The 72,089-nt window shown below is 36.9% G+C and overlaps 1 protein-coding gene across 2 annotated transcripts; it reads left to right on the plus strand.

Annotated features, from left to right (window-relative positions):
* Window positions 1-28,118: 28,118 nt before the first annotated feature.
* On the plus strand, window positions 28,119-59,171 carry RAP1A (RAP1A, member of RAS oncogene family). Of its 2 annotated transcripts, none has more exons than XM_044672322.1 (7): window positions 28,119-28,203; window positions 40,772-40,840; window positions 42,489-42,545; window positions 46,746-46,886; window positions 49,529-49,672; window positions 54,171-54,285; window positions 58,453-59,171. In XM_044672322.1, the coding sequence occupies exons 1-6, from the start codon at window positions 28,147-28,149 to the stop codon at window positions 54,255-54,257; spliced, it is 555 nt and encodes a 184-aa protein (XP_044528257.1). In that variant the 5' UTR covers window positions 28,119-28,146; the 3' UTR covers window positions 54,258-54,285; window positions 58,453-59,171. The 2 variants fall into 2 exon arrangements, with proteins under 2 accessions (XP_044528257.1, XP_044528258.1); XM_044672323.1 differs by having other exon boundaries at window positions 28,135-28,150.
* The last annotated feature ends 12,918 nt before the right edge of the window (window positions 59,172-72,089 follow it).

The following is a 72,089-nucleotide window of genomic DNA, read 5'->3' on the forward strand; positions in this document are numbered from 1 at the left end:
TACCAACTGCTCTCTCCTTTGTCCGCATGCCTCTCTGGGAACATTCCGACATCCAGCTGATCCACCTGTCAATCACAGTGTGAACTCCTATTTCCCAGAGATTCAATATAACATAATGTAACAGGATTGTTGTGAGGATCAAATGAGATAATATTTGTAAAGTGCTTAGTACAGTGTCTGAAAACACTTGCACCTAGTAAAGGCATGCTTCCTTTCTTTTTAATTCACCCAATGTGACAGATAATAAGTGGATCAAGGAGGAAGGATTTGAACCTAGATTCTCTTATGAGCATTTTTTTCCTTTGGGCTAATGGCATATTCTTTCCACTGGGCCATACTTTTGGCAATTTTCTCATCTCTGAGTTTAATTTGTATGTCAAGGAAGTAAAGTAATTTTTCTGTTGACCTTTAAGAAAGCAGGAACTTTAAAAAATTAAAAACTAATGTAACATTTGATTATTGCTCTCTTAAGCATAAGTGACTGATTTTTTACTGGTTAGTTTGCTTCACAATCTCTTGAAACAAATTTTGTAGCCTAGTTCAGGGCAGCTAGGTGGCACAGTGAATAGAGCACTGGACTTGGGGTCAGACCTGAGTTCAAATTTGGCCTTACATATTTATTAGCTGTGTGACCGGTAAATCACTTAACTCTGCCTCAGTTTCCTTATCTGTGAAATGAGCTGGAGAAGGAAATGGCAAACCACTTTAGTATCTTTGCTAAGAAAACCCCAAATGGGGTCATGAAGAATCGAATACAACCAAAACAGTTGAACAACAGTGTTATATGTAGTGTATACTATAAACAGCTCTGCAGTATAGTTAAAAGGTGTTCATATTTAAAACTCATTACTAAATCTCTCACATATTCTAAAAATACATTTTGAATCAAAATACACAATATTCCATCTTCTTCAGGACAATAAGTTTACCCTTTAATGGTTTTCAAAATTAAAGTCAGTGAACTGTCAGGAAATAGTAATGGTGATGCCATTGATAACTTGTTATTAATACAGAAAAATGAAGAGGCAAGCTTTAATAGCTGATGGAGATTTGAAAAAATATTAAAACTTGTTTTTTGAAAAGTATAGGAATCAAAAAGTAAGAAATTGATACTTTTATTAAAAAAGTAGATACTTACTGAAGGGAATCTATGTGATATTTGATGGCCTTTCCTTCTGTTTCTCTAGCCACCACTCCCATTTCTTTTTGTTCCTTAGCAAAGAGAACAACTTCACTTGATATAGCTTTTACTTTTTACATATTTTCAAACTATCTAATCATTGATACAGAGTTGTCATCTTTTGTCCCAGAGAATAATCATTTACAATGTAAATCTTAGCACCCAACTTAAAAAAAAAAAAACTATTGGACCAAGTTTCATGAAAAACATGGCCTTTCTTTTTCTCTGTTTCTCCAAACTCTCCTAAAACCATAGAATTTCAAATGATAGTTTCATGTTTAGTTCCATATTCAAACCAGAACTTAGGCTCCTAGGACCTTGGAGAAACCTATTATTGGAAACTGTAGGGGAGACAAACTTAATGTTCAACATGGCCTTTTTCTAGTAAAATTTTTAATGTGGCAGTACTCCAATTTTGTTATGTTTCTAACAAAAAAAAGTATAGATATATGCTGCTCATTTTTCATGATTATCATTATCTATATTTTTGTTACCTTTTGCTGTTACACATTTGTACTCTATAATACCCTTTACTTCTATTTCTTTAGTCTATATATATTCTTTTTTTCCATACCCCTTACTTTATACCTTAGAATAATACTAAGTGCAAGTTCCAAAGCAGAAGAGTGGGAAGGACTAGGTAGTGAAGATTAAATGACTTGCCTAGGATTATACATCTAGGAGGTATCCGGGAGTCCAGATTTGAACCCAGAATATCCTGTCTCCAGGACTGTCTATCTTTCCACTGAGCCACCTAGCTTCCCCCAACAGATTTTTATTTTTTAAACCTCTATCTTCTGATTTAGAGTCAACACTAAGTATCAATTCCAAGGCAGAAGAGTGGGTAAGAGCCAGGCAATTGAGTTTAAGTGACTTGGCCAGGATCACACAGGTAGGAAATGTCTGTGGTCTTCTTTGAACCCAAGACCTTCTATCTCTAGGCCTGACTCTCTCCTCTGTGCTAACTAGCCATTCCTAAGTCATATATATGTTCTTTTGAAAGCAAAATATAACACAGCATTGGTAAACTGTTCCTTTTTTATTTTTTTCTAGCAAATGGATATTAAGTATTTTATAGTGTTAATTAGCAGTTACAGTAATTTGTCTTGTTCTACATGTATGTGTCATCCAGGTTTCTGATCTTGGTTTTGAAATACTTATTACTCTATTTTTTTTTCAGTTTTTTTTTTTTAAACCCTTACCTTCCATCCTGGAGTCAATACTGTGTATTGGCTCCAAGGCAGAAGAGTGGTAAGGGTAGGCAATGGGGGTCAAGTGACTTGCCCAGGATCACACAGTTTTTTCAGTTTTTTGTTTCTTGCTAGAGACAGCTTTTCTCAGAAGTAGGAATACAGTTCTAATGTGTCAAGATTGCAAGTCTGCTCTAACAATGCAGTCAGATGTAGTATATCTTCTTGCACCCCATATTTGAGGTGAGCATTTTCACTCTCTAATTTGGAGGTGGTTTCAACTAGACTGTACATTCTTTTTAGGTATATTTCTACCTCAGTTTTTTAAAATTCTTTTTTTGAAAGTAATTAAGAATTTTAAGTAAAGTAAGTTGAATTGGAAAATGACTTATGTAGTGAAAGAATGTTGAAAATCTGCTAAAAGTTCATTTGAAGAAGGTGTGGGATTAAATTTAGGATTTTAAAACATCATATTAGAATTGGATTGAACAAATCTTGGTCTTCTGATTGCCATAGTGCCTAGCAAGTGAATTGGTCAACAAGCGTTATTAAATGATTACTATGTGCCAAGTATTGTACTAAGCCTGGATGTACCAAGAATGGCAAAAACCTGGGCCTTGCCCTTAACACATTCTAAAAGAAGAAACAACTCATAATTTCATTAGCTACTTTAATATTTTCTAAGCAGTCTTAACTGAAACTACAGAAGTATATTTTGTTGTTTTTTTTTTTTCTCCCCTCTACTTATATCCATGCCTGTTTTAAAGATGGTCCTATTTATATGGCACAACTTACAAAGCGCTTTCCTTACAATGACCCTGGGAGATAAGTAATATCCTCATTTAATTGGTGACAGAACTGAAACCCAAAGACCAGCTTATATGCCAGATAGGGGATTTCTGTCTGTTTCCTGTGGACTCAGGAAGTGAGATCTCCAGATGTGCCTAGCTCCTTCCTGAAGCCTTTCCATAGCATCTTTCTAGGTCTTTCTTGTAGACATTAATTTGGACCTTGAGCTAAAGTTGAGAACTATATAGAAACAGTAATAATAGTAATAATAGTAAGTTATTTATATAGTGCATTATAATCATCAAGTGGAAGTTAAAGGACTACTTCTAATGGACAAATCATACTTCTGGTAGTAGTTTTATTATATAATTGCTCAATTCTCTTCCTATTCTAAGATTCTTTTATTACTGTATGCTCTCTCATTTGGTAATAATAACTCACATTTATATTTGGGTTTAGAACAGAATATGTAAAACTTTTATTTTTGTTTCCTATTATAGTACCTGGCATGTAGTAGTTACTTAAATACTTGTTGCATAAAATTGAACAAACCTATTAAGTTAGGTAGTGTCCTTTAGTTTATTTTCTTTCCTTGAAAGCTGCTAACTTATCTGGCTTCTAAATTTTTAGACTTGTTCCTAGATTCTAGGTAAAGTTAATAGATTTGTCACGAATTACAGCATTACCAGATACTTTCAACTTGTTGCATTCCGAAGGATGGTTCTCAATCTTCAGAACATTACAAAGGGTTAAGTTATCTTTTTTAAAGGATGAGAATCATCTCTCATTACATGTATATTAAACAGTTTTTTGGTAATATCTGTACAGTAGTACTCTTTTTATGAGCACTAATATATTGTGCTAAACAGGGAAAAGCATTCTCTGTTCCCGCCAGAGTTCTCAGAAATTTTATAATTGTTAACCTGAACCCATGATCCAGAGAAATTTCAATGTAATCTATGTCTGCTTGGCATCCATTGTAGATAGAGAGATAAAGCATTTAATAAGTGTTTAGTATGTGCCAGAACTGTGCTTACAGGTGATTAGGACAGAGACATATGAAAGTAAGATAGCACCTGCAGTCAAGTGGCTTACATTCTATTGAGAGAAAACAAAATGAAGGGAAGTTGTAAATTCAGGGGGTGGGGGGTAGTTACTAAATGGCAGGGAGAACTGGTTCTGAGCAAGATCAGACCAAAGCTTACTTATTACAGCCCAATATCCCAGGGGGCGAGATTCTGGTAGTGAGTGGGGAGATGAGTGCAAGCAGTATGATCTAGAGATGATTGGGAAATGACTATTGTACAGACTATTCTAGAGCAAGGGGTTGTGTTTCATGACTCCTTTTGGATGGGGTCTGTTGAATCTATGTACCACTTCTCAGAATCTTGAATTTTTTAATTCATATAGTAAAATACGTAAGGTTTCAAATGAATTGAAACATAGTTTTCAGAATACTTTTTTTTTTTTTAAGTGCTTTTTTTTTTTTTTAAACCCTTGTACTTCGGTGTATTGTCTCATAGGTGGAAGATTGGTAAGGGTGGGCAATGGGGGTCAAGTGACTTGCCCAGGGTCACACAGCTGGGAAGTGGCTGAGGCCGGGTTTGAACCTAGGACCTCCTGTCTCTAGGCCTGACTCTCACTCCACTGAGCTACCCAGCTGCCCCCCTCAGAATACTTTTTAAAATTCACGTCTCCCTAAAACCTTTCATCAAGCTAGTCTGTGGACCCCAGATTAAGAACTCTTTTTTTTTTTTTAAACCCTTCCGTCTTGGAGTCAATACTATGTATTGGCTCCAAGGCAGAAGAGTATGGGTAGGCAATGGAGGTCAAGTGACTTGCCCAGGGTCACACAGCTGGGAAGTGTCTGAGGCCAGATTTGAACCTAGGACCTCTTGTTTCTAGGTCTGGCTCTCAATCCACTGAGCTACCCAGCTGCCCCTGCCAGATTAAGAACTCGATCTAGAACTAAGAGGAAACTCAGGCTCTCAGATGCTTTACAGGTGATGAAACTGAGACTTAGGATTTGAGTCTACTCCAGTTACCTGATTCCACAGCCAATGTTTTTTCATTACTCCCTCCTCAAAAAAAAAACAACAACAACAAACAACCCTAACATTTTAAAAATTTGCTTACATTAGCAAGTGCTATCTCTTAATTTTCTACCTAATATTCCTAGATGATCTTGCCATAAAATCATAAGACTACCCTTGTGGCTTATTGGTAAATCTCTCTGAAATAAATCAGTGTCACATGTGAAGTTATTTTCCTACAGTATGTTCTTATGTGGGTAGGAAAGGTCTTTTGAAATTGTTTTTATAAAAATAGAAACTGAGAAATTTTATTAAGCAAAGTACTCAGAGTAAATGGTCTTTCTATTTCAAATATTTTCCCTGCAGAATATAGTTTGTGTAGTTAATAGTACTTTTAAAAGCTCTAATTAACCTTTTTCTTCCAAGAATATTTTGTTACATTTTTTTCCTGCAAGACCATGTAAGGAGATGTTTATGGAGGGAGGCAGGAAAAATAAGGAACTGGAAACTATAGGTGTCTCATGAGAAAAGCAGCATTAAGGAAAAAGTCAACCAGCAAGTGTTTGCTCACTGTGTATCTAGACACTCAAACTCTTGTTTTTAGTATGTGTATGTACTAGTTTCATTTAGTCCTGATGAACTAGACATTTTTCTTAGAACTCTTTCCTTTGTAAACAGTGTGAAGAGAAATGCTCTCCATAGGTGATGTTATCCCAGTTCTTCATTTCATCTTTAGGTTTACTATAATCTTTCAGCTATTCACTATTTCAGCAGTTCCCAGAGGATGGGTCATGGAAGGAAAAAGAAAGGACAAAAAAAATCTTGTAATTTCTTAGTACCCTAAATAGATCATTAGTGTTGAAAATTAAAACTTTTTTAAAATCCACACCCACAAAACATTTTTGTCACTTTGTAGATTTACTCTTTTAGCTTCATTATTTCTTCCTTTGGCCTTGGATAGAAAAAAGTTTTTTAGATTTAATTTATATATACATTGATGCAGTTGATTCTCTTAGATATTTAAACTAGATGTATAGTATTTATAAAGCACATTTAAAGTATTTTTTCCTCTGAGAATAAAACTAAAGGTGAATATTCTCTGAGACATAGAAATCCAGTTGCGAGCAACTAACCTTTTTACCATTCACCAACATAAGACCAATTTGTGCTCATTCCCACCCACCATAAAAAAAAAAAAAAAGTTTGGGAAATATTTTTGCCAAGAAAATCCCAAATGGAATCACAGTCAGACGTTAACTGAAAAAATGAAAGAACAAACAGCAAATACAAAGCTAGGTGGGACAGCAAATGGGTGCTAGGCTGGGAGTTGGAAAGACCTGAATTCGAACACAACTTCAGATGTTTACTAGCTGTGTTACTAGCTTGGACAAGTCACTTAACCTCTTTTTGCCTCAGTTTCTTCTATAAAATGGGAATAACAGTAGCATCTACGTCACAGGATCAAATGAAAAAATGAAAATGTTTGTAAAAGTGCTTAGTACAGTGCCTGACAAACAGTAAACACAAAATAAATGCTGTTATTATTAGCATTATCATCACCATTCATTTATCTGCAAAACAATCAAACCTATATTTCTTTTTGATAGTATTTTAGGATTGTTTGCTCATTTTAAAAATAGTGTTGGATGTTGATCTTTTCTAGCCCTAAGGAATTACAAAACTAGGCAAAATTTTCAGGAGTGAGCTTATACCTTCTAAAGTAAATTATGTTGGGGCAGCTGGGTAGCTCAGTGGAGTGAGAGTCAGGCCTAGAGACAGGAGGTCCTAGGTTCAAACCCGGCCTCAGCCACTTCCCAGCAGTGTGACCCTGGGCAAGTCACTTGACCCCCATTGCCCACCCTTACCAATCTTCCACCTATGAGACAATACACCGAAGTACAAGGGTTTAAAAAAAAAATTAAATTAAAAATTAAAGTAAATTATGTTATATTTGACATTAATGGACTCTGATTTGATTTTTATTATTAAATTCAAAGTTATATTGTAGTATTTACATGTTTCATGGAGGTTACTTCGTCACTGTTATATTATGTACAGAAGCATCTCTTTATGTAAATCATAACAAACATTTCACTGCCTTTTGTGAATTGTTCACTTTAATAAGAACTTATTGAGCCAACAATATATTCATTCAGCAACAGCCTATTAAGTTGTGGTTATTTGCAACATCAAAAGAATTAAAGAATTGTCCCTTCCCTTATAGAACTTGTAAACACTTTGTACAAGGTGCTGTGCTAGAGAATGACATCCAAATATGAACATATGATAACTATAGATCATAATAATATATTGTCAGAGGTCACAAGTATTATGAGTGTTTTGAGTATAGAAAGATCATTTCTAGGGAGAAGTTTACTGAAAGAAGGGATATTTGAGTAGGGCCTTGAAGTATTAGTAAAATTTCAAAAGGCAAAGTTAGGGGATGGAAAGAGAAGAATTCCAGGCAGACTTCCAAGATTTGAATTAAAGTCCTTCCTCAGACACTTATGTATGTTGTGTTGGGCAAATCAGTTAATCTGTTTCCTCAGTTGTAAAATAGAAATAAAAATAGCACCTAATTGGCAGGGTGGTTATGAGGGTTCAGTGAGAAAATATATGAAAAGTACTTTGTAAAACTTTTTAAGTGCTATGTAACAGCAAAAATATTATTTATATTCTTATCACTAACAGAGAAGAAATGGTTGCTAGAGTGGGAACTTTGAGGAGAAGCACATTCCTCCTAGAGTTTTGGTTTTTTTAAGCCTTACCTTCCATCTTAGAATCAATACTTTGTATTGGTTCTAAGGCAGAAGAGCAGTATAGGCAATAGGGGTTAAGCAACTCAGGGAAACACAGCTAGGAAAGTGTCTGAGGCCGGTTTTGAACCTAGGACCCTCCTGTTTCTAGACCTGGCTCTCAATACACTGAGCTGCCACCTCCTCCTAGAGTTTGTGATAGAAAAGAGGGAATCCAGGTGTAGTCTGAAATGAACTCTAGATTTGGGGAGATTGGGTTTCAGAAGTTTCCAAGGAAAGAAAGAGAGGATTCTGAAGACTAAAATCCTATAGGAGAATTTGGCCCAGGAAGAATGAGAAACTCTGGAATAAAAATTTTGAAGAACTAAGGGATTCTGATTATGAAGAAAAATGGGAGTTTTCTGAAGAAACCGGTGTGGGTGCCCAGAGAACTCAGCAGTCAATTAGATTTCTAAAAATTGTTCTCTTTTATTTTTATATAACTTTAGATTTTAAAAAAGTATATGTATAGAAGACAGATATAAAAATAAGTAAATGAAGCTTAATACTGAAATGTAGCATATTACTGTAAATAAAATTTCTGGACTACTAATGCCCCAAAAGAACTTGTACTGGCAAGAAAAGCAAAGGTCAATAAGAAAGGTTTGGGGTTTTTTGTTTTTTTTTTTTTCAAACTACTGGGAAACAATTGACAAATGGTCAAAGGATATGAATGAGCAATTTTCAGATGAAGAAATCAAAATCATCAATAATTATATGAAAAAATATTCTAAATCACTCTTGAGTAGAGAAGTGCAAATTAAAACAACTCTGGGAGTGACCCTCACACCTGTCAGTTTAGCCAATATGGCAATAAAGGAAAGTGGTAAATGTTGGAGGGTATGTGGCAAAATTGGAATACTTAATGCATTGTTGGTGGAGTTGGGAACTGTCATTCTGGAGGGCAATATGGAACTATACTCAAAGGGCCAGAAAACTGTGATCCAGTAATCCCACTATTGGATCTGAATCCCAGAGATGATAATAAAGGCGAAAAGACCTACTAATACAAAAATATTTATATCTGCTCTTTTTGTGGTGGCAAAGAATTGGAAATTGAGGGGATATCCATCAATTAGGGACGGGCTGAGCAAATTGTGGTACATGCTGGTAATGGAATACTATTGTGATATAAGAAATGATGAAGAAGGTGATTTCAGAAAAAGCTGGAAAAGTCTATGGGAACTGATGCAGAGCAAAATAAACGGAACTGGGAGAACATTGTACACAATAACAGCAATATTGGGTGATGATTATCTGTGAAAACTTGGATACTCTCAGCAATGCAATGATCTGAAACAATTCTGAAAGACTTAATGACAGGGAATGCTATCCATCTCCTGAGAAAGAACTGATGAAGTCATCTCTTACATCAGTGTATCTCTGGCTTTATTGTAGGGTTTTGGTTATATCTAAGTGTGCTTTTTTATAATAATGAGTATGTTTTGCATGACAATAAAGAAAAAGAGGATCCAAGAAGGTTTAGGAACCCTATTTCAGCCTGATAGGCTGACAACTAATAATAGAGAGAAGGAAGAGCTGTTCAGTTCTTAATTTTAGGCAGCAGCTTAGGAAGAATGACCTTTGGATTAGAAAGGAATGAACAAAAATAGCTAATTAAGGAACTGATATCCTGTATAAATGAAGAGATGATAAGATAGCATGTAGTTCTCCAAAGTAATTTCAGATCACCTGGCCCAAAAGAACTACACCATTTTGGTATGGCAGAATTTAAACATTTGTTATTTGTAATTGTGGAAAATACAAGGTCAGATATTGCCCAGTTTTCAGAAAAAAGAACAGAATCTGCATTCTGTAAGCCAGTTAGTGAGCTTTTCTTTAACTCTAGAATGTGTTATTAAGGAGATGATTAGTGACCTGCAAGTAAAAGAAACTGGTCATAAAAAGCCAGCTAGCATGGCTTCATCATAAAAGACTATACTAGACTAACATACTTTTCTTTTAATTGATAAATTTATTAAATTGCTATATCTGGATAATGTTGTAGATAATTTTTAGCTATCTTTAGATAAGTGGTTTTTTTTTTTAACTTCTCATTCTTTTGTGCAAAAGATAGCAAAATGTGAGCTTACTAGTAGTTATACAGATTTCAAGTATTGAACTTGTTGGATTCAGTAAGGGTCAAATAGTGACTAGCCTAGTAGTTTGCAGTGGCATGTCCAGAGATCAATTACTTGAATGAAAACTATATAACCAGCTTGTCATATTTATAGATGATACAAAGGATGACTAAAACACTGTAGTACTGAATTAGGATCCAAAAGTGACTTCACAGGCTAGAATGTTGGTCCAAATCTATTAAGCTTTAATAGAGAATATGTAAATTCTTACACTTGTAAAGTCTATTTTTTAGTCCAAAGTAAAGTTGGGGGAGGCTTGATTAAATAGAAGTTTGAAAGGTTTTAAGGGACTTAAAGTTGAATTTGAGACCAAAGTGTGATATGACATTCAAAAAAGTCACTTATCTTTTCTGATCAGATGATATCTGGAATATTGTGTTAAGTTCTGGGCAGGAGAATTTAAGAAGTACATTAATAAGCTTAAGGGTATCCTATAGAGGGCAACTGAAATGTTGAAGATTTTCAAGGCCTTGCTATATGAGGATCTTTTGAAGCAGTATTTGGAGAACAGAAAACTGAGGAGGCATGATAGCTGTATCTGAAGGGCTGTCATTTGGAAAAAAGATTAGATTAGTTCTCTTTAGCTCTAGAGTTGTGTCTGTTAGAAGATAGAACAAGGAATAAATGGGTGAAGATCACAAAGAGACAAATAATAGGTTTGGTGTCAAGAAAAAAAATTCTTGACAATTAGAGTTATCTAAAAGTGGAATGGACTAATTTAAGAAGTAGTTGGTTCCCCAAACTTGGGACTATCAAACAGAGGCCAGATGACATTTCTGATTTGTAGTAGTGTGACAGTTCTTATTTGGTATCAATCATTTGAACTAAATGGTCCCTGAGGTTCCTTCCTAATCTGGAATTTTGTGATTGTTTGATTTCTCCCTACTACAGATTCTTACAGTTTAATTTAAAGCTCTGCACTGCCTTATGACACCTCTAATACTATTGTTTAGGTCTTTAACTTTTCAAATTGTCTTTGATAAAGGAATCTAGAATTATATAACTGAAACTGCTTTCTCCAAAGTTACCATTAATCTTTTAATTGCCGCATTTAGTGGCCTTTTCTTAGTTCTCATCTATCCATTGTCCCTCTGCAACCTTTGGCATTGTAAGTCACATACTTCCCCTATATACAATCTTCTTTCTAGGTTTTCCTGACATTGCTCTTTCCTCTTTTACCTCCTACCTGTGTGATTGTTCCTTCTCATTGTCTTTTATATGGTTAATCATACTCTCAACCCCTAACCCTGAATGCCCCCCCAAAACTCCGTCTTTCATTCTCTTCTCTTCCTCATTATTGTTTCACTTGGTGATCTCATCAGCTCCTGTGGTTTTAATTATTATCTCTATCCAGATGATTCCTAGATCTTTATATCCAACCTTGATTTTATTCCTGTCCTCCAGACTCCTATTACTAGCCAGATATGTGACACAGGCATCTCAAACTTAGCTTGTCCAAAACAATTTATTCTTTCCTCTAAAATCTTCCCCCTCTTAATTTCATTATTACTTTATTTTTTTACTCTTACCTTCTTTCTGTCTTAGAATTAATTCTAAGTATTAATTCGGAGGCAGAACAACAGTAAGGTCTGGGCATTTGGGGTTAAGTGAGTTTTCCAGGATTACATACCTTGGAATTATCTGAAGCCAGGTTTTAAACCAGAACTTCTCATCTCCAGGCCTCACTCTCTATCCACTGAGCCACCTAGCTCCCCCGAAGCATGTGCTTATAAAATAATATCCTAAAATTTTGTCAGAATCTCTTGAAATCATTTTCACTCTCCTTTTCTTCTCTTCTCTGGTTAGGATAGTCCTTTTCCCTGCCAAGACCAGATTTTTTTTCTATATGTGCTCTTAATCCCATTTCTTCCTATTTTCTCTAGAAGATTGCTATTTCAATCATTTCCCACTCTATTCTTAAAACCTCTCCTTATGTGCCAGTTCCTTCTTTTCTATGTCCATACTATCTCCAATATTTCTTTATTTCTTAGCCTATTTCCTAGATAAAAAGATCTACACACATTGCTTCTGTTTCCCCTCTTCTCTTTCATTCTGAAATGCTTTGAAGTCTGGCTTCTTACATCATCACTCATTTAAAACTATTTCTCCCAAACTACCAATGATGGTTTTGGGGGGGGGTCTTAAGCTCATTTAATTAATTAATTGGAGATATTTCCCCATAGTTACATGAATGATGTTCTTTCCCTCCCCTCCTCCTACCTCCCTTTCCATAGCCAATGAGCAATTCTACTGGGTTTTACATGTGTCCCAATGATGGCCATTCTGATCATCTTTTCTGCCTTCAATCTGCCTGACCTCTCTGCCACATTAACACTGACCTGCATTCTTCCTCCTCTCTGGTCCAGGTTCTCCTTCCCTTCTTAATAAACCCTTCTTCAATCATCATCCATTATGATATATCCCCAATCTCTGTGTCCTGGTTTTTTTCTTTCTGAACTCTTTCTTGGCGATGTCATCAACACCCATGAATTTAATTATCATTTCTATGTAGATGATTCACAGATTTGTATGTCCTAAAGCTAGTTTGGGGTGTCCCAATGTTAATTTCAAAACATGTCCAAAACAGAACTCAGTATCTTTCCCCTAGTCCCAACCATTTCCCAAATTTCTTTGTTTCTATAAATGATAGTGCCATTCTTCCAGCCAGCCAGGCTCACAACCTTGGCATTAGCCTTCATTCCTGGCAGAGCTGAGCATGCACCAGGTCTTGCCAGTTGTACCTCCATGTCTCTCACACAACTATCCCCCTTTTCATATCCTCATCACCTTTAGATATTTTCAGCAACCTTCTAATTGTATCTTTGCCTTAGTTCTTTCCATTCCTGCCTCTTTTACGTACAGCCTATTTTTTTTTAACAACTATGTAATCAACTCACCATGTTATTTTCAAAGCTGTCCTGCTTGTCTGTTTCATTCTTTTAGCAATATTTTTAAAACAGCACTGCTAGTCATTGATGGTTTTAGGCTGTTTGCCTAATAAGAGCTAAGGACTAGTCCTGTAATTTCATTTATATAGAGAGCTCATGGATGAGGAAACTCCCTCTATAAGTGCAGGTCTGTACCTCTTGCGCAGTTTATAATCTTAGAGAGTTTGTTTTAGAGCACTGAGGGCTTAGGTGACTTATCCAGGATCATATAGCCAATGTATATCGTGACATGACTTGAACCTATTGTGGCTGTCCCCATTTGCCTGATATGAAGTGAAATAGTATTTTAAAATGCATAAGGTTCAGATGACTAAAATCTTGGCTTTGTTGGTCTTATTCAAAGTTCTTCACATGATTGGAGTAGATAGATTTGGGGGGAGAAGCAAATTTATGTGAATCCTAGGAAATTGTATTCTAAAGTGTTAACATATCTAAATGTCCCCTGAAGTGTTAACTGTTAGCACCTAAAAGTTCTTTTTTTCACCATGCTAATAAATTTTATCTTGTTTCTTTATTTTTTTTGGTCAATTACATGTAAAAAAATTAACACTTAAAGTTCCACATTTTCTCTCTCTCCTGCTTCTCAAACCTTTTCATGAGAAGTCAAGCAATTTGATGCAAAACATATTTCCATATTAGTCATGTTAAAGAAAATAGACCCTAAAAAAACAAACAAGAAAAATAAAGGAATAAAAAAGTGTGCTTTGATCCAAATTCAGACTCCTTCAGTTCTTTCTCTGGAAATGGACAGTATTTTTCATCCATTGTATTATTAAGAATGGCTAAGTAATCTCAGTTGATCATCATACAGTATTGCCATTACTGTATACAATATTCTCCTGGTTCCATTCATTTTACTTTGTATCAGTTCATGTAAGTCTTCCTAGGTTTTTCTGAAACTATCATGTTTGCCATTTCATATAGCACAATAATATTCTGTCATAATCCTGTATCACAACTTGTTAAGCCATTCCCCATTTGATAGACATCCCCTCATTTTCCAATTCTTTGCCACCACAGAAAGAGCTGCTATAAACATTTTTGTATATATAGGCCCTTTCCCTTTTCCTTTGATCTCTTTGGAATATAGACTTAGTAGTGGTATTTCTGGATCAAAAGATATGCATAGATTTGTAGCCCTTTGGACATAGTTCAAATTGTTCTCCAAAATAGTGGATCAGTTTACAACTCTGTCACAATGTATTAGTGTCTCAATTTTTTTTTTACATTTTTTCCAACATTTGTCTTCCTTTTCTGTCATATTAGTATTCTTACAGGTGTGAAGTAGTACCTCCAGTAGTTATTTAAAATTTTACATTTCTCTAATCAGTAACGATTTAGATGGGTAGCTAGGTGGCTCAGTATATAGAGCTCTAGACCTAGATCTGGTCTCAGATACTTCCTAGCTATATGACCTTGATTAAGTCTCTTAACCCTATTTGCTAGCCCTTTGCCATTCTGTCTTAGAGTTGTTAAAAGGACAGAAAGTAAGTTGTTTTGTTGTTGTTTTTTTTTAATAGGGTCTTAGAACATTTTTTCATATGCCAACACTAGCTTTGATTTTGTCTTCTGAGAACTACTTGTTCACATTCTATGACATTTTTTTTACTGCTAGAGGTTGAGTGAGCTACCTCTGATCCTCTTTTAGTATGAAAAATTATATACATTGGAACCTTAGTTGGGTACTTGGTAAATGCTTAATAAATATTTGTTTCCTTTCTTCGTCCTAACTTTTAACTCTACCTTTGCCTTTTTTTTTTTAAGCCCTTACTTTCTGCTTTAGAATCAACGTAATGTATTATATTACATATGTAAAACAATCAGTTCTAAGGCAGAAGAGTGGTAAGGGTTAGGCAGTGGGGTTAAATGACTTGCCCAGGATCACATAGCTAAGAAGTGTCTTGAGATTAGATTTGACCCTAGCACCTCCTGTCTCTAGACCTAGCTCTCAATCCTCTGAGCTACTCAGCTTTCCCCTCTACCTTTATCTTTGAGGATAATATTATCAGAATACCTTTTAAGTGAGTCTTTTTTATATTTCAATAAATCAGTTTTCTTATCTAAGATCCATCATAGATTACCAAGTTTAAAAGTGGTGGATCAGATCCTCAGCTTATAGATGTTTGAAATTTGTACTAAAAGGCTTTAAGGATTGAGAATTTTTTCTCCCATTCCATATATTCATGTATGATTATAGTTATATACTTGTGATAAATAGTAATTATAGATGAGATAGGAAAATTCTTTTCAGCATTTTATTTCTGGAATTTATTAAAACTGAAATAAAAGTCACAGAAAGGCTTTCACTAGAATAGAAATGAAGGTTTGGCCAACAAGAAACAGATTTTTTTTTTAAACCCTAAACCCTTACCTTCCATCTTGGAGTCAATATTGTGTTTTGGCTCAAAGTTATAATTATTGGGAGTCTCTTGATATGTTTGAGATTGTAAATTGATGTACAGAGAGAAATAAGATGACCCTTCTCCCTTATAACAGTTGCCCAGGCAGGAGCCTTTAGGTCTAAGAGGTATATCCCTTCAGGACCCACCTGGGGTTAATTGATATATTGATTTGGGCTCTTTAGCTAGGATAACGCCTTGTATTCTGACTGCGATTTCTCCCTTCCCAAAACAAGCTTTGACACTGCTTTAGGAAGGTACTTTAAACTTTATATTAACAAGAAGGATAGGGGTAAAGGACTGTGGTATAGGAGACCCTACTCTACTGGTTGCTAATGAAATCTCAACTGCTGGCAGATGAAGAATCAGTGTAGCTTCCCTCTGGTTCAGCCTGGCCAGGACTAAACCAGAGTAGGTAAACTGTTGGGATATTTGACTTCTTCTTCAATAGATCTTCAGCCTTATAGTTGAGTTATTTCCACCCTTTCCACCCTCTTCTTCGTCTCCTGCCCACTTCCCGGATCCCTCCCGGGCCCTGGGAAACCTAGATATCTAGATGATGTAATTCCTAATATCTAGGGGCAGTAGACACCAAGGTGGTGGTCAGGTACAGGTTGGCATGGTATCTTAAGTACAGGAAGAGTTTGCAGAGAGAGATGTTTGCACCTCTCACTCCAAGACCAGGAGTGAGCCTCAGCACAGGTCAAAGACCCAGAACCCCTTCAGGATTCTCAACTGCCCTCCTCCTGCCTCTCGCATGACTTCCTGGGAACATTCCATCCAACTGACTTATTTGTCAATCAAAGGTGATCTTCAAGCTCCCAGAGATTCAATATAACAAAGTCTAATGGTATGGAATAACCAGGGAAGTAGACTTGAATATTAAATGTGGGTCCAGAAAGGTGTGAGGGAGACAGGAATGACAGATGGAGGGACCAAACAAGGTAGGAAGACTGGGTTTTAACTGCCAAGGAGGTGACTGTTGAAAGAAATGGCAGTTAGGCCGTAATAGTCACACTGCCCCACCTAGGCAAGGGCCAATGGAACCAGCAGGCAAAAGGCAAAAGTTATAACAATTTTTAATTAGGGAAACTATGATAAAGGATGGGAATAGGGGTTACTACACTTACAGACTAAGGGCAAACCACAGGGTCAGGGGAGGGACTTATCTATACTAAACTGAGACCTAAGCAAGACAGGGCCCAGAGAAAAGCAGGATTGAAGTGGGTATTCCTCTTAGCAGAGTCCAGACTCACTCCAGTGATGTTTCAGCTCCTCCAGGACCACCTGCTATATACTCTTCCAGGTGGATAGATTCTGGGAGCTAATCCAGCCCAAGTTGACCTGCAACTCAGGTTGGGATTAATAGTCTCTACCAAAATCTCCCACAAGTAGGTGACGGTCTTCCTTCAGGATCTCTGGTAATCTGAGGTCTCCTAGGATCAGTTGCAACTTGTCTCAACCACCATGGAGTCCCTCTCAGTCAGCAAGAGCACACTTCCTGCTTCCCCATTCCATTTTGGAATTCTCCAGCCCTTCCTGTTAAGTCTCCTAAATGATAATTTAAGTAATCTTCCTCATAACACAAGGCAGAAGAGTAGGCAATGGGGGCCAAGTGACTTGCCCAGGGCCACATAGCTGGGAAGTGTCTGAGGTAAGATTTGAACCTAGGACCTCCCATCTCTAGGCCTGGCTCTCAATCCACTGAGCTACCCAGCTGCCCCCAAGAAACAGATTTTTTAAAAAATGCTAATGTATTAGAATGAGTTTAGGATGAGTTCAAAATATTAAAAATATTTTAGGTCTAGAAGTGATCTATTTATCAGCAAGGATTTTCTATACAGTAATTCTATTTCCAATTAAACATTTGAATGTATACTTTGACAAGATAAATTTTTTAAAATCATATCTTCCCTCTTAGAAGCAGTACTAAGTGTCTGTTCCAAGGCAAAAAAGTGGTAAGGGCTAGGATATTAGAATTAAAGTGACTTGCCCAGGGCCACAAAGTAACTGAGGTCAAATTTGAACCCAAGACCTCCTGACTCCAGGCTTGGCTTTCTAGCCCATGAACCACCTAGCTGCTCTGGATAATACTTTTTTTTAAAGCCTTGTTAAAGGTACTTTTTTTTTTTCCTTCTTGGAATCAGAAGAGATGGTCACAGTATTATTCTCTGAAGATTGTGATATAATTGATATTATAGAGATTTTGTGTTTCAGATTTATGTTTCAATCCTAAGAGAAACTGAATGTGTCTTATGTCAAACCCTAATAAATTTTATATTCCTAAGGTGGGACTACTGGCCAATGAAAGAAGGCACAAAATAATACATTCTGATGCCATTTTGACAGAAATTCCTTTGGCATCACCAACATTTTTAGTGTCTAGGTAGTGTATTAAATAGTAACTTCAGGCGATGAATTCAGTTTTTGAGTAGTTTGAATGACAGTGAGGTAGGTATTAAAGTGCATTTTTTCAGCTCTAAAGTTATGAAATGTTTTTTATTATGGAAGCCTACAAGGAAAAGTATTTTTCCCCCTGTGAAATGTAATACGTACTTAACTGGGAACATTATAGAAATAGCAGCTCAAATTTGTGTTCTGAAAGAAGACTGAAATTCGGAAGCTTTATTAATTAGTGTTTAAAGGAACCTTAAGAGGTAACATAGTTTATAGGGTTTTTTTTGAAGCATCTAAGAGACATGTTTGCTTTTATTATATATAGCAAAGATAGTTTTGCCCTGTAGTGTATCCACGTTTTACAGTTTACCTTAGCTTTTAGGATCATACATTTAGACCTGGAAGGGATTATCCATACACTTCATCTTACAAATGAAAGAACCAGAGAGGTCATATGACTTTCTTAGGTTCTACAGCTGGTAAATTTCATAGTGCGGATTCAAAACCATTTTCTTTCACTCCAATTCCTGACCTCTTTCTAGACAAAGGACAAATTTAATTTTTTTCTTATCTTTATTATGTTTGGTATGGGAGGAAAATATAGTATATTGTTTTAAAAGTGAAATTGAAGAGTAGTTCTCAAATTCAGTTTTTACTTTAGTTGTATGAATATAACAGATTTTGCTGTAAGCAGGTGGCCTTAAATGAATGTGAGAATGAGAATATAAATTAATTAGGTATCTGTAGAAGAAAGAAGAGTGTCAGCATTGGACAGTAGAAGTATGGCATACACATAGTAGGTCCATAAAGTAGGGAGGACAGACACACAAAGAAAGGAATGAGAGCTGAATTTTGGGTATCATGGCCTTGCCACCTGATAGTGATCTGTTAACTAGTGATGAGAGAATACCAGCAAGATCATTTCCAGTTCTAGGAAGACCTAGTTTCAATAATGGATTTATTGGGTTATTTATGTTTAAGACCACTAGTGGTCTTAAGTAGTTCTAAATTTTAAGCTATGTCAGGATAGATATTTTTATTTATAATCAAGCCATTAATTTTTTTTAATATACATATAAACAAAAAAAACCTACTAAAAGTATAATCTCTCTTCCTAAGTAAGGGGATGGAGGAGACAGATAATTTCCTAGTAGTAGTGGTACAGTTTGTTTCTCTTTAACAAAAAAAAATTTTTTTTTATTGTTATTTTTCACATTGAATAGATGGTTATTTTAGAGAGCTAAACATGTTTTCTTGTTCTCTGATTTCTAGCGTAGATAAATGGGAATGTATGCATATACTTATATAACATTATATATAGACTTAAGAAATCTATCCTTAGCATAGTGTCTGGCACATAGTAGGTGCTTAATAAATTCTTTAATTCTTTAGCTCCTAGACACAGTGATTCCCAAAGTGGGTGCCACCACCCCCTGGTGGGTGCTGCAGCGATCTAGGGAGGCGGTGATGGCCACAGGTGCATTTATCTTTCCTATTAATTGCTATTAAAATTTAAAAAAATTAATTTCCAGGTTAAGTAATATTTTTTTCTGGAAAGGGGCTGGTAGGCCAAAAATGTTTGGGAACCACTGTCCTAGAGCCTTCTCCCCTCATAGATCCTTCCATCTGCTCTGAATATTTACTTCTATCTCTACCTGTTAACATGTTGTCTACCTCATTAGAATTTGAGCTCTCTAGGCCTAGAGATGGGAGATCCTAAGTTTAAATTTGGCCTCGGACACATCTAGTTATGTGACTCTAGACAAGTCATTTAACCCCCATTGCCTAGTTGTTATTGCTCTTCTACCTTAGAACCAATATTGGTTCTAAGACAGAAGGTAAGGGTTTAAAAAAAAAAAGAATGTGATCACCATGAGAGCAGGGACTCTTTCTGCCTTTCTTTGTATCTCTAGTGCTTAGCTCAATGCCTGGCACATAGGAACCCCTTAATAATTATTTATTAACTACTTAATCATTTAAATATGACCCAAATAACTCCTCAGTATTCATTTCTAAGAATTGGTTCCAAAAATTCTTTCTTTTGGAAACTACAATTTTACTGTTGTCAAGAGGATGCAGTTTAGTTTGTCATAATAGGTAATTTACCCCTTACAAATTTATATTACTTCAAATTCACCTGTCTAAAGGACTAAAGGGCTTTAGAGAAATTTGCACACTAAAAAGCAAACTGAAGTAAAGAAAATTGGAGGTGGAATTTTTCTTTAAAAGAATCATCTTATGTTTTCTGAAAGTAAATATTTCAACACAGTTTTATTGAATGTAGCTTTTTTTGAAAAGAAAAATGAAAAAGTTGTTATTTACTTGGTTTATATTGGTAGGAGGAACCAAGTCTGACTCAAAATGTAAGCTCTGTAAAATGTTTATTGCTCGTTTTGTAGTTCTCCTTATTTGTAGGGAAATCTTGAACAGAAAGAGACGTTTTCTGGTCCTGTACCATGAGTACAAAAATCATGAGAGATTTCCATAAAAAGGCATAGGATTTACTTGGAAGAACGTAGTGGTTTCTAACTTGGCAGTAATGAGTTAGTAGTAACCCCTTTAGAAAGAAAACATGATAGGATTATGGATTTTAGTCCAGATGGGACCCTAGAAATTTAGTGTTTTTTTTATTGTTGTTTTTTACAAAACAAATTTAAGGACTAGTCACCCAGTAACAGAGCCAGAATTCATAAGATATATTTAGAGGTGAAAAAGATTTTAGTAGCCTTCTTCTAGTCGTCTTCTACCCTCTTTTGATCTGCTCCATAAGCAACAAATTTACTTTCATCATAAAGCTTTTCCTTTACTACTACTTCTATCTTCTGGATGACTTTCTGACTCCCTTCTGATGACACAGCTGCCATTTCTACCATTAGCTGCACTTATTTTAAAAATAAAATCATATAATGCATATTTCCCTGTTTCTCGTTTGTTGGGTTGTGAAATGAGACATGTTGATTATACCAAAGAATAATTCATGCAGGAAATGAAGTGAAGAATTATATATTTCAATCTGCCTTTGGACTCCACCTATAGTGGTGGATATCTTTTTTCACCATGAGTCCCTTGGAGTTAATTGTCTTGGATTTTTGCCTTGTTGAAAATAGTTGTCATTCACAGTTGATCATCATACATTATTGTTGTTACTGTTTACAACATTTTCCTGGTTCTGCTCCATGTTACTTTGTATCACTTCATATAAATCTTTATAGATTTTTTTGTGATCATCTTGTCATTTCCTTTGGCACAATAATATTCCATTATAATCATGCCACAACTTGTTCAGCCATTCCTCAATTGATAGACATCTCTTCAGTTTCCACTTCTTTACCACAAGAAAAAGAACTGCTGTAAATGTTTTAGACCAGTGATGGCAAACCTATGGCATGGGTGCCAAAGTTGGCATGCAGAACGCTCTCTGTGGGCACTTGGCCACCACCCCCTTCTCCTCCAGAGTTTGTTCCTAGAAAGGCAGAGGGAGTCAGGTGGAGCTGCTTCCCTCCCCCTTCTCCACAGTGCCTGATGATATTTTTTCACATACCTTGTCCCTCAGCCCAGCAACCCAATGGGAGTGCACAGGGGGTAAGGTGGGCAGCTCACAGTGTGAGAATTAAAAGGGGTTTGGTGCCAAATTGTCAGTTTAAAAAGTTGTGGTCACCATTTATAATTATAAATTAAATTATGAGTCTGTTAGCAGCTTTAGTAGCTTTATTACAACAAAAATAGTAAAATACAGCAAAGATAGGAAGGAGATAGAGGATTTTCTAGCCTACCACTCTTAAGTCTGCTCCAAAGAAATCTAGCTTGCTCCTCTGACAAAGTTCCAATCTCCTGCCAGAAGAGTGGGAGGGTCTCAGCCTCCAGGTTCCAATCTCCAGGTGGAAGTCCAAGATCTCACCAACCCAAGTGAGTTGCCAAAGCCGAACTCCTTTTTCTGCAAGAGCCACTAACACAGAATCGCCCAATGCAGAATCTTCAACAAAAAATGAACATTCAGCTCATCAGTCTTGCCTTCTATAAGTCCTTTTCCCGCATTACTTCCTTTCTCTCTGATTTACTTCCTTTCACTGTGGGCTGGTCTGTCTCTGCACAACTCAATGGTAAAAAGACCTCCAGGTCCCTGTTTAATTAAATTAAAACAGAGGGAGGGGAAGTCCAAGTCCCTGATTGATTAAGTTAAAAAGAACAAAGAGAGTTTAAATTCCCTTTCACAATAGGTAGCAGAGCTGGAGGGGATCAGAGAGGAATCCTTGGGCCATTCCCTTCCCCTCTTGACCTGTGCTAAGGACATTCCTCACTTTACCTGCCCCTCAGCCCAACAGGAGCACTTCCTCCCTTCCATGTGGGGGGTTGGGGGTGTACCCGACATGTGTTAGTGAGGTGGGGCCTGGCACTCCATCTCTAAAAGGTTCACCATCCCAGTTTAAGCTATATGGTTTCTTTTCTTTTTTTTCTTGATCATCTTAGGAAATAAACCTATATGACTGTGTCAAAAGGTGTACACAGTATGTGACCCTGGGCAAGTCAGTTGACCTCCATTGCCTAGCCCTTATCACTCTTCTGCTTTGGTGCCAATACACAATATTGACTCCAAGACAGAAGGTAAGGGTTTGGGGGTGGGGGTGGGGAGAAGGTATACACAGTTTTATTTATAATTCTTTGAGTATTATTCCAGATTGCTCTCCAGAATGGCTAAATCAGTTCACAGTTCCACCAACAATGTATTAGTGTCCCTATTTTTTCTATATCCCCTCCAACATTTGTCATTTTGTTCTTTTATCATTTTAACTAATCTGATAGATGAGAGAATGATGATTTAGAGCAGTTTTTCATATTTTTATATATTACTTTGATTTCTTCATCCAAAAACTGTCTGTCACACCTTTGGGCCACTTATCAATTAGAGAATGGCTCATACTTATATATTTGACAAAGTTCTCTATGTATTTTAGATACTAGACCTCTATCTGAAGTTTTTCCAACTTACTACTTAACTTCTAGTCCTGGTTACTTAAGCTTACTTGTACAAAAACTTTTCAAATTATTGTATTCAAAATTATCCATTTTACATTTCATAATGCTATCTCTTGTTCATTCATAAATTCTTCTCCTATCCATAAATCTAATAGGTAACATGTTCCCAGTTCTAATTTGTTTATGTCTCCCTTTATTAGTAGGTCATATATCTATTTTGATCCTATTTTGGTAAATGGTATGAGATTTCTGCTAAACCACCTTCCGGTTTTCCTAACAATATACCAAATAGTGATTCTTATTCCAAAAACTTGGAACTTTATCTTCGTCAAATACAAGGTTACTATTGTCTTTTATAACTGACTGTTGTATGTCCATTCTATTCCACTGATATACTTTTCTATTTCTTAGCCAGTACCAGGTAGTTTTTTAATTATAGCTTTATTATATAATTTAAATCTGGTACTACTAGACCTCCTTCCTTAATTTTTTTCATTATTTCCTTTGATATTTTTGACCTTTTGTTTTTCCAATTGATTTTTATTATTTTTTTCTAGTTTAATAAAAAAAATTTGGGTAATATAATTGGGATAACATTAAATAAATAGATTTGTTTAGGTAGAATTGTCATTTTAATTATATTGACTCTGCCCACCCATGAACAATTACTATTTCTCCACTTATTTAAATCTGACTTTATTTGTATAAAAAAGTATATTATAATTTTGTTCATGTAGTTTCTATATGATTTGTTAGTGATGTAAAAAATGCATTTGATTTATGTGGGTTTGTTTTATATCCTGCTACTTTGCTAAAATTATTGATAGTTTTAATTATTTAGTTGAATTTCTAGGATTTTCTACATGCCATATCATTTGTAAAAAGAGATAGTTTTATTATCTCTCTGCCCATTGTGATACATCAGATTTCTTTTTCTTCCCTTATTGCTATTGCTAGTATTTCTAGTAAAATATTTAGAAATTTTGGTGATAATGGACATTTACTTACTTTACTCGTGATCTTATACAGAAGGCTTCTAACTTCTCCCCATTGCAGGTAATGTTTTCTGATAGTTTTGAATATATACTTTTTATTAATCTAAGGAAAAATCCATTTATACCTATGCTTTCAAGTGTTTATAGGTATGAGTGTTATATTTTGTCAAAAGTTTAATTATATGATTTTTGTTACTTTTTTGTTGATGTAATTATGTTAATAGTTTTCCTTATATTAAACCATTCCTGCATACCTGATATAAATCCTGTTGATAACTCCCAGATATCCAGCCCCAGTCATTTGCCTGAGTTGCAATACTGCCTCCTCATCAGTTACACCAGAATGTCCCATAGACGTCTCAAAAGCCATATGTATTTAAGAACAAAACTCATAAAATGGTAATAATAAGTTAAACCTCACTGTTTAAACACACACCTATTATTCATGTAATAAAAATTGGCATTTATAAAACTCTTAAAGAGTTGCAAGGGGATGCCCATCATCCATGTATCTGTCTAATTTGATCCTCACAATTACCCTAAAAACTTGGTGCCATTTACTATTCTTACATTATACTATTACTTATAGATGAGAAAACTGAGGCTCAGAGAGTTTTAAGTGACTTGCCCAGGATTACACAGCTAATAAGCTTCTGAGGCAGAATTCCAACTCAGATCTTCCAATATTCTACCCTCTATGTCATATGTCAATATTTCGGAGAAGTATAGAAGCTATATCAAAATAACATGACTATTTTAAATGAACATTTATCAGTTAATGTTTCAGCCTTATTCGTGGTATTGTCTAGATACTAAGATGGTTGATGAGGGATGTCATTTGTAATAATATACTCTGTTCACATACTGAATAAGCTGTTCTATTTTGCTTCTGTCTATGCAAGTGATATTATAATAAATTTTCTTACAATTTTTCCTTTTCTCGTTATAAAGATTTTTTCCCAGTTTGTTGTTTCCCTTCTGATTTTGGTTGCATTGTTTTTGTTTGTACAAAAACTTTTTAATTTAATATAATCAAAATTATTTATTTTACATTTTGTAATTTTTTTCTAACTCTTGCTCGGTTTTAAAATCTTTCCTTTCCCACAGATCTGACAAGTATACTATTCTGTGTTCACTTAATTTACTTACAGTTTCCTTCTTTATATTCAAGTCTTTCACCCATTTTGAATTTATCTTGGTGTAGGGTGTGAGATGTTGATCTAAACCTAATCTCTCCCATGTTGTTTTCCAAATTTCCCAGAAGTTTTTGTCAAATAGTGGATTTTTGTCCCAAAAGTTGGGCTCTTTGGGTTTATCATACACTGTTTTACTGACGTCACTTACCCCAAGTCTATTCCCCTGATCCTCCCTTCTGTCTCTTAGCCAGTACCACATTGTTTTGATGACCCCTGCTTTATAGTATAGCTTAATATCTGGTACTGCTAGGCTACCTTCCTTCACGTTTTTTTTTTTTTAATCATTATTTCCCTTCATATTCTTGATCTTTTGTTCTTCCAAATGAACTTTGTTATAGTTTTTTCTAATTCAGTGAAAAATTTTTTTGATAGTTTCATAGGTATGGCACTAAATAATAAAATTAATTTGGGTAGAATGGTCATTTTTATTATGTTAGCTCGTCCTACCCATGAGCAGTCAGGTTTTTCCAATTGCTTAGATCTAGTTTTAATTGTTTGGAAAGTGTTTTGTAGTTGTGTTCGTATAACTCCTGTATTTGTTTTGGTAGATAGATTCCCAAGTATTTTATATTGTCTAGGGTGATTTTAAATGGTGTTTTTCTTTCTACCTCTTGCTGCTGTGTGACATGTTGGAAATATATAGAAATGCTGATGATTTATGTGCATTTATTTTGTATCCTGCAACTTTGCTAAAGTTGTCGATTATTTCTACTAGCTTTTTAGTTGATTCTCTAGGATTTTTTAAGTAGACCATCATATCGTCTGCAAAGAGTGATAGCTTAGTCTCCTCATTGCCTATTTTAATACCTTCAATTTCTTTTTCTTCTCTAATTGCTACTGCTAGTGTTTCTAGTACAATGTTAAAATAGAGGTGATGATGGACATCCTTGCTTCACACCTGATCTTATTGGAAAGGCTTCTAATTTATCCCCATTGCATATGATGCTTGTTGATGGTTTAAGATATATACTGTTTATTAGGAAAGGACCTTCTATTCCTATACTTTCTAGTGTTTTCAGTAGGAATGGTTGTTATATTTTGTCAAAGACTTTTTCAGCATCTATTGAGATAATCATGTGGTTTTTGTTGGTTTGCTTGTTGATATGGTCAATTATGTGGATGGTACTCAAATATACAAGGAACTAAATCAATTGTATAAAAAAATCAAGCCATTCCCCAATTGATAAATGGGCAAGGGACATGGAATAGGCAATTTTCAGATAAAGAAATCAAAAGTATCAATAAGCACATGAGAAAGTGTTCTAAATCTCTAATAATTAGAGAAACGCAAATCAAAACAACTCTGAGGTATCACCTCACACCTAGCAGATTGGCTAAAATGATAGCAGGGGAGAGTAATGAATGTTGGAGGGGATGTGGCAAAATTGGGACATTAATGCATTGCTGGTGGAGTTGTGAACTGATCCAACCATTCTGGATGGCAATTTTGAATTATTCCCAAAGAGTTATAAAAGAATGCCTGCCCTTCGATCCAGCCATACCATTGCTGGGTTTGTGGTGGCAAAAAACTGGAAAGTGATGGTATGCCCTTCAATTGGGAATGGCTGAACAAATTGTGATATATGTTGGCAATGGAATACTATTGTGCTCAAAGGAATAATAAACTGGAGGAATTCCATGTGAACTGGAAAGACCTCCAGGAATTGATGCAGAGTGAAAGGAGCAGAGCCAGAAGAACACTGTACACGGAGATTGATACACTGTGGTAAAATAGAATGTAATGGACGTCTGTACTAGCAGCAAGGCAATGACCCAGGACAATTCTGAGGGATTTATGGAAAAGAACACTACCCACATTCAGAGGAAGAACTGCAGGAGAGGAAACACAGAAGAAAAACAACTGCTCGAACACTTGGGTTGATGAGGACATGGTTGGGGATGTTGACCCGAAAGGACCACACCAATGCAACTATCAATAATATGTACATAAGTCTTGATTGATGACACATGTTAAAACTAGTGGAAATGTGCATTAGCTATGGGTGGGGTACTTTGAGGGGGTGAAGGGGAAAATAAAAACATGAATCATGTAAGCATGGAAATTTTTCTAAAAACAGAAAAATAAAAATAAAAAAAATTTTCCCTTTCTCGATAGCTTTCCTTTAAAATCTCTATAAACATTTGAATTATATTAACTTTATTTTCTATACTGGAGGATTTTTTTCTTCATATTTTGAACAGATGTGTAATGTATTCAACTATTTAATTTACAAGTAACTTCCAGGAAGTGATTTCCCATAATCTCACAAAATTACAAAAATTGATTCAGAAGGGACTTCAGTGTTCTAACCTATGCACAAAAGGAATACCTACTATAATAGCCTTGATAAGTGATCAGTTATATTGCTGAATCTCTAATTCAACCACATTTGTCTTTAACTTAATTTTTAGTTGACATTTTGCTTTAGTTTTTGCTGTCATGAAGGCTAACCAAATTATATTGAAGACTTGTTTCAAGGAATCCCAAGTAAACTGGAAGGTTATATTTTGAGCAAATACTGTGCTTATCAAGTTTATGTGAATAAACTTTTAAAAAGAATTTGTATTATATATTAAATGTATGTTAGAACACTTTTGCAAGTGCCACAAGCTAAATTGACTAATGATCTTCCACTAGATGAATGATCTTTTAGAATAATTAATTGTAGGCCTTTTATGAATTTAAATGTAATATGTTAATAATAATTATTAGCATTTATATGCAACCTACTATGTGCCAGGCACTGTACTTAGCACCTTACAAATATTATTTAATTTGATCCTCACAACAACCCTGGGAAGTAGGTAGTGTTATTACCATTTTACAGTTGAGAAAACTGTGGTAAAAAAGACTTGCCCAAAGTCACACATCTAGTAAGAATCTGAAACTGTAATTTGAATTTGGGGTTTCTTGACTCCAATCCTAGCACTAACTACTTTGACACCTGGCTGCCTATGTAGTGTTTCCTATATACTTTTTTTTCCCATTAATTTGCTAAGAAAAAGCACCATTACTTAATGTCATAGTAATAAATTTGTACTTTATTTACTTTTCATCCTAGATTTTCCTCCTGTTTTTCAGATTATCAGCATTTGAACAGATCACATCATGCGTGAGTACAAGTTAGTGGTCCTTGGTTCAGGAGGCGTGGGGAAGTCTGCTTTGGTGAGTTAATCATCTAACTAGTAAACATAGTCCTGGTGGCAAATAGGTTTAAAAATATACATTGATACATGATAACTTAATAATTATGGTCACCATAAAGCTAAAGGGAATGTTTTTTTCATTTTGTTTTAACCAAGAGTTTTTAACTCACAAGGAATAAAACATTTCATTACTATAGCAATTAAAATTTTTTTAATTTGAATTAAGAGCTAGGAATACAAATCTCCATTGAATGAATAAATGAAAAAACATTTTTACCCATTATGTGCCAAAAACTATGCTAAGCATAAAAGCAAAAACATTCCCTGCCTTCAAGGACCTTATATTCCAAAAATGGCAGCACCTAATGGGATGGCAGCTAGCTTGGGACTTGAGTTTGAATCCCACCTCAAACATTCTCTCACTTTCCCTCTCCTTCTCCCTCTCCTCTCTATTCCCCTTCCCCTCCCCAGGTCACATAGCTAGATCAGATTTGAACCCAGGACCTCCCAATATCTATACTTGGCTCTTAACCCACTGAGCCACCTTTCTTCCCCTCCCCCTGAGCAGAAGCCTCTTGCCTTCTCTCAGCCTCAGTTGCTTCATCTGTAAAATGAGAATAATAATAGCACCTAATATTTGTGAGGAGCAAACCTTAAAATGCTATATAAATGCTAGCTATTATTAGTAGAGGGAGATTACTGATATAGAGAAGCAGTTGCCAGGGATGTGCATATTGTTTCAGAAGTTAACATGGATTGGTGAAGGGAATCTCAGTAAATTGATACAATGGCAATATTGATTCATGTGTTGTTCTAAAACTTGAATGGGCAGTGCAGTGTGACTACATAGCTGACTAGAAGATGGCAGTGAGAAGGGAGGGGAGAGTGTAAGAATGAAGCCTTCCTGGAGTTGCCACAATGTATTGAGCCAAGTGAATCACTCACCATCAGAGCAAAAGGACTCCATGGGAAGAACTTTGAACCTTCTGAAAGGATTGAGTCTTTTTCTTTTTCTTCAAAACAAGACAGTGAGATATCCTAGTTAGTAAGAACAAGAAGATAACAAATATACTAATTCTATACAGAAATGCTACACTCATCTAGTATCATTAGGGAATCAAGTGTGCCCAAATTGTTAGTGCTTATCACTTTAAATACTGAAACTGTTTTAAAACCAAAAAAATATTTTTGACTTTTCTAAATAGTTTTTTCCTGTCCTGTCTCTTCCTTGTCACCTGTTACTTCTTGGTGCAATTAGTGTGTCTTTCCCCATCATCTTGCTCATTTGCTCTTCCTGACTGACACCCACCCCCTTTTAATTTTTTGTAGGCTGGAAAATTAGGTAGCTAAGCACATTCGAAATATGTTTGAATCAATAGACCCTGGAGTTGGGGAGCTTTCTTGTGAGTAAAATACATGCTACTTAGTTCATAGACTTTGTAACATAACAGTATTGATCAACTTTTATATATTTTTGTAAGGTTATAAAATACTCAGAAAACTGTGAGATAGGAAATATATTTGCTCATCTTTCAGAGAAGAAAACTGAGTAGAGATGTGGTATGACTTGCCAGGTTATACCCCTCCAACGTTAATGTTTATGCTTGAATTTGAAATCTGACCTTCCTTAGCCTAAATTCAGCACTCTTTCCAGTATATCTTGCTATCTCTTAATCTATTTTAGCTGCCTAGAGGCCTTTTTGACTTGGTTCTTGGTTCTTGGCTATATTCTAGGTTGTGACTTTGGAAGAGATATATATTATTGGGGGTAGGAGAGGAGCAAAGGAACAGAGTCAAAAAGAGGAAGACAAAACAATGATGAGTTGAGGTTTTGAGTTTATTCCTATTTAGTATAGCCTGATAAGGCTAATGGAAGCTATTTTGCATTTTCACAACTGTAGGCATATTACCTCTTGATACTTTCCAAGTAGACCTAGATAAATTAAGTGGAATGACAGATCAAGTTTTTGAGTAGGAGGTTCCCTATGTCCAGTAGGCATAAGATAGTCATTCATGGAACATGAAGAGCAGCATAGATTTGAAATGAGATTGTAATGGCATCTTCATAAGATATATTAGTTTTTCTGCAGCCATTTCTGACAGCACAGTAAATGATAAAAACAAACCAAGCCCTCACTGTTTGTGCATCTGAGAGTGGGAATGCCTGAGAGAATATTGGGCATGTTAATGTGGTTGTACCTCCTGTCTCAAGGCATAGCCAAAATCTAAAAAAAAGTGAAAGGACTGCGAATTGAAGGCCTTGGGAGCCTCCTTTTATTTTGTACTGCTTTCTTCTTTGTGGCATATTACAAAGAGAATGATGCATGTCTTAGAAAGTGGATTTCTGCTTTTGTACCTTTATTTTCCAAAGGTTAAAATCTGATATTAATGTGGTTTCCTTAAAAAAATAATCAAGTTATCTTTAGGGAACAGGGCAGGATGAAAAGAATATATGGATATTGAAATATTTTTAATAACTTGGAGTAGGGCAGAGAGAACTTCTTTAATGGCAAAGAGTCAACATCCAAACATCCAGAGCAATAAAGGAGCACCTCAGGAAAAAGTCACATGCCTCAGTGCAGTGTCACTGGTCATTTTGTCACGTGGAAATAAAGAAGTTTCTGATTCTTTGGTATTGTCTACTATAAGACTATCCATCCTTAAATTGAAATTACAAATATAGAAGAAACTACAGGAAATTGAAGAGAGTACAACAATGAAGAGTAGGTGAGAGAGAATAGTAGGTTGTTCACGAAGAATAGAGTAACAGTAGAGAAGAAAGCTCTGTGAGAAGGACTAAAGAATGTAAGGTTGAGGACAGGGAATATTTTGTTTTTGTCTTTGTGTATGCACAAAGCAGCAAGCATAGGTCTTAACATGTAGACACTCAATAAATGTTTGACTGGAAGATAGAAAAGCTTGGCAGTCAGGAATAATAAGTAGCTACCTATACCTCAATTCTAGTGTACTTCAAGGCATAGGACAACTTCTGCTGTGTGTTTTGGGAGGCATAGTCACCTTTGTTGTGTCCCCTGTGCCATTTGAGAACATATTACCTTCATTTACAGTCTTCAACTTAAAATGGATTGTGTTCTAAAAATTGTCTGGAGTCTATTTCTTGGAATTCAGAAACATTTTCCTGTAGAAATAAGTTATGTCTAGTAGTTAGGTTCTTAGACTAATTCATAAATATCCTATTTAACTCATAAAGTATTTTAAGGATCTTTTTTTGATCAAAATGTATGTTCTAATTACCTGATTCTAAAATCTGATCACCAAGAACAGACAGTTCTTGCTTTACATAAATCACATTATGTAGTCAATTTTACATAAAGAATTCTGAGAGAAATCTTTATATTAAAAAAAAATCTCTTACCTTTACTGTGTAATACTGTTCTCTCTTTTTCCCCTCCTACTCCTTGACAGGTGCTTTGAGGCCTCCAATTCCTACCCCTCCAAAAAGAAAACCAAAAAAAAAACCCTTCCAAGTCAAAGCTAAACCAAAATGCAGAGACTACCACCAATAGATCTTCCCCAATTGACAAATAGTCAGAGGATATGAATAGGCAGTTCTCAGATGAAGAAATTAAAACTATCACTGATCACATGAAAAAGTATTCTAAATCCCTCAAATCAAAACAACTCTGAGGTGCCACGTCATACCTAGCATATTGGCCAGTATGCAAGTAAAGGAAAATAATAAATGTTGGAGGGGATGTGGCAAAACTAGGACATGAATGTATTGCTAGTGGTGTTGTGAATTGATCCAACCATTCTGGAAGGCAATTTCGAATCTTGCCCAAAGGGCTTTAAAAGAATGCATACCCTTTGACCCAGCAATACCACTACTAGGTTTGTACCACAAAGAGATATTAATGAAAAATATGTGTACAAAAATATTCATAGCCATGCATAAACTGCTTGATTTCCATATGAACTGGAAAGACCTCCATGAACTAATGTGAAGTGAAATGAGCAGAACCAGGAGAATATTGTATACAGAAACTGAAACATTGTGGGATGATCAAATATAATTGACTTTGCTACTAATAGCAGTGCAATGATCCAGGACAATCCCAAGGGATTTATGAGAAGGAATGCTATCCACATCCAGAGAAAGAACTGTGAGAGTAGAAACGCAGAACGAAACATTTGATTTTTCACTTGTTTATATGGCTATTGGATATGGGGTTTTGGTTTTTTGAAGATTTTTACAGAAATGAATAACATTGAAATAGGTATTGAGTGATAATACATGTATAACCCAGTGGAATTGCTTGTCATCTCAGGGAGAGAAAAAGGGGAGGGAAAGAACATGAATCATGTAATCATGGAAAAATACTTAAATTAAAAATAATAATAATAAAATTTTAAAAAAGAAGCTGAGGGCTTAGCCATTTCATTAAGGTTAGAAAGAAAGGATAGATGGAAATTAGTTTTGAGTTCTAGAATGGGGGAGAAGAAAGGGACACAATCAGAGTTCATTTAACTTAATACCTCACATTTCTTGGTCTAAGAAGGCTCCTTAGGGGCATATTCTTTCTTCTCTGAGGTAGTATCTGTACAAGTGCAGGTAAGTAGCACAGTGAATAGAGCCCCAGGCCTGGAGTCAAGAAGATATAGTTTCCTAAGATCAAATCTGACCTCAGACACTTATTTGTGTGAACCTGGGCAAGTCATTTACTCCTGTTTGCCTCATTTTCCTCATCTTTGAAGTGATCTTGTTATATTCAAACCCTGGGAATTGTCGGTCTCACCTTGATTGACAGGAGAGACAGTTGGAGACATCGAATGTTCCCAGATGCCTTGAGCCAGGGGCAAAAGTTGGTTGGCCTGAGAGTATAAATACCCCAACAGCCATCTAGGAGGGGCCTTTGACCATTGATCTTTGGGGGTCCTGGTCCTTGACCATTGATCTGTGGGTCTCTGACCATTGGTCATTAGTTCTCTCTGAATCTCCCTAGATCTTAGGTATCTGAATCATCTTAGCTATTTAGGTATCTGGGCCTGGGTGGTGAATGGGAGGAAGGAGGTCTGAGAAGAAAAGGGTGGTTTTTTAAGAGTGGTTACTTCTGAAGGCTGTAAAGGCTAACACATCACAAACTGATAATAGGAAAGCTCAGAGGAAATCATCAATACAGCTTCATCCAGCAGAGTAGAATCTCTCTGGGTTGGCAGTGGCCAAGCTGAATCAGAGAGGGTTGTGAAGAACAATAGCTCCAGCTTTATAAATCAATAGCCTCTGGTCCTGAGGGATTATAGCTTATAGATATTAGCTTGACAGGGTCTCCAATCCCCAATCCGTATCCTGATTATCCTTTCCCTAATTAAGATCATAGATAAAGCATTTAATAAGTAACTTCCTGAGTGGTCATTATATCACGGCCCTTGGGGAGGGAGCAAACGTAGTCAGATGAACAATGTGATCCCAGGCTAATTAGAGCCCAATATTAATAATTGATCCAACCCCAGGTGGGACCTGAAAGGGTTACCCTTCCACCTGACCATTTAAGGTCCTTCCTGGGCACTGTTATTTAGAAGGGGAATTATAACATCTAACAAGGGTGATTGGGGTTGGTGTTCTCCCATCACCAGCAACCTAGGGGAATACAGAGACACAGCTTCCCTCACCAGTATCCATATATCCCCTAGGAGTAGAGTATCCCTATTTCTTTATAACAATCTAGAGAAGAAATTGGCAAACCACTTCAGTATCTCTGCCAAGAAAACCCAATATGGGGTCATAAGTCAGACACAACTGAAAAAAAAAAAAAACTGCACTATTGAGATAGCACGTGGCACATAGTTGTTTGGTTGTTGACCTTTGTATTCAAAGAAGCTCCAAAAGATATCATTATATTGAAGCTAATATACAGTATGCCAGACTTCGTACAAGTCATATAAACTTTTGGGATGGCGATGTCTCAAAATTTGCACATTTCATGTTTCTTTTGAGCTTCTGCAATTCTGCTTTGCTCATAGAGCACAGCACCTTCTTTGATGCAGGTATGCCATGCTAGATGATCCTGTGCTAGCTTCTCCAGTGTCTTACAATTGATACCAAAGTTCTTCAGGGAGATGACCTCTAGAGTGTCCTTGTATTACTTCTTCTGACCTCCATGTGAGCTTTTACCTTGTATGAGTTTTCTGTAAAATAATAGTCTTTTATGCAAATGTATGTTTGACATTCACACATTGTAGCTAGCCCATTGGGGTTGCATCTGCAATAGTTTGAGTGTTTGGTAGTTCAGCTCAAAAAAGGATCTCAGTGTCTTGTACCTTATCTTCCTAGGTGATCTTCAAAATCTTCCTAAGACAATTTAAATGGAAGTGATTCATTTTCCTGGCATGGCACTGGTAGACTGTCCAGGTTTCATAGGCATACAGCAATGAGGTCAGCACAGTGACATTATAGACCTTCAATTTGGGAGGCAGTCTACACTTCACTCCCATATTTTCCTTTGGAACCTCCCAGACACTGAGCTCTGACAATTTGTGCATCACACCCATTGATGTGACCATCTCTGGAAGGTATTCTGCCAAGATAAGGGAACTCATCCACAAGATTCAAAACTCCATTTACTGTAACCATTCCACATATGGTTTTGACTGATGGAGAACCTCTGTTTTCTTGATGTTTGTTAATTGTCAAGCCAACATTAGCACAAATGACAGAAAATCGATCCATACTTTATTCCATTTCAGCCTCAGAAGCTGCACGAGTGCAGTCATCTGCAAAAAAGAAAGTCATGTACCAACTCTCCCTCCACTTTAGTCTTGGTTTGTAGCCTTTTCAAGTTAAATAATTTACTGTCAGTTTGGTAGCTGACCTTGGTGCTGTTTTTATCCTCATTAAAGATGTCTGACCAAACTTCCAAAAGCATCATGCAAAAAAAACACGGGAGCAAGCACACAGCCCTACTTCACTCTTGGTGAATGGGAAAGCATGAGAGCATTGTCCATTATCCAGAGCCCATACAAGCATGATATCATGGAACTGGTGTATAATACTGATTAACTTCTCTAGGCAACAAAATGCTATGATCCCTCACAACTGATAGTATCAAAGGCCTTGATCAGAAACAACTTAGCACAGCGGATAGACCCTGAAGTCAGGAGGACCTGGGTTCAAATCTGGCATCAGACACTTCCTAGCTTTGTGACCCTAGACAAATCACTTAACCCTAAATGCCTAGCCCTTGCTGCTCTTCTGCCTTAGAACCGATAGGAGTTTAAAAAAAAAAAAAAAGGGGCAGCTGGGTAGCTCAGTGGAGTGAGAGCCAGGCCTAGAGACAGGAGGTCCTAGGTTCAAATCCAGCCTCAGCCACTTCCCAGCTGTGTGACCCTGGGCAAGTCACTTGACCCCCATTGCCCACCCTTACCAATCTTCCACCTATGAGACAATACACCGAAGTACAAAGGTTAAAAAAAAAAAAAAGGAAGAAAGAAAGAAAAGCCTTGATCAGATCCAAAAACATTGTGTATTTAGAACAGGCCTCTCTGTTTTGCTCCTGGCATTTCTCCTGGAGTTGTCAGGCAGCAAACACCATATCAGATATTCCTTGGCCCTTTCTAAAGCCACACTAGCTTCCAGGTAGGTGGCTCTCTTCCTGGTGAAGAATCAGCCTATTAAAGAGAACTCTGGCATTAAAGAGACCTTTGGAGCACTAATCCTCCAGTAATGACTAAGAGAGAGCACCCCAGCCTCCACCTCCCAGTGACTGTCACAAGACAATCTAGTTCCTTTTTCTTTATAGAGATAGACAATGGAGGCATCCTTGATTTCCTGGGGATAACCTCCTTTTGCCATATAATCAAGAAAATTACAGTCAGCTTTTATGTGAGTAGTGGACCTCTTGCCTTGAAAATGTCTGCTGCAATGTAATAAGTACCAGGAGCTTTGCCACAAGAGGAACCCAACTTCTTCTTGGAAGTTGGGTTAAAGTGGAATTGATTCCAACTTGTGTTGTACTGTCAGTTGCTTCAGCATTGATTAATGATGGTCTAGTGATAACACTATAGAAATGTTCATCCCTTCTCTCCAAGGTGGTGTCCTTCTCTCTGATCAGTATAGCTCCATCATTGCTAAGTAGTTGAGATTCAAGGATAGGTCTTTAGCCCATAAATAGCCTTCATGACATCATAGAAGTGTGTTGGGTTGTTACAATTAGCATAAAACTAAATTTCAACTCCCTTCTTACTGAGCCAAGAATTCTGGATTGCGCTATGCTTCATTTGCACTTTTGCTAGAGCTAAATGCTACCTTCTTAGACATAGATGAACTATCCTGCTGGTAAACCCTTTGAAGTTCTCATTTTTCATTTATTTAGTAGCTTCTGAAATTCCCCAGCAATTTCTTCAAACCAATCCTGATGTTTGCAAGTATTCCCAAATGAGTAAATGCGGTGCTGTACACCAGATCTTTGAAAGGTACCCACTCCTTTTCTGCTCCACTATTGCCAACCATATGTTGGTTTAGCTTTCCCTCCAAATCTGAGCCACAAACTGTTTCTACAAGAAGAACTCTAAATCTATTAACATTAAATCTTCTGGTAGTCATCTTGCCTTGGGGCTGTTGCTTTGTTGAATGCCGATGTTTAACTTGGCAAAGATAAATCTGTGATTAGTCCAGCCTTCTAAACTACACATTGCCTTAGTCACCCTCACATCCTGTCTGTCTCTTCTTATAGTGATATAGTTTATTAAATGCCAATGCATGCTGCAAGGGTACATCCACAAAGTTTTATTGCATTTAGGTAAACAGGAGGCACTGGTGGTGATGAAAAAAAATGAAACTCATAAGTCTTCCATAGTGAGTCACCTTTGCTGTTGCTATTTCCAAGGACTCCCTATCATGTCTGATAGTCTGTGCCTACTATGGCACTAAAGTCACCCAGAATTAAAAGCTTGTCCCCTTTTGTCACCTGGTTGATGAAGGTCTCCAGATCTTCATAAAATTTTTCTTTGACCTCATCAGGATTCTTCATGATGAGAATAAATGCATTGATTATAGTGGCATGGCACTTTCCTGCAAGTGGCAATCTCATTGTCTCATAATCACATACTGAGACATAGTAGGTACATAATAAATGTTTATTTCCCTTGTTCCCCATTTTTACTGAGGGCCTAAGAATTAGCCTAATTTTTTCTTATTCTGCTACTACCATCAATTACTTTTGGCCAGATTTTATTTCCTTCTTTGGCCTGCCATGGACTAGAATAGTAGCATTCAACTCAAGTAAAAATGAGGCCACTAAACTGTATAGAAAGACTTATGTAGGTCACATAATGATTTAGAAAATCACATATTAACATTATCTATTTTAATATCTATTGTAGTTTTGTTTATTTTGTTAAATATTTCCCAACTACATTTTAATGTGGTTCAGCAGAATGCATGTTTTATACCTCTGGATTAGAACATGTTCTCATGCCTTATCCCATAGTTTCCTTTCCTTAAAGTAGACACACAACTGTTCTCAGGTTTTCTAAGGAATATTATGATTAACTACTAAGAAGAAACAAACAACAAACAAAAGGGAAAATCACAAAACTTCAAAAAACCTCAAACCATTTTGCTAAAAGTTATTCCTTGTATTCATTAGATCTGAAATGGATTCAGGCCTGGATCTTTCTCCTTTATTGGGGCCCTCAGCTTTCATTTTTTCTCTATAATTACATCTTCCTCTTTCCTAGAGCTTCAGCTAACCCATTTACATCTTTTTTCATTACAGTGTTTGGTGCTCTCATTTTTTATTCAGACTCCCTAAGAACAACAAAATCTTTGTAACAGAAAAGAATCTTGGATAGAAAGTCAGGGACCTGGGCTCAGATTCCAGCCTTGGTGCCATAGTACTTTGGGCAAGTCATTTCATTTACTTGCTGTTTTCTCATTTGTAAAATGAGGAGGTTGGACTAGAATCGGTGTTGGTGAATGTTTTTGAGATCAAGTGCTAAAGTACAACTTCAAGCTGCCTGTGAGGTGTCCTCCTCCCCCATTATCCCAGACAGTGAAGGGAGGAAGTACTCACATTGGGTGGCTGGGCAGAGGGGTGTAGCATGCAAAAAAATATCTTCAAGCTCCTTGGAGCAGCCCTCTCTGTGTCATGGTTTCACTAACATGGGACTAGATCAATGATGGGAAGACTTTTTAAAGTGGGGGCCAAAGGAAAGGAAATGCTCATTTGTCAGTCTGTTTCTAAGGCAACTCTTTTGAAGTTTCATTGTATTGTATCATACTCATTGTATTCATCAAATTAGGAATAATGTCACAGAGCTGGATAGAACACTTCAGGGGGCCACATCTCGCCAGAAGGCCATAGTTTACCCATCACTGGACTAGATGATCTCTTGAGGATCTGTTCTAGTTTTTAAGTTAGTTGGTTCTGGGGAACCATTGAGTACATCAGTTCTAAAGTAAGATATTTTACAGGAAAATACAGACTCCTGCCTTTTCCTAAAGGAAAAATAGTACCAAGAATTTTATCATAAGAGCCCTGGAATAGAGAAGTAGTTTGAAAAAGTAGTTTGAGGGACCATATGACTTAGTGGATAGAATACTAGACTTGGAGTCAGAAAGATTTTAGTTCATATCTTATCAGAGACTACTAAGAAGAAACTACTAAGTGTTGATACCTCTGTATCAGAGACAATGAATCATTGTGTGACCCTGGGCAAGTCATTTAACTCTTCTCTTCTTGCTTGCTAATCTGTAAGATAAGGTAATATCTGTTACTTATCTCAGAAGGTTGCTAAGAGAATCAAATTAGAAAAATTTTATTTAAGCCATTTAAACTTTAAAGAACTGTATAAATGAGAATTATTACCCAGTAGAACATGAGGTCCTTGGGGAAAGGACTTTCATTTTTGCCTTTATATCCCCAGCATGGTACCCAGCATGTATAAATACTTAATATATGTGGGTTGAATTGAACCAAGATGAAATGAGGATAGAAACACTGCTGCTAGGACCAAGACTGCAGGGGGGTGAGGGGGATGGGGAGAGAGATGCCAGGAAGGAGAAGGGCTTGTAATGAGATAGCAAGTTATTAGAATTTGCTTTCCTCTCCTCTTTTTCCTTTTCATTACTACTTGTACTACGACTATAGATCTCACACTGGACTGGAAACTAATGTGAAGGAGTGGAAAATAAGACTGAATAAGGTGTTCTGGGCAGCAGTGATTTCGGTAAAGGGAAAGAGTGAATTAAAAAAGGATAATCCTAAACATTGTCTTTGAGAATGTCATAGGCAATTCCTATGACCATTTAGCAATAGAGATTTTTGGAAGATGTATTTAACAGTTGTAGCCTGAAATTTCAAAGGACCTCCAGGCAAAGATGTAGGAATTATTCTCATTAGAGAAATTCTGGTGTAAAGTTGATCATTGAAAATATAGAAATGGGGTTTTTAGAGGAAATTAGGAGGCTCAGTAGACTGAGAAGCAGGCTTAGATAATTAACCCATACCACTCTTCGGCCTTGGAACTAATAACCAGTATTGATTCTAAGATGGAAGATAAGGGTTCTTTTGTTTGTTTAAGTAAAGAAAATATAGGAATGGGTAGCTAAGTGGCTCAGTGGATAGAGAGTCAGGCCTGGAGACAAGAAGTCCTAGGTTCATATGTGACCTTAGACACTTCCTGTGTGACCCTGGGCAAGTCACTTGACCCCACTGCCTAGCCCTTACCATTCTTCTGCCTTGGAACCAGTACAGAGTATTGATTCCAAGATGGAAGGTAAGGGTTTAAAAAAAAAAAATTAAGGGTTGCTTATCATCAGATTGCTTACTGTCTCTGGGAGTTGGGAAGGAAGAGTAGTAGGGAGAGAATTTGGAACTCAAAAAAAATTTTTAATGAATGTTAAAAATTATTTTTATATATAATTGAAGGGGGAAGTAAAATATTTTTTAAAAGAATAAGTTGAGAGCTCATAGAAGTGAATTTTCATTTTCCTTGGACATGCATCTAGTTTGTACTCATGAATAAATCTTTTGATTTTTTTTTTCACTCTTAAGTCATTTCCACATATAGAGATGGCAATAATGTTGGACCTTAAGTGGCTTTCCACATTTGTCTTTCACTGCTGTTGAACAGTGAAGTAATATTTAGTTTTTGTAGTCACAGTTAAGCCAAGTGAAATTTACTATAGCATGTGGATGTGACTTGAAGGTAACTATCATACTATGTCTTCTAATTTTCAGAGGTGTCTCGTGGTCATTTAGAGTTTGCAGAGAGGGGCATGTGTTTAAGGATAATATAGATGCTTAGTTTGGTACATAATTATCTATGTCCAGAGTGTCTCTCAGAAGAAATAGACTTGATCAGTCCCCTGATTAAATATATTGACTTAAAACTTACATGTGACCCTCTTTTTGAAATATGCTACATTTTGAAGTTTTACTTAAATTTATCTTTCTCTAATATTAGATGTAATTTATACCATAGTATAGAAGTTTAAAAAATTATCAAAGAACTGCAAAAACTTTTAAAATTGTGATTTAGTTGAATTAATGACCTTTTTGTAGCTGTTAATTTTTGTCAAGAGGTTTGGTCCTGGACACAACTTTTCTCCACTTTTGTTTTTCCAGACTGTACAATTTGTTCAAGGAATCTTTGTTGAAAAATATGATCCTACAATAGAAGACTCCTACAGAAAGGTAAATCATAGAACTCATCTCTTAACATTTTCACTTGTGTTTCTTATAACTTGAAATCTTGGTATACAAAATTACTGCTTAAAAACAAGTTATTTTAAATTGGATACACATTCTTTGCATGTCATAAATATATTTCTAAATACTTAAAAAGTTCTTAAATTCACAAGTCTATGTCCTCTTAACAAATTTCTAAGTATTCCATTGCTGTTCTAAAGATTTTATTATTAAATATTAAGTAGAAGAATAAACCTTAAAACTATGATAATATACACATTTTCCTAAAACAAATCTTTGTGTTGAGGATACTTTAACATCTTCACAATAGATCTACTTTTGTTTTTCACTTATCATGGTTTAAAATTTCCATAACTGTCATGGTTGAAAAAGCATTAAGTAGTTATAAAACTGCCTTCTATTTATTTTGTTGTTTGACTATAAAGTTATTAGCTTGTCCCCTTTAAAACATAAAGAACTATGAGTTTGGTCTTGACAAATGGCCATACTGTGTAACTCTAAAATACTATGACAGTCTTTTGATTTTTTTCCCCCCTATTTTCATGTTAATGTGAGGGAGGGGAAAGAGAATGTATTTCAAAACCATTGGAGAGAGTGGTGTTTAAATTGGAAACCATTTTTCTACAGATGGAAAAAGAAGTTAGGAAATTGTCATGATTTGATTGTAGAATGCTATAATTTTTCTTCAATGGAATCTTCAATGAATGGAATTGAAAATAATATGTAGATGCCTCATTAAAAATAAAGTAAATGTGAAGTCCAACTCCTCCCTATAGAGTGTGGTAATAAGGAAATTCTTTTTGCATTTTTGAAATCAGCATTAAAGTGCATATAAAAATGAGAGTAAGAGAATGAGAATATTATGGAATAATTCCACTCTGTCATTAATTATATGTTACATGAACCTTTATTGGGTCACTTTTGGTGCTGTCTTTCCTCTGTCATCAGCACCACAAGAAGTAGATTCTAAAATGAAGATAAGGGTTCCTATAACTACTAGTATTGTTTGTTTCTGTCAGTCACTACCCTGCTATGATTCAAAACCAACTATAAAAATAGTAGCCAAGCTGCTGAAAGGCCTGCAATTCCCCACAAAAATAATTATTTGAAGTAGCTCAGTTTCTAGAGCATTGCAGGGCCCATTCCCATATTAGCCCAATTTTAAGAGCATAATTTAGAAGTGAGAAAAGACTTTTCATGTCTCCTAATCCAGTCCCTTGTTTTATAGAGAAGGGAATTAAGACCAGAAAGATTAATATGTGAACTTGCCCAAAGTCACATCAGTAGTAAATAGCAGACCTAGGCCTTGAACCCAGCTTCTGTGATTCCAAATGCAGGGATCTTTGTATTGCACTTCTGGGAGAATACTTTTCGTACTAGTAAAAAAAAACAAAACAGTTTTTTATAGTCATTAGCGTGATAGGATATGATATGCATGACATTTTATACACAGTTTTAGTTGGAACCAGGCAAATAGATGAACAGGGGGTTCATCTTATAGGTTTTAGCCCTTTATTAATTATAACAAATTATAATTAAATCAGGTACTTTGTAAAGGTGAGAGGAAAATGAGGTGAAAAGTTGAATGTTGCTGCTTAATTCTCATCCATCCTTTTTTTTTTTTTTCTCTTAGCAAGTTGAAGTTGATTGCCAACAGTGTATGCTTGAAATCCTCGATACAGCAGGAACAGTAAGGATGTTTCATCTTTTTTATGAAAGATTTTTAATTGATAACTTGGATGTTGAATAAAAGTTGTCATTAGAATAATGCCACCATAAAAAACATTATTATGATTAGAATGAATCTTCCTACATTTAAGACCAATTTAATTTTCTCAAGCATATTAAGTCCTCTGAGGTATATTTAATTCCTTTAAAACCCTATATAATTTTATGATGTTCTCATATCTATGTATTATTTCCTTTCCCTTTAATTGAGGTCTTTAAGAGTGAGATGATTATGCCAAGAACTTCTGTTTAGGTAAAAGACATTTACTATGCATTTAGAAAAATACCTAACTTGGAATCATAATCATCTTTAAGAGATGATTGTTTTGATTTTTTAATATCAACAACTCATTTCTCAAAGTTTTCTAATTTTATAAATAAAGTAAAAACATTTAGGATTTGAGTGAAATATTCTTTTATTTCAGCATTAACCAAAATTTTCTAGTTGTATTATCTACATTAGCAAACCAGCTATATAGTAGTTTGGTTTTCATATATACATACTTTCCTAGCTTATTAATAGCTTGTGTTGCATTGCTTTGTGAGTTAATTGTTTAGAGTTCACAATGTATCTTCCCATAGAAATAATGTTATAGGTAGTGAGAAAATGTCTATTAGTGATATGATTAAATAAGTAATATCTGGGAGTCAGATAGCTGAGATGATTCAATCATAGCATTGAAAGTATGTTGCATTTGTAATTAAATAAACTAATTATTGCCATCAAATTATTTGCTAGCTAGCTGATAAGTAAATAAGAAGCTGACTTTTACATCACAAGAGCTTATAGTATAATTTATCCTATTTTTCTTATACCTTCAAGTTTTTCTTGGTGCCATCTTCTATTCCCCCCTTTCTTTTTTTACATATCATCTTAAACCACTTAGTAACCCAACCACTACCTATGAATAATTCTTCCAACTACTATGATAGCTAATACTGTTTTTGAAAGTTACAAATATCATTTTTCCATATAGGAGTATAAACAATTTGACCTTACTGAAGCCCTTAAAAGGGAAAAAAATATTTTCTCTCTTTCTTTTTCACCTTTTCATGTTTCTGTTGAGTTTTGTATTTGGACATCAAAGTTTCCATTTAGTTCTGGTCTTTTCTTTACAAATTCTTGGAAATCTTCTATTTTGTTAAATGCCCATACTTTTCCCTGGAAGTATATAGTCAGTTTTGATGGGTAGGTGATCTTTAGTTGTAGGCCCATGTCTCTTGCCTTTCTGAATATCATATTCCAAGCCTTGCAGTCCTTTAGTTTGGAGGCTGCTAGATCCTGTGTAATCCTGATTAGTGCTCCTTGATATCTGAATTGTTTCTTTCTGGCTTCTTGCAATATTTTCTCCTTAGCTTGGAAGCTCTTGAATTTGGCAATCACATTCCAGGGGGTTGTCTTTTGAGGATTTAATGTAGAGTCTATGGACTCTTTCAATGTCTATTTTGCCTTCTTGTTCAAAAATATCAGGGCAGTTTTCTTGGATAATTTCTTGTAGTAGAATATCAAGGTTTTATTTACAGGTTTTTAGGTAGGCCTGTGATTCCCAAATTGTCTCTCCTAGACCTGTTTTCCAAGTCATCCATCTTCTCAGTGAGATATTTCATGTTTCTAATTTGTCATTCTTTTGACTTTGCTTTATTAATTCTTGTTGTCTTGGGAGATCATTAGCTTCTATTTGGCCAATTCTAGTTTTTTAAAGACTGGTTTTCAGCTATGATATTTTGATTTTCCTTTTCATTTTGGTCTATCCTTCTTTTCATGGCTTCCAGCAGGTCAGTTCTGGTCTTCAGTTTACTTATAATTTCATTTGATTTCTGGACTTCTTTTTCCAAGTGAGAGATTCTGACTTTTAAACTGTTATTTTCTTTTTGAACTATTTCCCACTTCTCTTGCCAAGTTTCTTCTATCTTTCTCATTTGGTTCAGCATCTCAAATCTGAGCTCCTCAAGAGCTTGTAACCAATTTCGATTTTCTTTGGAAGATTTGGATGTGTTTGCTTGTTCGTCATCCTCTGCTCTCTCCTCTGTAGGCTGGAGTTTTTCTCCATAGAAATTATTGAGGATCAAGGTTTGTTTTTTGGTAGTTGCAGATTATAATTCCTAGATGTTAGTGGCCATTTCTATGCCAGTTCTTTCTTCCCTTCCCAATCAGAAGTCTGAGTGAGGAGGGTAGGCTCGAGCTACAGAGCAGTTTTTGCTTAAGGCTATTTTTCAGTCTCTGCCGTGTCTGCTGTATGTAGCCTCTCTCTGCCCTATCTCTGCACCCAAACTCCATGTTCCTCAGCCTCCTGGGGTCCCAAGTCTCACTGTTCTCTGGGGTAAGTCTGTGATGTCCTCAGCAACCCCCCCCCCCCCCCAAACCTAGCAATTGCCCTGTGCTTGCTCTGACTCTGGCACCTTAGGTGGAGTGGGGGAGGGGTGATCAGCTCGCACTTTGGTATGAGTGATTTTAATTTTACCCCCTTGTAACGTACAAATGCCAAAACCCTGACTACCTTCAAGTCTGCACCCTATGGATGAGCCCCTTCACTTACCTGATTTTGGTTTTTATCCTTTTGAGGTGTTTTATATCAGTAAGTGGAGAGGAGAGGAAGTCCCTTGGGTCTATTCTGCAGCCATTTTACCCCGGAAGTCACAAAAGCTTATAAAATATAGTTTTTTAAAATCTATAACTCAGAAAATCTGATGATACCAAATCTGTGCTTCTTACCTGCATTATAGTTGCAGCCGAAGAAATTGAAGATTGAATATGAACAAAGATGAATACCTGAGTTAGGAGAGCAGAGGACTGAGTTTGGGATGGGGTAGGGAGAAGGGAAGGGGGAGGGAGATAGGAGGAAGAGAAGGAATAAACAAGAGCCAGCTTTCAAGTTTCTCCATTTCTCACATTCAGGTTTCTTCAGTAAAAAGAGTGCCTAGGAATCAAGCTTGAGAGTGAAGGAAGGAACTGTAGAAATAAAGGGACAGGGGGCAGCTGGGTGGCTCAGTGGATTGAGAGCCAGGCCTAGAGATGGGAGGTCCTAGGTTCAAATCTGACCTCAGACCCTTCCTAGCTATGTGACTTAAGCAAGTCACTTAACCCCCGTTGCCTAGCCCTTACCACTCTTCTGCCTTGGAGCCAATACATAGTATTGACTCCAAGACAGGAGGTAAGAGTTTGAGACAGAGACAGAGACAGAGAGACAGAGAGACACATAGCAGCTGAGAAACAGGCACCAAGATAGATGATCCATGCCGACAAAGCAGTATTTCTATGCCACTTGTTCCCACTGTGTGGATTTTCAAAATGTTCTGCAATATATGCCTGTTTATCTTGTATACAGATCTCATTCTATTTTTTTTAATTATTTTCTTTTTCTTTACATATCTCAAATTGTAATTTCTATCATTATTGCATTACCTTCTTTTTCTAAACAAAACCAAATAGGTGTCAAGTGAAGCAGAAGGTATTTTCGTTGGCACTAAGAGGCTCTTGATTGTCAGAGTGATGAAACACTGGTACAGGCCACCAAAGGAGATTGTCAATTGTCTATTCATGGAGGTTTATAGAAAAAGAATAGATAGCTTTCTTTCTTGAATGATTTAGACTGATCATAGTATTATAACTCTGGAGTTGAAAGGGGGATTTCAGAAGGCCGTCTAGTACAACCCCCACATTTTATAGCTGAGGAAATTGAGACCCAGTCCTGTGGTACTTAAGACAATTTTCAGTTATTTCATGAGATGCAGTGGCTTTCCCCAAAAAATATTTTTAATCCATTTTTAATGTAAATCATGAGCTAAGTTTATATAGCATGGAGTGTAAAGTATGGATGAGGAGATGCACTTTTTTTTTTTTAAACATTTCATCGCTGGTTGACATCCATATTTCCTATCTGAGAGCAGGGAGGCTGAAGTGGGTGATCTTACAGAATTCTTCTAGCTCTAGAGTCATGTGATTTGTTCCAACGGTGAGAAACAGAAGCATATCTTTCACATAAATAAAGATTTGTTTATAAAATCTATCTATTATTTCTTATTTCCTTTGCTACGAAATAGTGTAAATAGTAAGTCTTATTAGTTCTAACTGAATGATTCTTATGCTTTTAATTTTAAAAATTCTAGTTTATTAACATAAATCAAATTTTGTAATTATTTTCATGTTTATTTTGTATTATAGGAGCAATTTACAGCAATGAGAGATCTGTATATGAAGAATGGCCAAGGGTTTGCACTAGTATATTCTATTACAGCTCAGTCCACGTTTAATGACTTACAGGACTTGAGGGAACAGATATTACGGGTTAAAGATACCGAAGATGTAAGTAATACCTTTTTTACCTCCTCTGAGCACTAAAATCCTCCCACGGTCAGATAAGCAAGTTTTTGTTTTTTAGTTAATTATATAAAGTGTTAGGTTCTCTGTAGAATATAAAACATACATTCAAACCCTTAACAACAGTGAAGGATGAGATCATATATAATAAGGTGCTAATTGTACTGTGCAGACAATTACAGTAATGTAATTGTTAAGATCTTCTAAAGGGCACAAAATGGAGTTGAGGAAAAGACATTACTGTTATAAATATGAAAAATGATAAAGGCTGGTATAATAATATAAATTAGTATTTTAATTAAAGCCATGCTGATAGATAATTAGACCACGCGCTTGTAAGCATTCAAAACTGCCGCCTCCATTACTGTCTCCGAGTCTGCTAGCCAAGAGGGAGACCCCTCCTAACCCAGGAGATTATAAACTCTTCCCTGCGTCAAGACGAAGGCCTCCCCACGCCCAAAAACCCGGAAACGGAAACCAGTTGGACCACGTTGGATCACGGGAAATGTAGTTTGATACATTTTCCATGTCCACAGAAATATATACACTTTTAGATGGCATTTCCCAAATTTCACTTTTACACTGTGGTCTAGAGTTGTCAAGTTAGGTTTCATGTAGAAGTTAGAACTATAAAATAAGCCAGAAAATTATGTCAATGTTTAAATCTCAAATAAGCCTATAAAAATAATACTAATAGAATAATTTTTTCTTTCTCCCTTAATTATTTGAAAGTTTTAGCTAATTAGGTTTTTTTAAATTTTAAGCATGCTGTATTTTCATTTCTTATTTGTATAATCAGAGTGATAACTTTTCTAGCTATTCTGTCTGGTGATTAATCTTTGGGAGCAGTTAGGTGGTGCAGTAGATAGAGTGCCAGGCCTGAAGTTAGGAAGACTCATTTTCCTGAAATGAAATCTGGTTGTAGGTATGTACTAGCTGTGTGACCCTGGGCAAGTCACTTTACTCTGTATGCCTCAGTTTTCTTAGATGAGCTGGAGATGGAAATGGTAAACCACCCCACGATCTTTGCCAAGAAAATCCCAAATTGGGTCATGATGAGTTGGACAAGACTAAAATAACTGAACAACAAAATTAAACTTTTAGGTAATAGTTAAGCACATTGCTATATACATTGTTTAGCTCTTAGAAGTGAAATTATGCCAGGTTAACTCTGTTTGAGCTACAAAGAATTTCTCTTTTGTATAAATAAGAAAATAAAAATCTGTACCATTGCTTTTTATATTGCATGATTTTATGTACTGTGTAATTATTAATAGGATCACCATGTGTCTGCTCAGATCCTTAACTTTGGGTAATGTTGCATGAAGAAAAAATTTATATGACTCATAACCAACCATAACCTAATAAATAAGTTATCTTCTTATGGCTAATTAACATAAGAGGTTAAAGCCTCTATTTTTATACTGATATAAGTTGATGGTATGTAAGATGCTATTGTTAGCATTGCTAATGGTAAAGGCCAGAAACATTGTTCTTCTATTCTACAACAGAGTAAGAATCTCTTCTTTAATGAGAGTTGAATTGTAGGCTCCTAAAAATGTGTTTATTTTTTGATGAAACCTTTTCAAATGAGCTCCCATCATTTTATACCATTCTTATCTCTTTTACTACTTATAATAATTACTATTATTATTGTGGTGCTTACTATGTGCCAAACATTATGCTAAACATGTTACCATTATATTCTCATTTGATCCTTACAACAACACTGTGAGGTAGGTGCTATTACTTTCCTCATTTTGCAGATAAGGAAACTTAGACAAACATTAAATGATTTGCCTGAGATCACATAGCTAGTGTCTGAGACAGGATTTCAGTTCATCCTGACTTCAGGCCCAGTGATTGTCCACAGAGCCACCTGGCTGTACTACAGACACCTAAGTCTGTACGGTAATGAGTTAGGGAGAAAAGTGGGGTATGGAATAAGCATTTATTAAGTGCCTAATATATGACAGCTCTTCACAAATTTTATTTCATTTGATCCTTACAACAACCCTATATGATATAGACCCAGAACTCTATCCCCTGTACCACTTAATGTAATATATCTTTTGCATTTATAGTAAAAGTCAAATTTGTGTTTGGCTTGATGGTTTTTATACTATATACTTTGTAGCTTTGTTTTGCTTTGGATTCCCTTAATATGCATAAAATGTTATGGTTAGGCCTGGTTAATATGCCATTTATTTATGTGGTAATCATCTAATGTGCAACATTAGAGCTAATTACTAGATTAATAAACTACGCTACTTGCTCTGTTATATTTGAAAGCTTATCTTTGAAAAGCTATGGTTAAAGTTGGATTTTTGAATTTTAAAACATTATGGAGTTTGGGTGGTGGAATTTGGATCTCAAGAAACCAAATTCTAAAAAGCTTCTGTCTTTTGTGACTTCCTACTTAGAATTTAATTATTAATGATTCATACATTTCTACTCATAAGAGAATTTTAGTATTACCTTGTGTAGAATTAGTAGGTTTAAATCTCCCACTTTTTTACTTTTTATTAAAAGGCAAGCACAGAAGCTTGATTGAATTTTACTTAAATTTCTGTCATTTTGATAAACAACCAGAATGTTGGTTTTTATTTCTGTATTTTTTTCTTCAGGTTCCAATGATTTTGGTTGGCAATAAATGTGACCTGGAAGATGAACGAGTAGTTGGCAAAGAACAGGGTCAGAATTTAGCAAGACAGTGGTGTAACTGTGCCTTTTTAGAGTCTTCTGCAAAGTCAAAGATCAATGTTAATGAGGTAACCTTTACCCCCTAAAATCTACAAACACTTGTCTCTCTTCTTCCTTTGCCTTAACTGCCAAAATGTAAAAATTGCTTTTTAAAATCTTTTCTCATTCTATCTGAATTTGAACATTTTAAAAAATCTAGGTAATTTCCAGAATCTATGTATTTACAAATAAAGTTATCTAAAATTTAAAATGAATATATAAATTTATGGTTCAGTTTAAGTTGAATAAATATAAAAACCTTCATTTACCCTTGTTCTAAATGTCTAAGAAAATGCCTTATATAAAAAGCTGATCACTAAATACTCTACCAAAACCATTCCATCAAGATTTATATTGAAATAAATTCCTATCCTAATACAATGTATAAATTCTTTGATTATGAAGTCAGGGAGAGAGTTAAAAAGAAAGCAGTCCTATAAACTAGATCATTACAATTTGTCCAGTGGAGTCAAGGCCCTGTCACAAGGAGATGCTCTCTTCTGGGAGACTGTATAGTCTGGCTTGAAGTGCTCCTGGCTAATACCACCACAATTCCAGGGAAGAAATGTGTATAAATGTGAATACACCAAATCATCTTGTAGGTGTCATTCACCCAAAACATTCAGGCATGACTCAGGAGGTAGATAACCATTTGTTCTGGCCCCTGACCTCTGGACTACTCTATGTTAGTCCATTATTAGGAATGCTGAACTGGGGCCAAATTCTGCCAAGTCCATAATCTACTGCCTGGATTGAGTTGGGAGTTTCTAGAACAGGTGCCTCAGACACAGCCTAATTCTTTAGGAGAAGGTTACTAGGATCCCTCATGTAGGCATTAAATTTATGGTTGGACTAAATATAAGAGAATTTTTAAAAATACAGCTCAAGTCAAAATGACTCCTTAGTAGCTTTATTTACAAAAAGAGAGGAAGAATGAAAGTAGAGAAATGTGAAAGAGGGTAGAGTAAAATATTTAACCTAACACACTAAATATCTGCCTCAGCCCCTGGCTCAACCCAGACAGGGCTAATTAGCCCTCAGCCGGGGGACCCACAGCTGGAGGGCCTGGTGGTGAATACTGATGCAGCCTCCTCCAAGACAGGGAAGCCTCTCTGGAAACTAATCTCTCTAGAAGCCAGGAAAGGAGTCAGCTTTGCACTCACCCAAGCAGTATCTCCAAAGGGAGAAAATTCAAGAGCAGTCTTACCAGAGTCCCCAGTCCTTCACACTCTAGATTCAGCCCAAAGACCTCCTGACAGGAAGTTTCAGCCTCTTTCAAAGACCTTTCCTAACGTCACTTCCTGTCCCTTCCTCCACTTTACAGGAACCAATTGCAGTCCTTAAATTTGTTTAGTGGCTTCTGGAAGTGTAAACCACTTTAGTGGGTGGTTTGTGGACCTTCCCTACTTAAGTATGGGTGTCTTCGCTTTTGGTTGATTAAATTTAAAAGTAAGAAAGGGAGAGTTAGTCCTATCTTCACACTCAAAAATGAGTATGGATGCAAATGTCTCCATGATGTCCTAAATTTAAATTCTGGGCCACCAAGGCAAAAAACTGAGAGAGAGTCTCTTCATCTTTTTTTTTTTTTTTTAAATTTCAAAAAAAATAGACCTGTAACAGAGAAGGCCTCTTTGCCAGTCGTATAGAGCTTGGTTTGAGTGGTTCTCAGGACTAAATTAGCTAAATTAGCCTAATATGCTATCTAAGATGTATGGTTAGGCTCCAGTGTTAAGGTTACTATTTCTTTCATACTGCTTTTGATTTTTTTTTACTCTGGAGGATTTATTAATTTATAACTATTACTCAAACTTCTCTTGCCAGAATTTCCTGGACCTCTTCAAGCACTTGGCCAAAGAAGTTAGCTTTCTGTTAATAGTCTATTTCCCTCTCCTCCCCAATCAAGAATACTAAAACTTATCTTTTGTAAAAAACAACAACAAAAAAACTGGCATTAACAAATGATAAAAACAAGAAACTAATAGATAACATGTCCTTCTTTCAGCTATACCCATTGTGCTGTTTACTGTTGCATATTTACTCATTTGATTCTGGATTTCCCAGTTGTGAGATTATAATTTGAGTTGGGGGTAGGGGTCTGAGCATTATTAATAATCTTCAGAAAGAATTATAGTCATAGGTTTATCACCAAATTTACCTGTGATACTGGGCAAATACCTGAACATCTCTGGGTCAGAATTCCCTCATCTGTAAAGTGATAGAGAAGGACTACATGACTTGTTTCTTCCATTTGAGACTCATGCTTCTATAATATAATGAGTATCTAAAAGTTCTTATGGCCAAATAGCCAATATGTTGATACTTCTTTTTATTTTTTTTCCCTTCAGGGTCCAGTGATTTTTCATCGTCAGTAAATGTGACTTGTTACAACCTACATTAAACACACTAAGAGACATTTTAACTTGATTGAAAACATAAATTTCATGCCAGTGTTTGTTTTTTCAGAATTTAACTGTTTGAACTGTTTATGATTCTTTTTCCTCATTATAACTTAAGAATCCTATGTAGGGGTCCTTGCCTTGAGTATTTTACTTTGATGCTAGAGTTTTCTGCTCATATTCAGTACATAGCAAATGTATATGTAAAAACTGGAAAAAGACAGGGAAGATACTCATCTAATCATTTCCTATGTTGTCTGCACAGATGGATTGGCAGCAAATTGAAGTTACCTCGAGAATACCTTTAAACTGTTTCAGTTTGTGTCTCTAGTGCTATGCTCCAGAGAACAGTGCTGTCAGTTTTCACAAACAGAAGCACTCTAACTTTATTGGAGAGCTGACTGCTTCATCTCAATAATAAATGGAGTGCAGATATCCCAATTTAGGAATAAAGGAAAAAATGCAAAACTTCAATTCTGCCTTCCTTTTATCCTTTCACTTCTTCAGAGAACAATAAGAAAGAGCTTCAAAGTGATTTCATACTTCCAAAAGTACTCATTTTAAACTTGATCTTTCAACTCCATTTCCCCACCAGTAATGCTTCTTGGATTTTCTGAACCATTAGTTACACTGAGGTAGAAAAGAATTTTCCAAAGAAAAAACTTTGAGTGATACTTTAAAACTTGTTACTTACCTCTCTGGACATAATCCACTTCATAGGCTTGTTATAAGAATCAAATTACTGTCACTTCTCCAGACCATTCTCCATATCGATACCAAAATAATCTTCCTCTCCACTTCATTTTTTTTTTCAGGAGCCTCTGCAAAAAAGGGGTAAATAGTGTTTGAAGGGGGAATGTGACTAAAAGTCACCTGGAACAGAATCTTATCAGTCAGTACATACATAACACATTCTCTCACACATAATACTGTTTAGAGTTTGTGTTTTTTAGAGATACTGATAGACAAGTTTTTTTATGTATTGAAATGATCCAGGACTTTATCTTGATTGTATCCTCCACCAATGCTGATGCCCACCTTTCTGTGTTATAGTAATATCCTTGAATTACCATGGCCAAAAATATCTCTCTCCTGGTTTTGAGCACGCTGAAAAGTTCTCTGTGCTGCCTTTAGTTGGGATGGCAGGCATACAAATCATTGCCATGCTCAAACTTGAAGCTTGTACTGCTCCAAGAACTTAGGAGAGTCTCTGCTCTGCTAGAATCTCCTTAAGAATCCAAGATCCTTTCCATAGCACACTGATGCTTTTTCATTTTACTGGGCCTGTGATTTCATTTGTTTAGGAAACTTAATGAGAATGCCATCATCTAATGCAATGCTGCACCTTTTTGCAAGTTATCTTAAAGAGATGCCAAGGACACTGGAAGGTTAAACTAATTGTGTGAGGTCACACAGATTGTATGTGTCAGAGGCTTGTTCTTCTACACTATACCACCCTGCCTCTCAAAGCATTGAGACTTCTTAGAATTAAAATCTGTGCTTCTGTGAAATTAAGGGGGAGAGAAGTATTATAATTTTGTCCTGATTTTTTTAATTCTATATATGGAAAAAAAATCAGGATTTCTAAGTTCATCAGTCCATTTGATTAAATCTAGTGATTTCTTTGTTTCCCATCACCTATTTACTTTTGATGATTAAAATCAAACAATAGAGTCCTGTGTTCCAAATTAGAAATACCCGAAAACTAGGCTTATGAGATTTTTTTGGATGGAATTCAAATTGTGAATAGTGTTTGATCATACAGTTCAAGAGTAGTTGTCCTTCTGTACCTCTTTCTTTTTTCCCACCAGAAATTTAAAAAATTAACAGATTCCATATAGCATAAAGTTTCTTAATTGTTAATTTTCCAGCTAAGTCCATTTAGCTAAGTTTTCTAACATCTTCCCTTAATTCTTTTTATCGGTTGAGAACTAAAAATTACATTCTGTGCTATGACATAAGCTTCGCTATATATCTACTGTCTCCGAAAAGATGTTGCACTTGCTGAGACAACTTCCTTCATAACAAGGGATGCAAAGTGCAGGCTTGAAAGAAGACATGGTGGAATATGTATCTTATAAAATGAATTCCCAAATATTGACTAATTACCCATTTTCTTTTTTTTCTTTAGATATTTTATGACCTGGTCAGACAAATAAATAGAAAAACACCAGTGGAAAAGAAGAAACCTAAAAAGAAATCATGCCTGCTGCTTTAGACCCCACCATGCAGCAGCTCTGAGCCAGGTAAGATGGGTAGTTGGGCATAGGTGAATGGCATCATGTTTGTCCTTGTGCTGTCTGAAGCCACCTACTCTTCTGCCTTACTGAAGGCTTACTGGTCTTTTCTGATTTCCATAACATCAGATTTTCTCACCTAGGCCTAGGGAGATTCATGGTAATTCTGGAGGGAAGACTAAGAATTGAGCAGCTTTTGAATGAGATAGTAGCAGTCCCCCAGAAAAAAACAAAGACTGATACAAGGTACCAGTAATCATTCTTTGTACATTATATCTAGCACAGTAACATAGCCAACTTTGATAGCTTCAAAATTGACTCCTTTACCAATGGCTTTGGAACCCTGGTATGAGATCCTTTATTCTCAGGCATAATTTTGGTAGGGAACATCATTGACAATAACTGCCTGGGTATTGAAAATCCTTCCCATATTTTCATCACAATGTCAACTATCAGACACTTTTAAAATATAAATCGTCTCCTATTAATGCTATTTTGTCTGTCCTTGAAAACATCTTCTGACTAAGCATCACATGTACTACTTTAAGTGAACCCTATGGAGAGAAGCAATATCGAGGCTGCCTACCCACTTGTTGTTTATTTAAATTGCTCATGTCATTTTCTGGATAATTCTGTTTGTCACCATCAATACTATAAACAAATCCATTACCTGGAAGGACATTTTTATGATATTTTGCTGAGAGTTAACAACTAAATCTCATATTGGTGAAAAGGAGAATCTTAACTCTTTGAGGTCACTTAGATCCATTTAGCATATTACCTTTTCTGCTGCACTAAATTAAATTTAATAACACAATTCCCTAGTGGCCTGAATCAATCAATAAACATGTATCAAACCCTTACTCTGTGCCAGCCACTGTGCTAAGCTCTGAGCATCCTTCTAAAACAGATTCTCAACTTGGGATCCATGAACTTGGCTGAGAGGGTAGGAATTATATTTTTATTTTGGAATAATTAGTTTCCATTATAATTCCATGTATTTTATTTATTTTAAAACATTCTTCTGAGAAGGGATCTATAGATTGTCAGAAGGGTACATGGCACAAAAAGGATTAAGAACCCCCTGTCTAAAAGTAGACAATTAGTTCCTAGAGTTCTGTTTTTTAAAGGAGGTAGATAAGAGAGGGAAACCATCCTACCAAATTTAGAGCATCATCACCAGATTATCCAGGGATTGTTGAGTCTTTTTGGCTACAAGAAGTCTGAAAAAATATCTTCTAAGTTGTGGAAGGTTTTCATCTGATGTCAAGGGAGTATCCACACTGGGGGAAAAACAATCACAAATCATTGAAATAGCAAAGTATTAGAAAGGAAAAAGGGCCAATAAAAATAATCTTTGAATGGCAACCTCTTCTCTTAGCCATGTATATTAGAAAAGTAATTAACATTTAGCTATACAGACTTTCAGTGGATTCCTGCTTCAGGCTCCAAATAGTAGTGCTTTGAGTTAATATTACTTGAATTTTTTTGGACAGACTTATAATTAAAATGGTGTCGGAGACTCCCTCTGCCATTCAGATTATTCTCCGGTAGTCTTAAAGAGCCTTCTGGGACACTGAGAAGCAAAGGACTTGCTTAGTATCACATAGCCCCAAGGGGGTGGGGGTGGGATGGGACATGAAGTGGCCTTCTGTCCCCTCTACCAAACAGTCTTCTTTTATATATGAATTAAAGATGATTAAGTTGTGTTAATTAGTGTTGGGCACTGGTGACACGGATTAAAAACAAAAAAATGGACACTTCTCTCAAGGAGTTTGTGTTCTACTAAGAGATGTAACAAGTAAATATATATACATTTATATTTACATATGTATACACATATATATATATAAACATATATATTTATATTTACATATGTATAAGAAGAGAGAAAGCTATAACCGATGGGATGAGGAAAGCCTTAAGGTTATACGCTTGAATCGACCCGTCTAGCTGGGCGACTCCAAGCTTCCCCCTGAACTACTGCCTGTCTCAATTTTCTCATCTATAAAATGGGGAGATCATAGCATTTCCTTCCCAAGAGTGTGATGCTTAGCACAGTGCCTGACACATAGTAAATACTATATGAATGTTAGTTATTGTCATTGTTATACGAGGGAGAAAAAAAACAAGAAAGTGGACTCCAACCAGCTGAGGAAGGACTGGAATATAAGCTTATTTTGAATAGAAATTGTTTCATTTTTTGCATCTGTAATATCCTCAGTGTCTAGCAGAGTGCCTGGTATTTTTAACAGATACTTGTTGATTGATTAAATGCCAATCTGAGAAGTTTGAATTTTATTCTAAAGGCAGCAGGAAGCCATTGACAGTTTTTGAATGGCAGGAAGAAGTGGAAGGGGCTTACATTTTAGACAAGCCTGGCATCCATGAAGAACATTGATTAGAGAAGAAGATAAGAGAAGTGGAGGGACTATGTGTTAGCAAAGAAACTGTTGCAGAGAGGTCTAGGCCAGAAATGATAAAGGGCGTGAACTAGGGATGACTGGGTGAGTGAAGAGGCTCTGTGGAAATATGATTAAGCTGTTCTTGATTGACAGAACTGAATGATAACCATAGCAGGAGGTATCCTCTTCCTAGTCAAATCTCTTGCTTAGATGTTACTGTTGCTTAATGACTTTAAATGTAGATCATTTAAAACAGCATCTTGGGTTTTGGTTTTAGAGGGTAAAAGGGTGGATCCTCAGTTCTTATTTATATTTTTCTTTGGCTGTGGATTTCAAGTCGATTAGTCAAATCCATTTAAATCTATTTCCTGCACATATAATTTCCTTTCCTGTTTAGTGGAAGAGGAGCCATCTGCTGGCTTCTTAGGAGCCCAGAGATTAGTTTTTTAGTAAAGGGAAGATCTGAGTGCAAAGCTTTAGGAGTAGTTATCCATCTTTTGACACACATTCTTTAGTTCAGAAAACTATTGTCAGTACACTTTCACTTCACTGCAGATGTGCAATAGACACACCTGCTTTGATTGTGCTTTGTGCTTACTGATCTGTGTGTATGTTGTCTCCTTCATTAGAATGTAAGACCCTTGAGGGTAGCAATCATTTTTGATCTATATACGTGGAGCATTCAGTACATGACCATGCCTGGCACATCGTCATAGGTGCTTTTTGGTTAATGAAAGTACCCAGATCATAGCCAGATAGCCCTTTATTTGTTGTGTATTTGACTGTTACTGATTTTTCATATGTGCAGAATGTTGTGCTGTTGCCCACAGACACAAAATAACATGAATGAATAGTATGACCGCTTACACATTGGGTTTTTTTTTTGTTGTTGTTGTTGTTTGCCAGTTGGTTGTGGGAACCCTAGGTCAGAAGGGATGGCACAAAGGCAGCTATATGTGCTCTTGCCATGGGATGCCCATCCTATCTGTATTGATAATGGGGGAGGGCTCCCTCCTGTGATTCTTCTTTGGTATCCAACCCGAGTCTAACTTGTTCCCTTTGTGATAGGGATATAAGAACTCACATTCCATCAGGAGTAGGCTAACCTCATTTATGCCAGGAGAATGCTTAAGAATCTTTTAAGTTTTAATGAAAAGTCTAGCAAATTAGTTGGGCAGAATTCCTTATTTAGGAAATTCCTGTTACAATATATGGTAAAAATGAAATTTGTATAAAATAGCATGCCCCTTTTTTCTCTAAAGGATGCTATCAGAAATAAAATAAAGAAAAAATGAAATAGTAAACACAAGGACAGAGCTAGAGTGCTCCAGGTTCAAGTTCTGCCTCTCACATAGGCATATGTGACCCTGCTCAGGCTCCCTACTATGTTCTCAGGCTTCTAGGCAACTCCTAAAGACTAAGCCTCAGAGAGAGTGCCAAGCTGCAGTGTAGAGGAAGCGAGCTCCAGCCTGCCCTTAAACCACAACTGGAGGACTGCCCAAGTTGGCCATTTGTAGACTCTAGGAATAAATGTGGGTATGTGTGTGTTTGCTTTACATAGAAAAGAGCTACAGAGGGGAGAACTTCCAAGTAGCCTCTTTGCCCTTTACTGTGCTCTTACTTCCAACATGTCGTGGATGTTCCAAGCACTTGCAGCCCTCTAGTGGTAGTTGGCCCAAATTGTGTTTTCTGGTCTTTCAGTGTTCAGTGTCTTTGGGCTGTTCTCTGGATCAAGAAATTAACTTTTTTTTTTTTTTTGTTCCTCTTCAAGATTACAGGAATGAAGAACTGTTGCCTAATTGGAAAGTGCCAGCATTCCAGACTTCAAAAAATACATTAATTAATTAACAACATACCTGAAGAGGCTTCTCCTGTTTTATATATTATGTGAAGAATCTAGATCTTATAATGGTTTGCACAAGTTCCCTGGAGAAAAAATTGCTCTGTCTATATCTCTTGGAAAAATAAGACAATAGTATTTCTCCTTTGCAATAGCAGTTATAACAGATGTGAAAATAAATATACTTGACTCTAATATGATTATACAAAAGAGCATGGATGCATTTCAAATGTTAGGTATTGCTACTCTAATTAAATGATTTCATATTGACCTTTTTATCATAATTCCTCCCCATCAAGCACTAAAAAGTTGAACCATTATACTTTATATCTATAATGTTATAGATATAGAATATGAAATTTCCCCCACAAACTCACTGCAGCAAATAACTTTTTTGAGTCATTGACTTCATTTTATATTTAAAAGTTATGGAATATCATTCTGCCATTATATTCTAATTAAAATTGTTTGTGCATAATGCTTTGGAAAAAATGGGTCTTTTATAGGAAAAAACTGGGATAACTGATTTCTATGGCTTTCAAAGCTAAAATATATAATATACTAAACCAACTCTAATATTGCTTCTTGTGTTTTACTGTCACAGATTAAATTACAGCTTTTATGAATGATTAAATTTTAGTACATTTTCATTTGGTTTGTGTGTTTTTGTTACTGTTCCACAGATATGGGATTTTTTTTTTTTAAATATGGACTGATTTGTTTGAAATGTAGCAATAGCCCCTCCTTGCCTGGCACTAGACCCACATGATACTTGGTTTTATACGCTAATAGTAATGGTTTCTCAAGGAACAGATTCAGGCTCACTGTTCCAATGTATTTAATCCTAATATACAGGAAAATACATTGGACTACACCGAACCATTTCAAATAGTTTCTTGAATCTTAAATATTGTATTCTACTGGAAAATCCCTGTGTACATTATTCTTCTGTGTTAAAAAAGTTTTAATACTTTATCAGGATATGACTTTTACTGTGATCTTTAATTTCATGTGGCTTGTAATTCCATTGAGGGAATCTTTGGTTTATTACATTTTTAATATGTGGGGCACAAACCTGGGAATGAAGTGTTATGGGAAGTTTTTCAGAGTTGCTTTATAAACAGTTTTAGTTTATTCAGGAGGAAGGAAGAGTAAATGGGCAGAGTCAGAAGATAGAGTATGGTTACTGCCAATTGCTTTTTTTTTTTTTTTTTTAAGAGTGAAAAAGGAGTCATTTGGGAATTTGCTAATTTTGAAATTTAGTGTGCTGTAGAGCTAGGTAAATTTTTTTTCCTTTTCCCCATCCTAATACTTTCCAGGTTTGCAAGATTCAGAGAGTAGGTACAACAAGAATTTGTGTCAGTATTACCTATGTGTTCTCCATAAAGCAACAATAGGCTCAGAACTTATTGGAGTTGGAATTGTTTGTGCCATTGGGGTAAGCCTTTCCCCAAAAACATTAAGTAGGAGACCAGTCCTAGCAAATCTAAACCATTGCTCAGTGATCTATTTATAATTTTATTGAAAGCTGTTATGAGGAATTTTACTAGAAAATAAATTTTATTTTCCAGGAATATAGTCAGCTCACTGGTTGCTGAATCGATGTAAGGATCAGGTCTAAAATGTAAGTTTTTGCCAGCCTGAGAAAATGTGATTTAAAGAAAGCATTTGGAAATGTTGGTATTTGAGTTTCTTAGCACCCTTCTTCCACTGACCCAGTTTTACTTGTCTTGATTTAAGGGTCAAGAAAAGGAAAGTGGGAAAATCAGGGATAAGTCATTCTTCCAAGTTAGGATGGAATGTATTTTTTATGAAGGACTCTGGAAACAGTATCTTCATCTAAAACTAATCTAGTGATTTCATTCTTAAATCTACAAATATAAACAACCTCCCTGTAAATGAGTAAAGCTTTTAAGAGATGACCTTATTTTATGCTATGACCTTGTTTTTGTAGTTGGTGTCAGTTTCCAAATTAGATGGAAGTAACTAAATAAAAAGATTATAACTTGAGGTCATAGCTTGCTTGACTGCCAGTGCCACTGCAGGCCCCTTTAGGGGACAGCTGGGTGACATGGGTGGAAAGAGCCCCTCATCTCAGAGGCAGGAGGTTTGGCTTTACCAAATCTGGCTCCACCAGTGATCCAAAGAACATCCCAGCCTCCTCGTTTTATTTGCCCAGCTCAAAACTGGGGAACGATGATATTTGTACTATCCACTTCCCCAAAGTGTGAAGTAATACATTTAAAGCACTCAATGGACTACACAGTTTTCAGTGATTTGTATTATTAATTGGGTCCCTGAGTCACATCTTTTGTGGTCCCGTTAGGTGCAAGTTTGAAACTTAGTGGAACTGAGAACACATATACTGAGAACTAAACACAAACAATGCATATCAGAGACATTCATTGTCATCTTTCGAAAAATCTATTGTTGCGGACAAAATGGGACAAAGATATAATCAGATTTCTGTAGAATAAAACTAGTTACATCTTTTTATTGTTGTGAACTCCTAGACTTATAGGAGAGAGGGAGGCAGGGAGAAAGAGAAATAAGGGAGGAGAGAGAGAGAAGCTGCTGGTTGATTCTAAAGAATGTCACTTAGTGTGACAGCATCTAGAGAAGGGCAAGCCAGATGGTGCAAGGAGGCAGATTTGAATTTGATAAAAGGGGAAATTTCCAAACAAAGATAAGAGAATGGACTGTGCCACTGCTTAGTTGGTTTTCCAGTAAAGGACTTTAAGCAAAGGCTGACCTGTCCAAAGCATTCCTGTTCAGATATGGATTAAGCTAAATGGCCTCTTAAGCTCTTCCACTCTGATCATTCCGAGCTTCCAAGTTTGATGATAAGGTGGAAAGTAGGGGCTTACCATTTATATATATTGTATGCAATGTATACAGTGCAGTTGGGCTTTTGATCACATGAAGCATGTGTGAGAGTCTGCACTGAAGAAGGGGAGAGTGTTCTACATCGAGGTGCCCCATTTGTAGGAACATATGTCATATGTTGGCCTTGGCAAGAATACCTGTAGTCAGATCTTGTCTCTGATATTTTCAAATTGGGTGACTTAGTCCTCTAACCTCAACTTTGGTTTTCTTGTCTGTAAAATTAGGAGTTTGGACCAGATGGCTTCTGAGGTCCCTTCCAACTCCCATAACTTGGGCTAGACCTAGATGGTCCCTTTCAGTTCTGTGATTTTTACTAGGTAAACATGGGAGGATCCACTAGAGGGGGCTTCAGTATTAGTTAATGTACATCAAAGAGAAGTCAAATGAAATGACTTCAAAGAAACTAAATTAGTAACAATCTTGATAGAAAATGCCAAGAAATACATGGTCTTCCTCTGTAGAGCTTTACAATCTAATTGCACACAAAAAGTTAGCAATGTAAATTAAGTGCAACTGTTCGGAGAGCAATGAGTATGTCTCCCATTTATAAAGAATTGAATGTCTCTTAGCACCTACTGCCTAAAAGTAGGACCATGGGAGTTTGTGAGAAAGCATGTTTAAGATGCGCCATCTACAGACTAAGCTCAAGACACCTGCATTCCAATTCCTGCTCTGCCACTACAGTCACATAGAATCATAGAATTCCACAGTTAGAAAGAACCTCAAGTCCCTCAAGTGCTTACTGGATCTAAAGATTGCCCACTACAATATACCCAACAAGTGGTAATCCAACTTGTTTGAAGACACCCAAAAGGAAGGAGCTGCCTACTTCCTCAGGGCAGCCTGTCTTCCTAAGAGAAAACTAATTGTTAGGAACTTTTTTTCTGATCAATCCTAGATCTTCTTCTTGGAAACTTCCACACATTATTCCTACTTCTGCCTTCTGTGCCATCTAGTACAAGTCCAGTCCCTCTTCTCCATCATAACCCTTCCAATACTTGAAAACAACTATCATGTCCTACTAAGTCCCCATTTACTTCAGTAAGTGCTTAGACAACGGGAGTTCATGGTCAATTCTGGTTGTGCCCTAGATATGACTTGAAACTCTTCCTAAAAGCTATCCCTCTCTGAATGCGGTCTAGGATTTCATTAGCTTTTTTGGCTATCACATTACCCCCTATTAACTCATTGACCTTATAGCCCATAAAACCTCCAGATCTTTTTCAGATAAATTACTTATTTCTCTCCCTGGACTTCATAATAGTGAAATTAATTTTCAGAACCCAAATGTAACCGAGGTATCCTGAGCCTGTAGACAGCTCATTTCAAATATGCTTTCTTACAAACTCCCAAGGTCCTGTGTTTAGTATGGTTCTAATGGTCTAATGGGAGACGTGTTCATGGCTCTAGGTCACAGAACATTTACTGTTAACTTACACTGCTAATTTTGCATTTATTCCTATTGGACTTCATCTTTTATCCAAATGTTCTATTGTGTAATAATGATAATTTGTTAAGTCATTTTCAGTCATGCCCAACTCTTCCTGACCCCATTTGAGGTTTTCTTGAAAGAGATAATGGAGTGGTTTGCCATTTCCTTCTCCAGCTCATTTGGCAAATGAGGAAATTGAGGCAGAATTAAATGAGTTGCCCAGTGTTACACAGTGAGTGTCTAAGGCCAGATTTGAACTTAGGAAGATGAGTCTTCCTAACTCCAGGCCTGGCACCTTCTGCCACTAGCTGCCATAATAATAATAATAATAATAATAATAATAATTAATATAGAGTGCTTACTATTTGTCTGGCACTGAGCTAAGGGCTTTGCAGTTATTTCATTTGATCCTCAAAACAATCCTGGGAGGTAGGTGTTATTATTATCCCTCTTTTACAGATAGCAGAACTGAAGCAGACAGGTTAACCTACTTGCCCAGGATCACATACCTAGTAAAGGAAGCCAGATTTGAATTTCAAAATCTTTGGATCCTAACCCATCCAAAGATGTTAGTGATCACTACCAGGTTTGTGTCAGCCACATTCCATCTATATCTTTATCCAAATCATTTATAAAATTATTAAATAGCAACAAGCCAACCACAGAGATCCCTGAAGCACTCCATGATGATGAGCTTTTGAGCTGATATCAAGTCAATAGTGATTATTTTTTGAGTCTGACCTTTTCATCTAATTTAAAAAAAAAACACCTTTTTATTGATATATTTTGTTTTTCATTGCCTGAGTTTCACCCTGTATCCTTATCCCTCCCTCCCAGAAATTCATCACACATAATGGAATTATTATTTCAAAGAGAGGCTTAAAAAAAAAAAGAAAACCCAATTTAATAACTTTTAAAAAAGAAAAATAAAGTTAAGCTGATATGACTTGCCCCTGGCAAAGCCATCCTCATTCTCTGTGACTGCCACTTCCTATTCTTTCTATTCATTAACCATATATTTACCTACTATATGCTCTAGACTTTCCAAGAAACCAAAGTAAAGCCCACTGACTATAGTTCATGGACTGCTCTCACTCTTATTTTTTTAAATTGCAACATTGCCCTTTTCTTCAGCACCCTCCAATTCTCTGATTGTTGACTGTGGCTCAGCAATCATATTTTTCAGCCCTTCTGGCACCTGAAGATACAGTTCTCCTGGGCCAACTGGCTTAAAATCATCCAAACATTTTCTTACAGTGTCCTTTTTTCATATTGGCTATCAACTGTGTATTAGCCTATTTACTGACCTTTTAATCAACAAACATTTATTGAGTGCTTGCTATGTGCTAGACACTGGGCTAAACAAGCAAATAAAGAAGCAAAATACGATCCCTTTGAGTCTAAAGCACTTTGGGAGATTGGTCCTTTGGTGATATTGATTCTTCAGGGTTTATAGTAAACCATTTTAAGGTGGTTGGTTTTTTCCTCTTTTTGATATATCCTATTCAGTGATTCCTGCCAAAGGCTGTCATCTGAGGGAGAAAACCATGATGCTTTCTTTTGTAACCTAATATTACAGAATCATAGAATTATGTACTTTCAGAAATGGAATGGACTTTAGAATATCATCTGCCCTCCCCCCACTTCATCTTATAGATATGGAAACAAGATGGCCCAAGAGATTGTGTGACTTGCCCAAGGTCACCCAGCTAGTCTGTGTCAGAGGTAAGGTCTCGGTACTCCTATTCCTGGGTGCTCTTTCCATGGCCTCATGATACCTCCTGTATTTAAAAGAACATGAGAAAGCAGGTCAGATCGAATGATCTGATAAGCTGAGATCTATGACAAAACTAGAGTTACAGGGGCAAAAATTGGCAAGTCCTTAGAGGAGCAGAATTTGCATTAATTAGGGTTGTAAGTTCTCCTTGTCATACTCTCCCAAGGTGTTTTTCATGTCAGAACAACCCCTCTCTCATTAAAGGCCCCAGTCTTAAAGATCAGGGTGGCTAGAGTGTTTGGCCAGGGTCTAGTTAGGCCCCCGCTTGCAGGGAGGGGAATGAATGTGGTCTTTGTGAGGTGGCCTGACCATCCAAGCTTTTTAACAGGTATCCTCCCTAAATGTAAAGAAAGCAAGTTATTCCTGGAAACTGAGTACAGAACCGCATTGATGTTGAAACCTTCCCCCGTTAGGCCATCTTGGGTATAAATATTGACTAGTCCACGAAGCTCGGTCATTTTCCTGTCTGTCTTAAATATTCTCATCAAGAACAGCTGGAGGCTTCTCTTACTGGGAGTGTGTCTGTTCTGTTTTCTAAGAAGGCAACACAGGTTCTGCTTTCAGACACTGACAGTCGCTTCTGAAAGAGAAAGGAAGATGCTGCAGTCTCTGGGCTTGTCAAGAAGATGCCTCCTGTGGCGGGTGGGGGCTCAAGGTGTGACATCCATCTTTGCTAATTGCTTCTCGTAAGAGGCAGGAGCTTGGCTGCTGTTCTCCTGGGGGGAACCCTTAATAAACCTTCCCGTTTTAAGCAGTGGTGTATGACTGTCTTGTTTTGATCAGTTTTGATTTTATTTTATTTTTTTAAGAGTCTTCTATCTCAGCGGAATAAGGAAAGGTCTCTGCCTACCTGAGGACCTTTCTAAATGGCCAGGACTGAGATCACTAGGAAAGTGGAAGTGGCTTCCTGACCCTTCCTCCTTGGGGCTCCGCTTATTCCTTTCTCAGTCCTTCCTTTTAAATCTCTTCCCTGTTTCCTCTTTTCTTTCAAACTGATGGTCATTAAGGCACATGGGTAAAGAGATCTCCACAGGAAGCCCAGTTTGGAGAGAAAGGAGAGGAGGGATATGCATGAAATGTTTCATTTGCTATTGAAAGAGGCTGCTGTGGCTAGACTGGAGAAATCTTTGCCCCCCAGTGCCCAACAGTGTCTCTCCTTATTGGTTTGACAGGGCTTATTCCACTCCCACCCTCCCTTGTACTTTCTCTTGGCGGGGATATGGCACTTCTTAAAATGTGGCAGCAGCCCCACTGAGACGGGTCTTTGGCTGCCCCCCCAATGGACAGTTGTACCTTACTGTATATGAGGAAGCTGATGAGAAAGCTTCCTTCCCTCCACCCACTTTGGGTGAGTGCCAACTTTCCCACCAAAGGCCCATCACTCAAACTTCCTTTGGCCTAGTTGAAGGGCCAAAGGAGGCCACCCACTGTTGTCTCCTATCAACTCTTGTTATCATGTTAATGAAGCTTCCAGCTAAATGATATGTAGAGAGTAGGAGAGGCTAGCCTTGAGGGGGCTCAGTTCAGAGCCTCAGAGATGAAAAGGACCTTAGATACCTCCATGGTCATCTAGTGAACCAGTACCTGAGAGAGAATGCCAACAAGTGGTTCACCAGCCGACTTCTTCTGGAAGCAGTTCAATCCCCTTCTTTCTGAGGCAGCTTAAATTGTTGGCAAATTTTTCATGTCATTAAGCCCAAAACTGACTTTGCAGCTCCTACCCTTTGCTTCTTGTCCCATAAATAAAACTCAAGAAACATTGATTAGGGTCTAGTTGCCCTCTGGGGCCAAGAAGCACTCATTTTATTGGCCTTCCACTTGACAGTCCTTCAAACGTTTGAGGCAGTCAGGCTGCCCTATAACCACGGGTGAGTGAGTGGTCCGTCACCAGCAGAGAAATGCTTGAGGCATTGAAGCGGGTGACTCAAGAAGGATGGATAAAAGACTGCTCCGAGAGCTAGCTAAAATTGGAATCATCACTGTGAGTACAGTGATTAACAAAGCACTTATTTTTCCAAACCCTTAACTTCCACCTTAGAACCAATAATGTGTATTGGTTCTAAGGCACAAGAGTTGTAAAGCCTAGGCAATGGGGGTTAAGTGACTTGCCCAGGGTCATACAGCTAGGAAGTGTCTGAGGTCAGATTTGAACCTAGGATGTCTCTAGGCCTGGATCTCAATCCATGGAGCCATCTAGCTGCCTCTTGAGCATAGTTTGATATGCACCCTAGATCTGGGGAAAATAAATTTAAGATGGATCAGAGGAAAGAGATAGGATCTTGTGGACTAAAATGTTTGGAGAAATTGAGCCCAGAAGTGATGGAAGATGCTCAAAAGGAAATTCTGAAGATACAAATAGAATTCCAGTAAAAAGGAGAAAAAAGATTTGTCTGACAAGAATATATCTCTACATATATTCTTGTCAGACAAATATATATAAGTATATATATGTATGTGTATATATATGCATATATATATATTCTCTGTGTGTGGGTGTGGGTGCACTCAGGGAACTCATCAACCAACTTTTTTTTTTTTAAACCTTCATCTGCCATCTTACCTTCTGTCTTAGTATCAGGTCTAAGTTAGAGAAGTAGCAAGGGCTAGGCAATTAAGGTTAGTGACTTGCCCAGGGTCACACAGCTAGAAGTGTCTGAGGCCCAGTTTGAACCCAGGTCCCCCAGAGTCCAGGCCTGCCTCTCAGCTTAGATTTTAAAGGAATTTTTTTTAATGGAAACAAGCAGAAGATGAATTTGAGTGTGGCACAAATCCTATAAAAATAGGGTCAGAATTGCAAAAGTTCAAAATGAGGTTGATAAGAAAGACTAAGGACAGCCACAGAGGCTTTTTTCTTTAAATACTTAGCTTCCATCACAGTATCATTACTTCTAAAGCAGAAGGGTAATAAGGGTTAGGCAACTGGAGTTAAGTGACTTGCCCAAGGTTACACAGCTAGGAAGTATCTGAGGTCAAATTTGAACCCAGGACCTCCCATTTCTCGGCCTGATGCTTTATCCACTGAACCACGATAGAAAGTTTTTTTTTAAGTATTGGGAGAAAAAGGAGACTCAAAGTAAGATGAGGACGATTGTTTTGAATGAATGGTGATAACAGAAAAAGCAGAGATGCTCAGCACTGAGCATTTGTCTCTGCTCTGCAAAGGAGAATGATATTTAAGCTGGATGACAGTTCAAAAGTAACACAGAGTTGCTTCCCAAGTGAAATGAGGCAGAAAGAGTACCCATCTGCCCTCGGTGAACTCAAGTCACTTGGCCCAAATGAACTACATCTTTGGGTCTCAAAAGAAGTGACAGATGTGATTTTTTTTTTTTTTATTTTAAACCCTTAACTTCTGTGTATTGACTTATAGGTGGAAGAGTGGTACGGGTAGGCAATGGGGGTCAAGTGACTTGCCCAGGGTCACACAGCTGGGAAGTGTCTGAGGCCGGATTTGAACCTAGGACCTCCCGTCTCTAGGCCTGGCTCTCAATCCACTGAGCTACCCAGCTGCCTCCCACAGATGTGATTTTTGAATCATCTTCAGTAATATATAAAAGATCACACAAAGTAGGAAAAGGATCACAAGATTGGAGGAGGGCAGATGCTGGCCCAATTTACAAAAAAAGGAAGAGAACCAAGTCAACAAACTATATGCCTCAGAACTTTACTTTGATTCCAGGGAAATTTTTAGAACAACCAATCAGTAAATAGATGGTTGGTGCGCATCCAGAAAGGGAAGGAGTTACAAAGAGGAAGCACGATTGCTTCCAGAAGATATCATAACCAGTGTTTTACGTGCACTGGAGCTACTGTCCCAGTTCCCACTAGTCCTAGTGAATCATGTCTCCCAGGTCTTAGGGGCAATCCAGAAGTCTTTCTAATACTAGATCTCCTGAGCTCTTGTTAGTGTGCTTTGCCTATACATTGTCAGTTGATACCAATTGGCAAGATTTAATTAACTTTTAGAAAGAACTTTTCACCAGGGCTCTACAATAAAACACAAAAGTCCATGACACTGTCCCGACAGAGGACACAGAATCCAGGGAAAGTGGTCTCAAGCTTAGATAGCCTGTGACAAAGGGATGACTCACAGAAGGGCTTTTCTCTCCTTCATGGACTAGTCATTAAGTTCTCATTGGACATGGTGTACTTTTCTATTGGGATGGAGTTTTGTCTTCTGATCCCAATGCAGCCCCTGTTGCCCCAGGGATGGTGAAAGGACACCACCTAAAGCTCAAATTCTCTTGGCCATCAGAGCTCTCATGGAACCCTTTAAAACTCAAAACTAGAGTGGGGAGGACCTAGGTTTAAATCTGACCTCAGACACTTCCTAGCTGTGTGACCCTGGGCAAGTCATTTAACTCCCCTTGCCTAGCCCTTACCACTCTTGTGCCTTGGAACCAATACAAAGTATTGATTCTAAAGTATGGGTTTAAAAAAACAACTCCTCTAGCTATGGAAGAGGGAAGGATGCCAAGAGCCAAGATCAGGGTTGAAACTCTCCTTTCCTTTTCAGGATCTTGAATGGAATGTTTCCTCTCCATTGCTAGATGTTTGAAACCCAAAGTTCTGAATTGGTTTGCTGTTTTATATAAAATGCAAAGGGCATGGCAAACTCTTCTCAAACAAGCAGAATATTTTCCCCATATACTCCACTTCTTCCAGTAGTTTTCAATGACTTCTAAATTCCATTTTTTGTACCTAATGATTCACTGACTGATTCAATGGGAATGTGTTCTCACCTGCTATCGCTATCTGGCTATAGTAGAAAGGGATGACTGATTGAATGAATGTCTCCATCATAGTCTTCCCTTCTATCAAGTTAATCTCATTTCCTCCTTGAGGATGCCATAGTATCATCTGAAGAGAATATGGTGGATCTGGTTTTCTTATTACTAAAACTTTTGGCAAAAGAGTTCAAACTATTGTGGAGAAGATGGAAAGACGTGAACTAGACCTTCTAGAAGACATTAGATGGATTCAGAACTGACTGATTGATGGGACTCAAAATATAGTTGTTAGTGGGCCATTGGGGAAGGAGATCTCGATGGAATACCCTTGGAATTTGTGGTTGACCCTGCAACGTTTGGCATTCTTATCCATGGGCTGGCTAAGTGATAGATGGAATTATCAAATTTGCAAATGATGCCAGAAGGGAAGCATAGCTCACAGAATAGATAAAGAAGGCCATATGGAAAAGGATCTTAGGTTAGAGAATTGGGCTAATCTGAAACTGAATGGAGATGAATGTGAAGTCTTCCACCTAAGTATAAACTTCACAGGAATAACATGGCAGAAGCAAGGAAAGGCAGCAGCTCTTCTGAAAAAAAAAAATAATCTAACGACTTTCACATTCTGTGTGCTCAGGACAAATCTGCAGTGTGATGTAGGAGCCAAAAAGCTAATACAATTAAGGTCATATTAAGAGGGGCATAATCAAGTCAAGTCCACAAGCCTTTATTAAGCCCTTACTAGAAGGAGGGTGGCTAAGTGGTTCAGTGGATAGAGCACCAGACCTTAGTTTAAATCTGCCTTCAGATACTACTAGCTGGGTGACCCTGGGCCAATCATTTAATCCTGTTTGCCTCTGTCTCCTCATGTGCAAAATGAGCTGGAGAAGGAAATGGCCAACCAATCCAATATCTTTGCCAAGAAAACCCCGAATGGGGTTACAAAGAGTCGGACGTTACTGAAACGACTCAACAACAACATGTACTAGTTCTGTGTTTGACACTAGGCATTGGAAGAGAGGCAAAAACTGTCCCTGCACTCAATAAGCTCTCATTGCAATGGGGGAGACAATATGTATACAACGAGGTAGATAAAAGATATAAATGGAGTAGACAGAAGGAACTGGGAGGGGAAAGCAATCCTGAAATCATTGATGGGGTTTGAGGTGAGGTCAGGGAGTCTACATGGTGAAAGTGAGAGGTAGAAGGCTTCTAGGTTTCAGGGATAGCTAGTACAAAGGTCTAGAGATCAGCTTGGAGGGTATGTAGGAGAGTATCTTGTGAGAAGACTTCTGAGGTAGGAAGGGACCAAGTTATGGAGAGCTTTAAATGTCAGACAAAGGGGATGTCATGTGAGCCTAGGGAGCCCCTGGAGCTCATGTTCCCCCAAATAGGGAGGTGATCATTTCACTACCCTTGTCAGACCTCATTTGGAGTGTCGTGTTCAGTCCTGGACACCTCTGTGTTGAAGAAGGACCTTGATAAATGCCAGTGGCCATAGAAGGGCAACCAGGATGGGAAAAGGTCTTGAGTCCATGATATATAAGGATCAGGCAAAGGAACAGAGTACTTTTGTGTAGCCTGGAGAAAAGAAGACAAAGGGATGGTATCAAAGGTGCTCTTAAGTATTTAAACATAGGGGAGAGATTAGACTTATAGCTAGGTGCATCAATGTTGAGAGCACTGGTCCTGCAGTCAGGAAAATTTGAATACAAATGCAGCCTTAGACATTTAACTGATGTTGTGACCTTGGGCAAGTCACAACTTCTGTTTGTCTCATTTACTCATCTGTAAAATGAGAATAATAATAGTACCTACTTCTCAGAGTTGTTGTGAGGATCAAATGAGATCATAATTATAAAAACATTTAGCACAGGATCTGGCAAATAGTTGATGCTTAATAAATAGTCATTTCCTTTCTTCCTTTATCTTTGGCCCCAAAGGGAAGTCCTAAGAGCACTAGGTGGAAGTTGCAAAGAGATGTAGGCTTGATTCGGGGGGAGAAGGGGGAAGCCTCCTAACATTTAGACGTGTCCCAAAGTGGAACAACCTGCCTGAGAAGGTAGCATCATCCTGCTCTTTGGGGAGTCTTCAAGAAATTCCAGGTGATCACTTATTTGGGATGTTACAGTATGAATTCCTCTTGCATGTAGACTGGATTGGGTGACTGCCAAGGTTCCTTCCAACTCTGAAATTCTGTGGCTCTTTGAGATGTTCGGTAGTGCCAGGTGTGTTGGTGCTCACCTGTAATCCCAGCTCTCTGGAATTCAGGAATTCTGGGTCACCCTGGGTTCAGAAATTATGTCTACACCAGCATTACTATGGTGAGCTCCCAAGAATGAGGGTAGGGTGAGAACCACTGGGCACTTAAGAAGGAGTGAACCAGGCCAAGTTAGCAAGAAAGGAGGCCAAATAGTAGTCAGATCAGGCATATTGAGCAGCCCTTGTACCTTCAGCCTGAGCAAGGAAATAGAGACATAGTCTCCAGAAAATGTAAGAAAAAATGGGGGCAGCTAGATAGACAGACCTGGAGACAGGAAGTCCTGGGTTCATATTTAGCTTCAGCTACTTCCTAGGTGTGTGACCCTGGGTAAAACACTTAACCCCAAATCACCTAGCCCTTACTACCCTTCTGCCTTGGAACTGATGCTTAGTATCGATTCTAAAACAGAAATTAAGGGAAGAGAAAGGAAGAGAGGAAGAGAGGAAGAAAGAAAGAGAAAGAAAGAAAGAAAGAAAGAAA

The sequence above is a fragment of the Gracilinanus agilis genome, chromosome 4 (genome assembly GCF_016433145.1).
Source record: "Gracilinanus agilis isolate LMUSP501 chromosome 4, AgileGrace, whole genome shotgun sequence".
Lineage (NCBI taxonomy): Eukaryota > Metazoa > Chordata > Mammalia > Didelphimorphia > Didelphidae > Gracilinanus > Gracilinanus agilis.

Bases quoted from the DNA above. Each gene is read 5' to 3' on its own strand.
- RAP1A (XM_044672322.1), top strand. From the start codon at position 28,147: ATGCGTGAGTACAAGTTAGTGGTCCTTGGTTCAGGAGGCGTGGGGAAG. The intron at 46,887-49,528 runs GTAAGTAATACC...TTTTTTCTTCAG, and splicing joins GGGTTAAAGATACCGAAGAT to GTTCCAATGATTTTGGTTGG. The intron at 49,673-54,170 runs GTAACCTTTACC...TTTTTTCTTTAG, and splicing joins CAAAGATCAATGTTAATGAG to ATATTTTATGACCTGGTCAG.